This window comes from Microtus oregoni, unplaced genomic scaffold (assembly GCF_018167655.1).
Source record: "Microtus oregoni isolate MIOR12 unplaced genomic scaffold, Mior012 000010F_ref0000083, whole genome shotgun sequence".
Taxonomy (NCBI): Eukaryota; Metazoa; Chordata; class Mammalia; order Rodentia; family Cricetidae; genus Microtus; species Microtus oregoni.
Window position 1 is genome coordinate 28,843,817 of NW_024543069.1, and position 72,089 is coordinate 28,915,905.

The following is a 72,089-nucleotide window of genomic DNA, read 5'->3' on the forward strand; positions in this document are numbered from 1 at the left end:
ATCTTTACATGAAAATCTTATACGAAATTTGTAGGCACAGCCTAGTGTAAAGCAAGCCTCTTAGAAAATGCCACTTCACGTTTTTGAAATTGTGTAATGACAGTGTATTGTGCATCATCTCAAATTCAAACAACAAATCACAAAAGCTATAGATCATAAAACTGGCAAATTTCAAATGTATATTTTATTTCTGAATTTTTTTTTTTTTTTTTTTTTTTTTTGGTTTTTTCGTGACAGGGTTTCTCTGTGGTTTTGGAGCCTGTCCTGGAACTAACTCTTGTAGACCAGACTGGTCTCGAACTCACAGAGATCCGCCTGCCTCTGCCTCCCGAGTGCTGGGATTAAAGGCGTGCGCCACCACCGCCCGGCTCAAATGTATATTTTAAAACAGATATATGAGTTTTGGTTGTTTCTCATATAGCTATGCTCATGTGACAAACTTCTTTTCAAATACAGTCAGGTCAACAGACATAGCAGTATCATGGTATCTTCTCTAAGCACAAGCCATGGTAAGGAAAATATTTTATATACTTGTAATGGGGGGCAAAGATAAATTACATTATTTATGTATGTAGGAGAGAGAGAAAGACTGAAAGAAATATAGCAAGAAATGGAGAAGAAGAGAGACAGAGAAGGAAACATAAAACATTACATAGAGAGAGAAGCAGAGACTGAGGCAGACAAAAATAGATGATGGAGGTGGGTCTTCTATCTATCTGTTGCTTTCATTGGTTAATTAATAAAGAAAACTGCCTTGGCCCTTTAATAGGACAGAAAATTAGGTAGGCGGGGTAGACAGAAGAGAATGCTGGGAGAAAGAAGCCGAGTCAGGAAGTTGCCATGATTCTCCCACCTGACACAGATGCAGGTTAAGATCTTTTTGGTAAGCCACACCTCATGGGGCTACACAGATTATTAGAAATGGGCTAATCAAGAAGTGAGAATTAGCCAATAAGAGGCTGGAATTAATAGACCAGGCAGTGTTTAAAAGAATACAGTTTCCATGTAATTATTTCGGGGCATAAGGTAGCCATGCAGGAGCCAGGTGGCAGGAAGCAGCCATGCCGCTCCTCACAACAAATAGGGAACACAGAAGAATACATAGAATATTACATAGAGAGAAAAGCAGAGAGAGAATGAGGCAGAGAGAGACAGAGAACACATGTATAACCCAAACATGATGAAGCTGTAAAAAATGTGCTTTCACTTATATTTTTGGAAAAAACATCTTTGATCTGAACGAAATTTCCATGCCATCATCTTTTACAAGTCAGTTTGTCTTCAACCTACTTCTTTTTTTTTTCAGTTCTATGAATTTAGTTTTAATTTTATTTGAAACAGTGTGCAATATCAACAGGGTAACAACAAAGAACTTATCCACTCAATGTCCAGTTTTTTTTTTTTTTTGGTCTCAACAAAGGTGTTTAGCCAAGGAAGTGAAAGATCTATTTGACAAGAACTTTAAGTCTTTGGAGAAGGAAATTGAAGAGAATACTAGAAAATGCAAGAATCTCCCTTGCTCTTAGATTGGGAGGATCAACAGAGTAAAAATGATAATTCTACCAAAAGCAATCTATAGATTTAATGCAATCCCCATCAAAATCCCATAAAAATTCTTCATAAAACATGAGAGAAAAATAATCAACTTTATATGTAAAAACAAAAAACCCAGGATAGCCAAAACAATCTTATACAATAAAGGATTGTCTGGAGGCATTACCATCCCTGACTGCAAACTCTACTATAGAGCTACAGTATTGTAAACAGCTTGATATTGGCATAAAAACAGAGAAGTCGACCAGAGGAATCGAATAGAAGACACGGATTTTAACCCACAAACCGATGAACACCTCATTTTCGATAAAAAAGCCAAAAGTATACAATGGAAGAAAGAAAGCATCTTCAACAAATGGTGCTGGCATAACTGGATGTCAACCTGTAGAAGAATGAAAATAGATCCATATATATCACCATACACAAAACTCAAGTCCAAATGGATCAAAGACCACAATATCAATCTGAACACACTGAACCTGATAGAAGAGAAAGTGGAAAGTACTAAAAAACACATGGGCACAGGAGATCACTTCCTACTTATAACCCCAGCAGCACAGACATTAAAGACAACATGGAATAAATGGGACCTCATGAAACTGAGAAGCTTCTGTAAAGCAAAGGGCACTATCATTAAGACAAAAAAGCAACCTACTTACTGGGAGAAGAAATTCACCAACCCCGCAACAGACAAAGGTCTGATCTCCAAGATATATAAAGAACTCAAGAAACTAGACTTGAAAATGCTAATTAACCCAATTAAAAAAAAATGGGGCACTAAACTGAACAGAGAATTCTCAACAGAAGAAGTTCAAATGGCCAAAAGACACTTAAGGTCAAGCTCAACCTCCTTAGCCATCAGGGAAATGCAAATCAAAACAACTTTGAGATACCATCTTACACCTGTCAGAATGGCTAAAATCAAAAACACCAATGATAGCCTTTGCTGGAGAGGATGTGGAATGAGGGGTACCCTCATCCATTGCTGGTGGAAATGCAAACTTGTGCAACCACTTTCGAAAGCAGTGTTTCGGTTTCTCAGGAAATTTGGGATCAACCTACCCCAGGATCCAGCAATACCACTCTTGGAAATATACCCAAGAGATGTCCTAACATATTACAAGAGCATTTGCTCAACTGTGTTCATAGCAGCATTATTTGTAATAGCCAGAATCTGGAAACAACCTAGAGGTCCTTCAATGGAAGAATGGATAAAGAAAGTATGGAATATATACATATTAGAGTACTACTCAGCGGTAAAAAACAAAGACATCTTGAATTTTGCGTGCAAACGGATGGAAATAGAAAACACTAACCTGAGTGAGGTAACCCAGACCCAAAAAGATGAACATGGGATGTACTCACTCATAATTGGTTTCTAGATATAAATAAAGAACATTGAGTCAATGTACTTCTTATGGTTGCATTTCAAGGGCAAGGTTAAGTTAAGGAGTTAGTGCTGTGGCTCTTCAGAAGCCTCAGCCTGTGAACAAGTGACTTACTTCATATTATCACCATTGACCTAGTTGGGAAGATAATACAAGTTTAGCATTCTTGCAGAGCAACTATCCAGATTAATGGCCACATGTCTGATCCCTTAGGGTATTATAAATGCAAATTTCTTTATTTGATAAGTCAAACATTCACTGGCACACAGTCATGTGACATTTTGTCATAGATCACTAAGACATCTTCAGTGCCATTGAGAAATAATGGAAATTTTACATTTCCAAAGTCATAAAGCAGGTTATTTGTAAAATGTTTGTAGTAGTTTTATTTTATACATTCAAATGTAACCTGTGGGAAACCTGAATATTCTTTGTAACTAGCGTTATTATTCACAGTTCTAATGAATAAAAATAAATGACACAAATCTAGTTAATTGTAGTGTTGGGGACTGCAGACCCTCAGACCCTGAACTTCCTATGACTCCTTGACTGCCAGTAAACAGGTTGTTTTCTTGTGTTTGCAACTGCTCTGAGCACAAGACCCTCATGAGTTTCTGATGGCAGGGGGGTGGTTTCTGGTGGGTTTGTCACTGAAAATTCCAAAATTATAAAAGCTTCCCTAAAACACAATAAAATTGGCATTCTTGTTTCAAGAGTGACCTGTGTCTCTGTGTGTTTTTCAATCTTTAGCCTCTTACCTGACTTGCCAAATATCCCATAGTTCAGGTGCTTCATGTAGTACATTTAGTTGACAGTGCATATTCTTCTTTCTGTCTTGGTAATTCCAAAGATAATCTTAGCTGCTGATGTTAATTACATTGCTATGTCAAGGTACTAACCTTTATTTGTTAGGAAATATTGAAAATAGGGAATACTGATGAATAATTGAGATGTAGTTGTCTGCATTTTCCAGAATTGTAGATGAAGAAAAAATATGAAATATACACAGTCTTAAACTCCAGGCAGAAAATACTATATAAATTTTCTTAATGCTGCAAAATAAAGGGCTTTTTAATTAGCATCTACAAAATGCATACTATGAGTAATTTTGCAGGACATACCAAATAAAGACCATTATGGATCAGTTGACTAAAAATAGTATTGTATCAACAAGAGTAGATGGGAACTAGAAGTACATGAAAAACAAAATTGAATAGCTGGTATTCATCTATCTTTGTCCATAACAACTATTGAATATTAAAGTGTTGAAAAAATCAGTATATGCCTTTAAAAAGAAAATAATGATTAAAATGAATACTTATTCTTATTTTATCATGAATAATTGAAGGTGAAAACCGTGCATTGCTTTCTCAAAGTATCTAGAATTCCAAAATATAGGGTATAATTGGATGATATAGTTGTGTGTACGTTACTACCAAATGGGTCTCTGATTATTAAGACTACCCCTCATTCCTAAAATTCCAGGCATCCCTGTCTCTTGATTTGAAGGTACAATGGCAGTATAACTCATTGCCACTCTCTCAACATTGTCAGCAAAGCCTAAAGCCCACAAATAGTAGTATGAGTAGGTATTTACAAAATGAAAATTATTTATTGGCTCAAATATTCATTGAGAGTAAGGTTGTTATGCATAATGAAAGATAAGTTCTGTGGCTAGAACACATTTTACTTTTAGGCTTCCAGATTCAAAGAACATAAATCCCCATGTGTGTATATGGAAGGCAAATCCCTTAAGTCTATTTTGGCATTGATTTTTTACTATACTGCTCATTGCTCTTCTTAAAGGGAAATCATTTTCTCACAGAGCGCATACAAAATGACTCTTGAAATGTCACAGTTAAAAAAAGGAGTTATGATTACTTGAAGCATTTAAAATTTCAGTAGCTAAATGTACCAGCTACTTCCAAGATGTAAGATAAAATGTAAACATTTCATTGCAAATCCTTTGTGTGTGTGTGTGTGTGTGTGTGTGTGTGTGTGTGTGTGTACACATTAACTCGATAACAAAAGTTTTTAATGTAGTTTAGTTCTGAAATTTTGGCTTATATACTAATGGAGTGATTATGTAAAATCTTCCTCAGTTTCTCATCTTATGAGAGTGAAATTAGTACTCTGTGCAGATACAATGGTAGAGTTAAAGAATTCACACATGCAAGATCTTTAGAAACATACCTGGTACATATCAGACATTAGATATATGAATATTCCTATTATTCTGACATAAAGTGTCATGTATATAAGCAAATGCTATGCAAATAAACTATAGAAAAACTACCAAGTGTTAAGAGACAATTTTCTATGCACAACATCGAAATCTATTCTTCAATGTACATTCTCAAAATATAAAGAATTAGGAGGGAATAATATTCGGAACCTTGTGGGTGTTAGTTTTTTTGGGACTAGAAGGTTATATTATTCAATATGCTCTAAAACAGGAGTCATAATAAAGAAAAAAACAGTCATTATAATGTGTTTCAGTAAGGGCATGTTTTGTTTAAGTTGAATAAAAGCTATTTAAAACTTTAAAGTGTGAAATTACCCTTGGCTTTTGAAGTGGTAGTTTAATGTAAATGTAAGAATTAAAAGGTGACTAGCCATGTATTACTTTTCCACATTTGTCAGCATAATCCAGCTGGGTGGTTTAGAAATTCTGTCACAGATGTCTGAAATTGTTAAAATTAGCATGTTTTATCTGCAGAATGCAGAATGTTCATTTACATAAAATTGGTTCATTTCTGACACAATGTAACTATAAAATATGTTTTTATAAAATACATTTAAGGTAGTTAAAACAGTTTAGGGTGGAAAATTGTTTAAGAGAAAGCATAGTAGCATTACACATGAATTCCCATGATTACTCCCTGGGCAGAATGTCGACTTTAATAGTTATGTAAGTCCACTGAATTTTGTTTTGAAGGAAAATGTAATAATTATTATAATAATTTATTGAAATGCAGAAGCTTAATAGCAATTAAGTATTTATGTTGAGTTGATTTCATGCACTACTAAATTGCAGATTATTCCAGCAGTAGAAAGGACTCCAAACCTTAAACATGTCACCTATTTGTGTCTGTCTGATTAAAATAACCAAGTTAAAATTAACACTTCAAAGATAATAAATCTATTGATAAAAGGTGAAAGAAAATAAAGGAAAGAAAACAGGTATTGATCAAAGAAAAGGAGGTGATTCCATTGTAAAAAAAATGACAACTGGAAATACATTTTAGCAATATACAGCAGAAGAAATAAAGTGTGTATAAATATTCACAAATGCTTTTTAATGTTGAAAATCAGAATATACAGTCATACAAATAGGTAATTTTTTTTACTTTTTGCAGAATGCTTGAGTAAATGAATAAAAATCTATCATCTTGGGTAAAGGTTAACAATGGGACTGTTATTTGTACCAGCTAGGAGAGGGAATTTCAGTTTGCTCCAATAGAGTGACACTGGTATATCAACCATTACACGGTAGGTCTCATGTTGAGTAGTTAACCAAACACAAAATGGATTCCACAAGTATTTTTTTTTAACTTTTAGTTTTTATACTTTTACTTGGTTACAGTTTGATGGGGCTTTTATTTGGAGGGAGACATGGTGTACTTTTAATTTATTGGTTTTGTGGTGTTTGCTATGGTCTTAAGTTTTTATTTATGTGAAAGTATTAAAGCTGGATGAGGAGAGATGGGGAGAGGATCTCAAAGTACTTAGGGGAGAAGAACATCATTAAGATACATTTATATTAAAATGATGAAACATTTAATAAAAACTAAAATCATCACTGATTCTCATAAAAAGGAATATTCATGAAATCAAAAAACACAGTGGTCTTTCACTGAAGATCAATAGCTATATTTTTTTTTCCAGAGGTTACATATGACATAACACCTGTTGCTACCAACATTGCTTATCAGGTGATGTACGGAGGCATGGATTTGATATTTTTGCCATAGCAGTGACATTTGAATCACATCTTTATATGTATTAATATGCCTGAGAGTGGTGACACACACCTTTAATCCCAGGCAAATCTCTGTGAGTTTGAGGCTGGCCTGACTGGTCTACAGGGTGAGTGATAGGACAGCCAGGACTGTTTAAAAAAAAAAAAAACTGTCTCAAAACACACAGAGAGAGAGAGAGAGAGAGAGAGAGAGAGAGAGAGAGAGAGAGACCAGAGTTCTCCTAATGGAGACGTTTAGGTGCTGTGATTTTGAGACCAGTAAGTAGGTATGAAGCACATTGGCCTAACTCCAGCTACTTTAACTTGACAGTAGCAGACATGATTTGTTGGAGTCTTTTTTCCCTCTAGGCCTGTTGGACACCACCAGGTCAAGAGAGAAAGAGGCACAAGAGGTAAGAAAAAGCTTTGTATGCAGTCCATGAGTAAGGATGGAGAAAGCTCTCCAGGAGAAAAAAATCAGTGAATCAGACCGATTTTATTCAAGACTATAATGAATATATAGGATTGTAGAGCCTGGGGACAAACCCTAATTTGCTTTAAGTGTCACAGTCCGTTCATAGGGTTTAGCATGTGGCAATAGGGTTCTATAGTGGAGCTACTAACACAAGTCTTTTCATCTGTGATCTGTGCTAAGATTCATACTAAAGATAAATCATGTGTCTGGAAAGAGCCAGCTTTCAGATAAGGTCAGTCTTCCGGGCCTTGTGACATTCTCTAGATAAGGCAAAGTAGAGGCTGGAAATTCTCCTGGAGGGGAGAACTCCAAGTTGTTGAGTTTTTTTTTTTTTTTTTTTTTTTTTTTTGGTTTTTCGAGACAGGGTTTCTCTGTGGTTTTGGAGCCTGTCCTGGAACTAGCTCTTCTAGACCAGGCTGGTCTCGAACTCAAAGAGATCTGCCTGCCTCTGCCTCCCAAGTGCTGGGATTAAAGGCTTGCACCACCACCGCCCGGCTGTTCTTGAGTTTTTTGAGATAAACTGCAAGGCCACTGGGAGACTGCGACCTCCGACCAGTCTGCAATGTCTTCCAGCAATGACTTTGTAAAGAAAATGCATAATAGCAACAGTCTTGGCAGCCGTGGCTATACAGAGACAGGAGTTTCGATCTCATTGTATTCTGAGTGTTTTCTCTGTGGTGTAGAGTTCATCCTCTGATTTATTTTGTGTTCCTTTTTGAGAGTTTATTTTTCACACACTTCTGCACCAATGTGTAGTGCTACCACAGTGTCAAGAGAGTTAATTTCAGATGTCTAAGTAAATTTTATTTATTCCTTATGTCCATGTAAATGGAATGGTAAACCACCATCAATCTCAAATTCTTCTTTGTTCAGTTTTGAAATTATTCACCAACTTTCCTTCAGATTTCCCTTATGATGTAGTATTGCAAAAGTTTTAATTTCTTAAAAGTAGATAATTTTAACTTTTTTAGCAGTTTCCTATTGTAATTGGCACAGTAAATATTATAACCACTGTTTGGACTCTAAAATAAATATACTGATTTTATATACTAGTAAAATAGGAAGCTGAGAAAGAGGTAACCAAAATTAGATTTCTAAGGTCAACACAACATATCAGTGAGTAGGGTACTTAGAATCAAACCTGATAGCTGAGTTCAATACCTGTAACCCATATGACTGAAATAGAGATCTCTCAAAAGTTGTCCTCTTCGTCCATGTATGTTCAGTGGTGTGTGCTTGTTCACAAACTTTTCCATGCTCATGCATTATAAGCACTTAATAAATAGACAAAAATGCATAAATATATAAGCATAATCATTTAATTAAAATTAAATTTATATGTTAGAAAAATTAGAAAAAAAAAAAACCAGAAACTAAATTCCAGTTGCTTTTATTGGTGCAGATGTAGTAGGCAAAAGCTGCGTGTGCCACTTCCCAGACTTCTTCTTGTTTGCATTTAGTGTGCCTATACTCATTTGTGGAACACATTTATGATGTATTTATGTTGAAAAATTAAGACTCTGAAGACATGATTATAAGAGCATTGATTAATCTATTCAAGTAATGCATAGTAGATCAGTATGAGTTACCTTTTTTTGTAATAAACTTCTGGTATTCCCTTGGGAATTTAGTATATATCAAATCATAATTTTAGAGCAAAAATATTTTGGATATTCTGAAATCTAAAAGTAGAAAACATATTCAAAATGTACTGCAGGTACAATTAATTTGATTAAAGTCACAGTAAACTTGGGAATACAATTAGAATTTTCAGATATAGTTAAAGCTCTCGAAAGAAATTGCATGCATAGCCTTGACAGAGGACACCGCTTGGCCAGGGCTGAAGCAAGCTTCAGTAGAATGATTGTGGACACATCGGATGTTCTAATCTGAGAGCTTGCATTATCTGGAGCTACATTAACTTCCTGAATTCCATCTCTCTTAACTATTTCACATGATCACAGTCTCATGACTTAATAGACCTTGATTCTTTACCAAACCTATAGGTCAGCAAACAGCCCAATGTCATCAGAAGCCCACAGAAAAGATTGTCCAGTCTTTCATGGTGCCACACAAATGTGTTCAGGACATACACTGATTCAAGAGAAGAGTTTCCGTAATTCTAAAGTTTACAGATTATGGTATGGAGAAAGCTTATTTCACATAGCTTGAATCTGTTCTCGAGGCCGCAACGGCTTATGTTTCTCCCAAATTAAAATTTGCTCCTGAAGCTTTTTAAGAGAAAGTCATTATTTTAAACTCCATATTTCTAAACATGGTATCAAATTTCCTTAATTTCCTCAACTTCTCAATACTGATGCAAGCATATCCATACTCAAAACATTTCATTATTAGCTCTAAGAAATCAAATCCTGACTTTCAATCTTGCCTTTAAATTAATTCAAAATTTCTTAAAGAAATATTTGAGTATTTTGTGAATGGAGAAGATAAAAACAAGTTTCATATAAAATTTTAGGACCCTAAGCCATATGTGTTCATCTTCCTGAGCCAAGCTTACATATAAAACATCCCTCACCACAAATGGTTCAGAAAGGCAGGTTGACCACTGCTTACTTTGTACTCTTTGATAGGGTCTTTTTTCAGGGCAGAAGATTGCAGATTGGCTACATTTGATCCCATACGTGGGTGCCTGTGTAAGAAAGCTGTGGACGTCTTGTGAAATGTGGGTGAACCAGAGTGCAGAATTTTCTTCCCCACAAGGCAGCGTCCTAGAAAACAGCACCTAGATTCTATTTAGTGAATAGACTTGAAAGCAATGGCATGAAGTGGATGCCCTGGTGTGCACACATTGTCTCTCTGGGAGAACGGCAGAGGCGTGGAAGGAATAGACTTAGCTCTTTCACATCAATCATAAGGCATAATACCAGGCATTTCTCCCTCTTGTTTGTATTTACTTTAGCTAAATGTAATTGTCACTTCATGTTTTGATTGCTTTAAATTAATAAAATTGAGGAATAAGCGTTTTGTTTACACTACTCTTGAGCTCAAAAACCTAGAAACACTTGGTAGCCCATTCAGGTCTTTGCCCTATGTCTTTTGATCTGCAAAACTCAGACTAGCCGACCATGGGGTGGGATGACACAAATATTTAATTGTTACCAAGTAGAGACTCATTTTAAGTAATACTTTAAAAGATAGAGTTATACTTAGTTAATATTTTTAGATTTTCTTGAGAAATTAGATGCTCTGATAAACTGCCAGGATATTAGTTAATCCCTCTTAGTCTAAGGAAAAATACCATTCCTAGAGTACCCTCTATTAATTTCACTCAAACAAGTAAAACACTTTCGGGCACTAGCCTCAGTACATGGGAATTTGGAATATCACAGACATGGACAAACCCTGTTGAGTTATATATTTCTTTTTTCCCAAATGAAATTACTTTTAATTTGATTTTTTTATGTTTAAAATCTACAGTTATTTTGTATAAAATTGTGCATACTGTTTGCTTTGCTCATTTTTAATATGTGATCTAGGAAATTTATTTTCACTTAATATTTATGAGGACTCTTTCAATATCTCTCTTCATCGTTAACAGAAGTGTGACATTAGTAATTCAAATTTAGTTTATGAGATACATTTATACAAATATTTAACATCCTAAAAAGATCAGGTCTTATTTCCATGAATTATGAATGGATTTCATAGCAGATTTTATTGATTGTTTTCTAATTTTTAGTAAAATTCAAAACTTTAACAGCACTAGTATGAAAGGATGTCTCATAACTATTTAAAACATTGCCCTAATGGTACACTAGGCTTCTTTGTTCTCATTATTCCTAAATCAAGTTCTTCTCATGTCAGGAGAATTATAATGAAATGCTAATGGAAGCATTGTTCTTTCTCTTTCTCAACCCCACTCACACATTAATATGCAAATATATCGAACCAATGAAAGAAAATTGCATAATTACGAAAGAAAAACTACAAAAATTTTGCTAATGTGATAAAAGATTAGCATTTTGATTTTTTAATTAGTAGGTATATGTGGATATGTTGGATTCAAAGAATCCAAATTTCACTGGACTATGAATTATACCTGGGACATTAATTTCCAGTTTTTTTAAAACATGATGGATTTCTTCATTTTTAAGTCTAAAAATCTCTAAAATTGTTGAAAAGTGGTGCTCTTACTTTTAATTTATAATTATAGCTAAAAAACTAGGTCACATTTTATTGATGCCTAGTACTTTCGGATCCAAGAAAATATAAAATTTATTAGATGATGCAGTCCTTTTAGTGTTTGTATATGTATATGTGGATATATATATGTGTGTGTGTGTATATGTAATTACAATATATACATAGATATTTGTATATAAATATATATTTAGATAATTAAACATTTATATTTGTCTTCTCTATATCTTTACAGATGTTATTTTCTTAAATTTCTGTTCTTGGATATCACTAAAATTAAAATTACAAAGATAGATTTAGTATAATTATTAAAACTGTCAAATGTTTTCAAGAAGAGAGGGGAACTTCTAAAAGGCCTTGGAGTGATGTTCAATCTTGCTGAAAGCGCCAGTTCTGTGTTCAGTTCCTGGAGGGGGCTTTGCTCCCACACCTGGACCAGGTCTCGAGGGTGAGATGCAGAGACCTGAGAGGTGTGAGCTGCATGTGTGAACAAGGTGTTCATAAGCAGAAGATGCTAGACTAAAAACCAACGAGACATCCCCTTCCTTTAAAATTTGTTTTTCAATATTTACTGTAATTCGTTCTTCAATTCTTATATCTAAAGCATTTTTACTGATGTAGTTTCTGCTGTGACATATCTACAGGTATGTCATGATATATAAAGATACCTAATAGTTATCTTATTTTCCCGTTATTTGCATCTCTCCTCTATGCATTTGTGTATGAGAAAATTGTGCATTAAATCCTTAACTATATCTCTGAAAATTTGATAACAAAATATTAAAAATTCAAAATGTATAGATGAGCATATACGTGCTTAGGAGGAAAGACAATTAAAATAGCATAAAATTAGAACTAAATAATGCCTTGGTCATAATGTGAAACTGCAGACTAAGAATAAATGTTACTTAATTTTAGTGTAACTTTCTGTTATGTTAGCTATAATGTTTTTATTAACAAGGCATGTAATCAAAAACCATTTTTCTAGAAATGTATTCTGAATTTAAGAACAACTAATTGAAGTGTATTGGCTACTCTTCTCTACTACAAATTAGGTCAATGCTTCACAATGTCTTACGTTAAATGTAAATGGGGGTCAGGTGAGAAGGCTTAGTGTTTAAGATCACTTACTTACTTACTTACTTACTTTATTTATTTATTTATTCAGAGGACAGAGATTTGGTTCACAACATCTACAAGGTGGCTCAAAATTGTCTTCAACTCCAATTTCTAGAATATATTTACCTATTTTAGTCTCTCAAGGAACAAGAAACATACATGGTATATATTTGTATATACACACAACAGCTGGACAATTAATATAAAAAGAAATAAATATTAAAATAAAATAAAATTCACATTAGTATATAATATAGTCCTTTATATTTCAAAATATTTAAATTAACATATCTTTCTTGATTGGTTTTTATTATTGTCAATGTTCTAGGTCACAAGGTAAGAGGCATAATGAATAAATAATAGCTCTCTCTTTCTTACACTTTGTGTGTGTGTGTGTGTACATGTGTGTATGGGTTTTACTGGGTTTGAAACTAAGAACTTTGCATGTGTTAATCCAGTGTTCTGCCACCAAGCTATTAAGCCAGGCTCAATTATGGTCTTTGTTTTGTTAAAATAGCATGTTTCTATTGATTGAATGAATTTAAAAAAAAAAAAAAACACATTCTTTTTTTTTTTTTTATTTTATTTTTCAAGACAGGGTTTCTCTGTAGCTTTTGGTTCCTGTCCTGGAACTAGCTCTTGTAGACCAGGCTGGCCTCGAACTCACAGAGATCCGCCTGCCTCTGCCTCCCGAGTGCTGGGATTAAAGGTGTGCGCTACCACCTCCCGGCCCCCATGAAAACACATTCTTAACAAAAGAAAATGTATATAGTAATGCCTGCTGAATTAATTATTAAGTATGGAAACTGTAGGGTGCTCCAAATGTCAATGGGTGTAGAAGAGGTGCCTGAGAATGTGACGTTTTACTTACTGCTTAGCCACGCAGAAGATGAGAATTGATTTGCAGAACAGCAAGTCCATAAAAAGTCTATACATTTATCAACTTACTCAAAATACCGTCTCCCCACCTCCTCTCTCCATAGGATGCACTGGCCCTCCATTTGCCTTCAAAAAAGAGCAGGCCTTCCAGTGATATCTGCTGAAATGGCATAAGAAATGCAATAAAAGTAGACACAAATCTTTGTATCCAGGCTGGACAAGGCTATTCACAAAGATAAAAGGGTTCCAAAGAACACGGAAAAGAGACAGAGACACCCCCACCAGCACAAAAAAAATAAATAAAAAAAATAAAAGAAAAACCTAAGCTACATAACCACAAAATGTATGCAGATGACCTTGGGCAGGGCCATACACCAACTAAGAAGTGCTTATATGGGCTCACAGAGACTGAAGCAGCAATCATAAGCTCCCTAATTTTTAATATGTAATAAGTCACTAGAAAAAGAATATATAGACATAAATATATTTTTATATAATAATATACATTAATTACTCTGACCACGGCCTTAGATAGGTTGGTCAAACTTACAAACTCAGAGAAGTTGTCTGAGAAAGATAGCGGAAGCCCTCTCTACCCTAATAGCATGATAGTGGTGAGATGTAGAAATCTCCACTCACTTGAAAGATCCAAAGGGAAAGATTTTTTGGCAAGTTGAGTAAATGAATTGCTGATGCAGATACACATACTTTTAAGTTATTGGGGAAATTTACCCTGGTAAACATTAACCTCCTGGGGTCCAGGACTGCACCATCGATTATCTTTACCAGTTAAATTTGTTCTTTAGCATACCTGATAAGTAATTATGGGCATTAAATACCTGTCAGGTGTTCTGCAGGCACCAAGGGTGTAGCGTAAATAAAATTGATTTTTAACTCACCTGCTCATGTGATTTCATTATAGTAGAAAAAGAAATAAAATACAAACATCGGACATAGCAACTATTTAAAGAGAGCCTGAAACTCAGTCATGTTCTAGACTTCTGAAGAAAGTGCTTTAAACCTATGGAAAAATGTGTAATTGTTTGATAAATATAAAACACTTTGAGTAGTTCCTTCCCAACTAGAATACCTCACACAAAAAAGAAAGAAATTAGCTAACTTACAGCAAACTTTATCTGACTTAAAAGAAGGTCACAGAACTTAAAAAGTAAACAGATGAAAATGTTACAGAAATTTTTGGAACAAAAAGAAAATCTGATTTATTCCAGTCAAAAGTTTCACAGAGCTAAACATTTTGTAAGCTTATCTCAAAATCCTTCATCAACGGGGAAATGTTTCATTGCATTTAGAAGTCAATCTAAACTTGCCAATCCTTCAAACATCAGTTTCATAATTTTTCCTCTTTCTGATGCCTCAAGTCCAGAATGTTTTGTTTTTTTTTTCTTTCTTGAAAAGAAAGTTGACTGTCTGTGTGCTATGATTTCTATGGAACCTCTCAGTGTTTTAAAATAAATACAGATGGTATTAGTTACCTTGTGGATATGTTCAAATATTTGACAGGAAATAAGTTAAGGGAAGAGATTTAGTTGGGTTGAATTGTGAGATAATATGCTATTCTTGCTTAGAAGAGATGGTTATCAGTGGTCATAGCAGTGTATAGTGGCAGATTAGTCCCATAGCAGCAGGCAGTTAACAGGGCAAAGGAACTAGCTGGATTCCATTCTGCTGTCTATTTCATTTCACTTTCCTTCTTCACTCTGGAACCTCAACCAGTGGATGATGCCACATATATTCAGAGTATGCAGGTCCTTATCACTTAGTTAATGCCCTGTAGAGAAATTCCTCACAGGCACATGCTAAAATGTGATTTGCTAATTGCCTATATATTTCTTAGTTCAACCAAGTTGAGTATAAACTTCTAGATGAGTCATCAATAAATCTAAACTATTTACACTTCCAGTAATCACGAGATTACTTGCCACTGAGTATTGTTGTAACAAGGATAACAACCAGAACACCAGCTCACATTTATTGTATAAAAATTCATCAAATTATATTAAATTAGCCAAATCCCATACTGTATGTACCCACAACACCTGCTGTAGCCTGCACTTTATGAACAGTGTCTACAGCTACAAGTGGCGAATTGAGTGGTGGTAATCAGGTTATAAAGACATGCATAATTCTCCATAGTCATCAATAGCAACTTTGATAAAAAGAAGTATTTTTATGACATCAAATTTATGTTAGAGTGATTTCAATATATTTTTAATATTCTAATTATCTAATTGCTAACAAGTGAACAACATGGACATAGTGTAATAAAGATATTAATGTATTCTATGAACAAATGAAATTATTTGGAAAAATATTTGTAGTATTTCCTATTGTTATTATAACAACATACTAAAATTAGGCTGGTGTAAAGAATAGAAATTAATTGTCTCATTTCCGGAAGAAACAGAAGACTCAGACAGAGTTGGTTTCTTCTGAGACCATCAAGGGCATAGCTTCAGCCTGTTTAGCTTTGTTGTTTGAATTCTCACCACGTTCGTTTATATCCTTCACTCTGTCAGTTATCCATATCCATCACTGTGTTGTCTGGTGCAGCGTGTATTTCCCTGTCCAGCAAGAATTTCAGGCTTAATCAATCAGAATTCACTCTAATCACCTTATTTTAAATGATTTTCTCCATATGGACTTTGTCACCCAATAAACTCACATAAGGAGATAATAGAACCTAGAACTTCAATTCACCTGGATTCGTAATATATGATTTTATAATATGTATATGGATTGCATATATACTGAAATATTACTTTATTATTTTAAATGTCTGTACATGTGAACATGTATGTATCTCTGTGTAAGTGTGTCTCTGTGAGTGTGTGTGCAGTGTAGCTAACTCTGTGTGAATACATGCATAGGTACAAGTGCCTGTGTATGTGTGTGTAGGGTTTGGAGAAGAATGTCAGGTGTTATGCTCTGTTACTATATACCATCCATCTTCTTCCTTTGAGAAAAATTCCCACACTGTATCTAGAGTGAGTAAACTCTTTGATCTTGACATCTCTGGGACATACATACATGGGTGCTGCATTCTCCATTGTATCTAAAGCTAGTGAACTCCTTGATCTTCCCATCTCTGAAAATTGCGATGGCTATGTTGTGTGAAGTAATACCAGGATTTTTACATAGGTGCTGCATGAGCTGAGAATACAAGTTCTCATGCCAAGCTCCAAAACAGGATCTTAGTTGCATTAGACAGAGGAGGATAAAACGGTTGGAAAGAGTCTCCTGCACAATTATTCTTGCTAAAGATTTTCCTCTAAACATTTGTTTAAATATTTGTAAACTAAGAACTAGGAAACTTAACTTTTGGTCCTGCTTTACAAATTTATAGAAATGACTGAAAACTGATTAGTCCTATCCTCAAATTTAGACACTGGTTGGAAAGAACAAATACTTATAACCAGCACTGAAGTAATTCAGCAGGTTGTATTTTATATACATATATTTTTTTTAGAAATATATTTTATACTAGATGCACACAATTTATCTTTAGATTTAGTAATCTGGAAAACTGTTCTAAACATTTCAGGCATGCTTTTGATTTATGTGGGCAAACTTATATCCTTACTTACAAGAACTTTAATTCAAATGAATCATGCAGACAGAAAAATTGTATAACCCTTCTATATTTTTAAGGTTTATTGAGCTAAATACAAATAATATTACATTAAATATTAAGCATAAATCTATTTTCATAACTTTCAATAAATATGCAATAATTATTATGTAGTCTAATCTCCATAGCTGGCTTTACAGGAAATTTATGAAAAATATTTTTTGTACTTAATTCTTTAATATGCTGTAGGCATTGAGTATGTGTACATAGGTACATGATTTTCCATTTTATGGAATAAAATATGAAAAGTGAAACATGAGATAAAATGCAGCCTTGTTTCCCTCTGAAAATTTTCTCAGATATTTTCATTTTTATTTTTTCTCTTTTAAAATGACTTGAATAATTGAGCTATATTTGTTTAGAATATATTTGAAGATTCCATAGATATAATTACTAAAAGTACATTTTTATAATAACAGATTTCAAAAATTTTATTTGCTTCAGCATGAAAGTGAGCACAGGAGTATGTCCCAGACACAACAAAGGGCATTATTTGAAAATCAAGTATTTTTGTTGTTGCTGTAGATGCACTTGTTTCTCTTTGTTTGGTAGTTTCTTTGTTTTAATTCAAACTGGCTTTTCATCAGTACATAAATCTTTTCTGTTTTTACTTTTAAAAGTATCTACTTATCAGAATGCTGTATAATAACCATAAATCAAATGAAAGTAACAATATTTTTATCCATTTGAATAATAGACTTTTCCAATGATAAGCTATAAATCAAATTATGTGGATTTTTTTATAATAAAACAAAATCCAACTAAGATAATTACCTACTTCCATTCTTTATTATATTAAAAGAATTTAAATATATGTCTGCCTATATGTGAGTATATACATATTAGTGTAGGTGTCCACAGAGACTGGAAGAGGTTGACATATTCCTAGAACTGGAAGTAAGAGAAATTGTGAGCAACGCTGTGTTGGTGTTGAGAACCAAATTCATGCTATCTCTGAAGAAAGTATACATCCTTCACCAAGGAGCATTGCCCCAGTCTTTGTTCCAATTTTAAAATTGTTGCAGTTCTTCTGGAATTGGACATGTCAATGTTGATTAATGTTACTATTTTAAACAAATGAATTAAATGAAGGGACAATTGCTTCTAATCACTAAATACATCTGTTTTATTTTGTCATGCTATATTGATATTAGCTATATTTTGTATTTCTTTCAAGATAGATAGAAAGCAAGTAACTTATTTGTAGCTATATAATGTAAGTATTCCAACTCAATTGCAAATCAGCTTGTAAGCAATTACTATATACTTGGCAAAATATTTCTTCCTAATATGCTGAACACACAGTAGCTACTTAATATTAGGAAATCATTTCACATATTTGAACCATGTTTTCAGGTTTAATTCATATTTTCATATTCATTAACCATCCTCTTTCTGTAATCTTGGCAAATACGCTTTATAGTCATTTCTAATTTATTGCTCCAAATTAAAGGAAGGAAGGGAGTCTCCTGATTTAATCAAGAAGGAATCTCATCACAGATGTACATTTTGTATAATTTGGTCCTGATTTACTTTCCTGAAACCTGACCATCAAACCCAGCTGAGGATTGTCCAGGAGCAGAGGTGATCCGTATCAAAGCCATTTCTGAGCAGTTCCACAAGAGGACATTTTCAAGGCAGCAGATGAATCAAAGCACTTATTTTTCCCTGAATTCTAACACAAAGCAACATCAAATAACTTAGCTGTGCAGTATTGGCTCCTTTGCACACTTTGAACTCGAGATATAATAGTCTCACGAAGGCTTTATGTCCTGGAGTAAAAGTAGGAATGGTTCCCCAGGATTGTGTTGAAGAGACTCATGAATAGTTGGAGAAACCTAGATGAAAGTAGTTTTCTTTCATTACTTTTTAGTGACTGGAGGCTTTTAGGTGTGGGCATATATTCAAAGCATTTCAAGTTTTCAGGTTTATGTAGGCAATATATCTTTGACTTATTCAAGCACCAACAATTTTACATTAAATATATTTATACGTGGTTTCGTTGGTTAGTACATTGGAATAAATATTTCAACAATATTGAAAGCTTGTGTGTTGACTGAAGATATGCCTAAACATTCCAATGGAAGAGAGTTTTCATTCAAATTATATAAGAGAAGACATATATATGGCTCCCACGTGGACAACTGCTTCCACATAAAGCCTGAGACAGCTTGGGAAGTAATTCTAGAACAAAATGAAAGCATTGTGCCTGGTTTCTTGGTAGCAGCAATTTCTCGGTTCTTCTCAGCTTGCTAGAGGCAAGTAAGCGCCTCATCTAAGAGAGGCTTCCTGACTCAGCTTTAGCTGCAAAGCCTGCAGCTCATTAAGAGGTCCTACCACGAAACACTTAAACGGTGTTGACGAAAAGCTGAACACATGTTTTTCGGTTTTCAGCCGTAGCAGGGAAAAAGCTGCGCCGTTTAAAAATGCCGGCTTTCTGGGCTGTCCTGCCAGGACAAACTCTGACTCTTTTACGCAGGCGTTTTGTGCGGTTTGCAAGCACAGGCTGCTGAAGCTCGCTTGCTGGCTACAGCCAGTACCTCAGCCATGAGGCTGGAAAGCTAAGGAATGGACTGGATCTAGCTGGCAAAGCCACGCCTTTAATCCTACCCATATTGCTCAGTAATTTAAAGGCTCGTGTGGTCAGAAAAAGAGAGATATACAGTAAAGAGAGATTCAAAGACAGAGAAAATTTCTAAAAGGTTTAAAGTGTGTTAAAAATATATGCAGACTAAAAGTTGAAGTTCTTAAAGTAAAAAACAAAAAAAGGAAGAGAGTTGTTGTGTGTGGTAGCACACGCCTTTAATCCCAGTGCCTAGAAGGCAGAGGCAAACAGATCTCTGTGAGTTCAAGGTGTAGTAGCATACACCTTTAATCCCAATGCCTGGGAGGCAGAGACAGGTGGATCTCTGAGAGTTCAAAGACAGCCTGGTCTACAGAGTTACTTCAGGTCAAAGATACAGAGAACCTGTCTCAAAAAGCAAAGAGTTAAAAGTAAAAATAAACAAAATAGAGGTTAAAACAAAGCGTACAAAGATGGAAAATACACAGAGACTTTTGATACTGTATGCTATTATGCTCTCTTTGAATTGTTTAAATGCTGAGGAAGGAGAAACAGATGCTAAAAGATATTTATTTATAAATACTGCTGAACTAATCCAACATAGATATTATGAATTTGGATCTAAGGATATGATACTTTGGAAAGGAGTTTCTTATTTTGTTTTCACAGAGGATGAGACGCTGTTCATTTCTTCTATTCCGATTTGGTATGATGGACCACGTCCTCCTGAATGGTTCCTGTGCACGCCTTCAAAAATTTGTTTCGCTCAACTGTCAACTGAGATGAAACTAGCACACAGGTTATACCATGAAAGACCTAATTAACGACGCCCCCATTCAGCAGGAAGCAGTTTGGAGAGAAAAAACTGCGCCCATGTTCCCAAATATGGTTTATAAACGTCCTTTTACATTTAAAGGGGGATATGATATAGATATGAATAATTTACATTAGTATAGATTTTGCTTTATTGATAGAGATTTAAGGTCAATTTTGTTATATGTATAAGTGTTTCTGATTTTGATTAAGGTATTGTGATTGTGTAGTTCATTTAAATATGTACTGTATAATTAAGAAATATAGGTTGTTAATGGATAATCATCGATAATAGTAAAGCTTGTAGTCATGTTAGTTAGATTTTCTAGATATATAGAGATATATTTTAGATAGACATTCTTCATGTCTTTCAAAGATTACAGAATAGGACATTTAATGTTTTAATAACTGAGGACTTTTCATGACAATGAGACACTCTGCTCCTGGCAGCACCAATGTACTTCAAGAGGAAGATGGGCATCGAAGAGGCACGTAATGGAATTTGATAGCCATTTGGGCAAGAAACTGCTCTTGCCTGGACTATTGGCATAAACTGGACACAGAAAACCCGCAGAGAGAGGACTACTGAACTTGCCTAAGGTGAGATGATCTTTCAGGGTTCCTGATTCATCAAAGAGTCTGCGAGACATTCTGCAGGACACAACAGATAGTGACTGAACTGACTTTGAATTTTCCTGCTTTATGGAAATGTCTGCTGGATACCATGGGCCTGAAGGCTGAAGATGGATGCCCCAACGGTACAGAGGAACTTTGGGTGACTGTCCAGGCAGCAAGATGTCTCTGTCATTTCTAGAGTTTTAAAAGTTGCTTTTTTCTTGTTTGCTTAGGTAGTATTGTATCTTTCTGGAGTCTTTGATGGAGTTAAGAATAGTTAGTTATAGTTATAGTTTTCCTTAGTTATGATAAAGATTATTGTAACTTTTACTTGATAACTGTTTTTGTTATATGTAATTTTGCTATGTTAAAGTTAAAGCTTTTTTTTTTTAAACCGAAAAAGGGGAAATGATGGAGGAAGGTCATTGGCTAATAAAGGAACTGCCCTGGCCCATTTTATTGGTTAGAGGATAGGTGGGAGGAGTAAACAGAACAGAACGCTGGGAGGAAGAGGAAGTGAGGTCAGAGACTCGACCGCTTTCCTCTCGGGAGCAGACGCCTGAGAGAGATGCCATGCCCCACTCCCGGGATGAAGCTCCGACCCAGGATGGACTAGGCTAGAATCTCCCCGGTAAGCGCACCTTGGGGTGCTACACACAGATGATTAGGAATGGGCTAAATTAATATGTGAGAATTAGCCTAGAAGAGAATGGGCCAAACGGTGTTTAAAAGAATACAGTGTCCGTGTAATTATTTCGGGGCATAAGCTAGCTGGGCAGGCGGCTGGGGTGTTGGGGACGCAGCCCCGCCGCCACCCTTATTACTTCACATATCTAAAGAATTTTTTTTCATTCAAGGCATTAAAATGATCAGTTTTCTAATTCACTATTATATTATAAAGGCTACTGATTAACTTAATTTTACGAATAAGGGAATTAGATGTATGACTATTTAAGATGCTTATATTATTGCTTTTGTTATCATCCTGTCTTACATAAGACCTTGGCTCAAGAAACAAAGAAAAAATTTCAGTTCTCCAATAGAAGTGATTCTAATAATACCAAACCCAGATAACAAAACTGTTAAGGACAGAAAAACAAAACAAAGCAAGTAAATAAAGAAACATTTTAAAATGGCAGGAAAATATTCTTATTGATCATCGATGCAAAATTCTCTACAATTTTCCATATGAATTGGCAAATTGTTTGCTTACAAAATTTTAACCCTGCTTGGCTAGAATTGTTAGAAGAATCAGCACCATTTTCATAAATTTTACAGAAGTATTTTAATCCTTTATTGCTATTTGTATATACAATGATTGTGTCTGTGAAATTAAAATATATTTTAGCTTATTTGGTAAATAAAAATTTATTTGATTATTATTAGGAACTTATGTGGGATTCCCCTCGGTAGGCTGTAAATACCATTGGTTAATAAAGAAAGTGCTTTGAGTCTAGAGCAGAGCAGCGCAGAAGAGATTAAGTTGGGAAAACTAAACTGAATAATGTGAGAAAGAAGTCAGAGTCAGGAGAAGCCATGTACCCCTGCCAGATACAGAGATGTTGGAACCTTGCCGGTAGGCCACGAGCCATGTGTTATAATATAAAAAATAGAAATGGGTTAAGCCGGGCAGTGGTGGCGCACGCCTTTAATCCCAGCAGTCGGGAGGCAGAGGCAGGCGGATCTCTGGGAGTGCAAGACCAGCCTGGTCTACAAGAGCTAGTTCCAGGACAGGCTCCAAAGCCACAGAGAAACCCTGTCTTGAAAAATCAAAAAAAAAAAAAAAAAAAAAAAAAAAAGAAATGGGTTAAATTAAGATGTCAGAAGAGGATGACAGATACATAATATAAACAGATTCAGATAAAAATAAAGACCTCTAAATGGGTCATAGTGTTGGATAAATGTGCATAGGCTTAGGAGAGAAAAGAAAAAAGAATATAGACAGTTATAAAAAGATCTAAGTAAATTGTTTAGTGAAGTGTACAACAGTAACTCATGGCAAGTAATGTCTTCTAGTGATTACTGATAAGACCGGAAATGCCATTAAAGGAATAGGAATGCTGCTGTCTTTGGTGCTTCTTCTCATAATCATGTATTATCATAATTTTTATATCTCTAAGTTCAAAAATAGTTCAAATGGAAACATATACCTAGATCATCAGTGTAAGTTTGATACAAAAAATGAATCATGGTATGTGGATATATCATTAAAGAATTAAAGAAATATCTACTAATTCCTCTGTACTTCTTTCACAGTCTAAATTTTTGAGATGTACCAATTCATAAAACCAGAGACAAGTGATGAAAACTCTGCTATATTCAGAAAACTTGTGGAGATTTTAATCAAGCTCTTAGTGAACTTTTAAAATATCTTCAGAACTAATATATGCTAAAAATTTACATTTCTTTTATAAATATTTAATTGATTATTTTGCTGTCTTACTCACATGCAAAAGAACAGAGAAATCTTTGAAAAAATATGAAGTACAACCCTCATATTCTTTTAATAACAGTGCTCTAAGGAGGAATAAGATGGTCAAGAAGGAAGAAATCTGATGCATTTTACTATAATTTCTCAATCTAATTCATTTTCACTTGACCACCCAAATCTCATTCTCATTTTTTATATATTTATGGGAATGCTAACCACCACCCATTCTACGCAATATTTATTTTGCAAATATTTTCACTTTTTCTCCCTTGGACACCCTTTTCTAAATTCATAATTACTTTTTATAAACAAGTTGGAAGCCAAAAAAATCATAGCTAAAATGGTAAGTCTAACTTGCATCATGTTTTGTTTCGCAGATCCTAAGACATGTATAAAAATTTTTGTACATTATTTAAAAGGTACAAGTGGTGAGGATAAATATGAGGTCTTGAAGAAAATGCGTTCTTGAATGACACTATACAGAAACATTTACTGAAATCAGCTCTGTTCATTCTCACTGATTTGTAATATATATATATATATATATATATGTATGTATATATATATATATATATTTAATCAAACTTAACAATAAATTCTATGAATATAATTAACATAATGGCTATGAAACAATTTACATGTTTATCAAAAATCAAGCATGGAATATATGTGAAATGTATTTCTATTTGCCTAGGTTCCTGTTTGATTGAACCAACTACATATATGTTGCCAGTCCTTCATAATCTCTCAACATAGGCATCTGTTGCTATAAACACTCATCTCACCGGTGGTTGTTCCATTTAGACATATCAGAGTATGAAGACAGTGTATTTCCTGTTTCCATTGCCCTGCTACTGCCACACCTATCTAAAATTGTGAACTCAGTTTTTTCTTATGTATGAAAATATTAAGTTTTTCTCTCATCTTTTGATTTGCTTTTAAAAATAAACTTGAAAGTCTTCCTTTGAGAGTACTCGTTTGATGCTTTTGGCATACCTTTATTTTGGCACGTGTCTTGTGGCTTTATTGTGTTTTTATTTTTCTTACTTTTCCACTCTTTGATTTTTTTTTGTGCTGAAACATTAATCCAGAATTTATTCTTAGTTCATAATTTCTTATTTATAACACTGGATATTTCATATCTAAGTCATCCTCACAAAAGCAATAATCACCTGCCCCAAGGTTTAGCAACACTGAAGTTAGAAAATCTTGATCTAGATCTTTAGAACACTACCATCTTTAAGTGTGTTAATGTATAATAATGAATCTTATAAAAACTTACTTAACAGAAACCACTTCCACTTCAAACATCATGGTAGATTACTAAAAGTCAAGATGGCTAACATGCTGTATATAAATGCAAAATATAGTGTTTTTGTTCATGATTATTAAACAATCTTTTAAGATAGACAGGAAAATAATTCAAGACTGAATAAGAGATGCATTTTAACAATAACTTTAAAATTTGCTTAAAGAGCCAAAGATTTCAGTGCAAGAGCACCTGCTTTAAGCCATTAGCATCATAATTTGGAGGCTTTAAACTTACTAGACATTTCTCAACTTCTCCCCTCTTGCAAAAACATAGGTCGTAATGAAGTTAACCTTTTATACATGCATCTACAGTGCTGCAGATTTGACTCATAGATTGTTCAACTGTTGTCAACCCCAATCACACGACTGTCAATCCCTCATTGCTAGCTAAAGAAAATGCTGCATAAAGAACATAAAAAGAAAAGTATGCAGTAAACAAGTTTTAACATTTTTGCTAACAAACTACACATATCAGCACCTGTTATTATACATGTCATCTTGTAAAGGAATGATGATTTTTACTAAATGTAGTAAAGTTTCTAAAACTATATTTGAAGACTTCAAAACTGAAATTTTCTTCGTGAGTTGGAATTTTGGAAGGACGTGTATTAGGGAGTGATAACAGAATTTTAAGGGAAGAAATGATAGGACATGGTCACCATACATTTTATATACATTTGAAGATTTAAAAATAAATTAAAATAATAATTACCCCAAGGGAGTGTAAAGTTGTACAAAAATATTATGATTTTGCAAGTATTTTGTGCAATGTTCATCTAATCTTAAGATACCCTACCTGAGCAGCTCCGGGCTCAGGAGCTCCCATGTGGATAAACTGAACACAGAGCAGGTGAGAACATATGTCATCCCCTGATAAAATATGATTACTTGATTACTTTATTTGCAAAATATATTCCTTATAAAATAGGGTATAAAACTCCGAGGGCAAGAAAACAAGATAAAGCTGTTATTTGAAGGAAATTTTGGTGCCTGTTTGCTTTTCTCTTGTAAATATATATATATATATATATATATATATATATATATGTGTGTGTGTGTGTGTGTGTGTGTGTGTGTGTGTGTGTGTGTGTGTAAATCTACCTACCATCTATCTGTCTGTCTGTCTGTCTGCAAATGGAGATTGCTCATTTTTTCCCTGGCTGCCCTGACCTGAGTATGAACACAGAAACTATAGTAATTATAATACTGTTTGCTCAATAGCTTAGGTGTATTCCTAGCTAGCTTTTACATCTTAAATTAACCCACTTCTATTAATCCATGTATTGCCATGAGGCTGCGGCTTACTAGAAAAGTTTAGGCAGTGTCCTTCTCCTTCAGTAGCTGTGAGCACCAATTTGTAGTCATATTAACAAGTTCCACAATAGCCTAGAATGGAGTATAACAAAGGTTTATTTATTTGAGGGTAAACTCACAGTAAGGGGAGTGATCCAAAGTCCTAATCATGTGCTTGAAATTGGAACTGAATCCAGCAGTAAAGAGGCCCATGCATAATTTTGTCTGCATTTATAGCATATGAGACCATGCCCAAAGTGTGTGGTATCTTAAAGGCTATTGGCTGAAGGATTTCCCTCAAAATCTACCTATCTATCCCTCATTTATCTCTCATCTGTCTCTACATGTGAAATTAATGATATGTGTGATCATTATTATTCTTCAAAAATTAACGATTAACAAATATGTTTTATTTTGACTTTATCAGGACAAAAGTAAAGATATAATTTTGTTTCTTAATATAGTGTTTAAGTGCATGCTAGATAAGATGATACACTGAGTTTACTTTAAGCAGGGAATACACTCTGCCATGAAGCAAATGGAATGCACATGTTCCAATAATATAAGATACAATGTTGGAAAATAACAGCATTATGTAAAGCTAGAACACAAAGAAACAAGGCAGGAACAAGTTGTGGGTGATGTTAAATTTTTAATAATTATTGGAGGAGAATGTCTTTGCCTTAGGAAAGATATTGGAATCATATAGAGTAAGATTGAGAACTACTTTGAAGAATTTAGAAACATGAATTTTAAAAAAGCAAGCAATATGTGGTAGGGATAAGTTATGAAATTATAAATATTTGAAAATGCAGTTGGTTGCACTGCAAGTCAGTGTGTTGAAGAGAAACTCACTTTCATATTACATAAGAAGATTTCTTAAGAAACACATGGGATTAAGATGATAGATTTATGTTTTATTTTTCCATCTTAACAAATTCACCTAGACATATTTGGCATGTAATAATGAGGCAACCATTCTCTAGGAAATATTAATCTTTTACTATAGGAGTTTTCAGAGATAAAAGGACAGTCAATTGCTATTTTGAACTTTAGAATATTTTTTTCTAAATAGAGCACATATATACCCAATTATCTATAATCCTACTTTTCTAAGTATAAAAAAATTTGAAGCTTAATTATATTTTCATCTCCTGTGAAATTTTTACCTTCTGTGAGTCAGCTATTGATGTTTACCTTTTGGCTTTCCCAGATCCACAGCCTTTCAATTTTCTTATTCTCTGCACATGCTGCTAGTCTCAGTGTAGAATTCAGAAATTTTTGAATCTCTTTTGCTAATCATGATGGGTTAAAACATATCTAACTTGAGAGCCTAGCATCTTTTGCCTGTAAATTTCTCAGAGTGATTGTAGAAAATTTGCTCTTCCACTAAGTGTGGAAAAGTATGCAGATGACTGACTGATACTGGCCAGAGATAAGAGGAATTTCTGAGGTATCAATCAGCTTGCTCCAAAGACAATTGATGGAAGTGATCAAAGATGGGTGAGATTGGTCAGTGAGAAAGGTTAAGGAGGAAAGTGCACAAGATTAAGTAACAGTCCAGAATACATGTGAAAACCTATTCTCAAGTCTCTTAATTAGCAAATTATTGTCCTTATAATTTACCCTCCTGGCCCAAAGGTGTGCATGACTCCTAAATCGGTCCCTATCTTCTGTAGCTAATATAGTAAAAAGTACACAATTGGAAGTTATTTATTGAGACGTGTACTAGCAATCTCAGTCCTGAAGAAGCAGAGACAGGCAGAACTCTGGGTCATGAAGACTATATTATTGGATAACTCCAGGGTACTGAAAAACTTAACTAGAAGAAAGGAAGAGAGAAAGAGAGAGAGAGAATGAGAAAGAAAGAAAGAAAGAAAAAGAAAGAAGTCAGAGAGGGAGGAAAGAAAGAAAAAAGAAGGAAAAACATGATGCTTAAGGAATGATTTGTTCTGTGGTTTAGCATGAACATGCATGTACATATGTACACACATTCATACATAAACACACTTGAATACACATGAAAAGAAAAGATTTCTATGGTCTATTATATGGTGATAGAAATACAAACAGGTTAAAAAGCATAAATCATAGGGATAAAGCCAACACTACCAAAAAAGAACAAGAATGCTAAAATCTATAATTTTACTAGGCAGAAACTATATTTTTATTGACATTATTGAGCTATACATTTTTCTCTGTTCTGTTTTCTCTCACTCCCCTCCTCTTCAGCCTTCTCCCATGGTCCCCATGCCACCAATTTACTCAGGAAATCTTGTCTGTTTCTACTTTCCATGTAGATTAGATCCATGTCTTTCTTACCGACCTCATTGTTGTCTAGGTTCTCTGGGATTGTGAATTTTAGCAGTTTTTTTTTTTGCTTTATATCTAAAATCCATGAGTAAGTATGATATTTGTCTTTATGTGTCTGGGTTATCCCACTCCATATGATGTTTTTGAGATCCATCCATTTACCTGCAAATTTCAAGATGCCATTTTTCCTGCTGTATAGTACTCCATTGTTTTGATGTACCACATTGTCCTTATTCATTCTTCGGTCAAGGAGTATTTAGGTTGTTTCCTTGTTCTGGCTATGGCAACAATGCTACTATGTACATAGTTGAGCACGTGTGGTATGATTGAGCATCCTTTTTGGGTATATACCCATAATTTGTATTGCTGGGTCTTGAGGAATGTTGTTCCCTAATTTTCTGAGAAATCACAATACTAATATCCAAAGTGGCTCTACCAGTTTGCACTCCACCAGCAATGTAGGAGTGCTCCCTTTACTCCACATCCTCTCAGGCATAAATTATTTGTGTTTTTTATCTTAGCCATTCTGACAGGTGTAAGATGGTATTTCAGAGTCATTTTGAGTTGAATTTCCCTGATGGCTAAGGATGCTGAGTATTTCCTTAAGCATCTTTCAGTAATTTTAGATTCCTCTCAGCTGGGCTTGCTCAACCTGCTTTCTTATAGAACCCAGGATCATCATCACTGGAATACCACCACCCACAAAGGTTGGAACTTCACCATCAATAACAATTAAGAAAGTTTCTTAAGAGTTTCCCTTCTCTTAGATGATTTCAGCTTTTGTTACGTTGACATAATGCTATCCAGAACTTATCAAATTGTTCTATTTTTCTATTATATTACTCCACTCCTCACACATCTCTAGTGTTAACAGAAGTCATGATTTTCCCCACGGTGATTTAGATTCATAAGCCAAAAAGACAGCACGAGGGGGGAATAAATAAGAGAAGAGGAAAATAATAATGATTTGTCCTTATTAAAATTTTAAATGCATAATCCATGTACTATGCCATTGGGTTAAAATTAATCACACAAACTTAAAATAATCACAAAACTGGTATTTCATAAGGATGGGATATCCAAAATATAGGAGAACATTTAAAGATCTATCCATACAACCAACTTATTAAATAGGAAAAATATAAACCTCGTCCTAGAAGGTATGCAAATAGTAATTGAGAATATAAAAAACTTAGTGACATGTTTTGAAATCAGCTAATTTTAATCAAGCTGATTAACTATTACCACACATAAGAGAGAAAATTAAACACAAAGATAAAGGAAGACCAAAATGTACAGAATAATCCAATATCAACATAAACCTAGGATCTTTATGAACCAGAATTTAAAAGAGAAATTCCTATTATTAGTGTATTATTGGCAGGTATATAACATGCTGCAATGGAAATAAGATACTTACAAGTTTAATTATTCACTTATTTATTTATTCTTTGTGTGTGTGTGTGTACATTGAGTTCAGAAGAGGCATCAGATATCCTGGAACTGGAGTTAAGGCGGTTATAAGCATTCATGTGAGTGTTGGAAACAAAACCAGGTTACTCTGCAAGAGCAGTAACACTGTTGATTCTTAAGACTTCTCTACAGTCTCAAATGCATCTCCTTGATCTTTTGGCAGTTAATCTTAATGTGCTACAACAAAATGTGGGCTATAGTAAGAGATCTCTGAGAATGTAACAAACACAATTCATTTATAACAATAAGTATTACCAATAATCGATATATCCTTAAATGTTCTTCTGTTGTTTTATTATATGTTTATATAAAGCAGATATGTATTTTATATAATGACTTAAACAATTTCCTATGAAAATTTCTCGGATGTCAAGGGATCTTGATTGACAAGGTTTCATTGGTCCTCTTGAGAACACAATTTGAGAGCGTTTTCCTAATTTAAAGTTTAAGAATCCTCCATAAAAATCATGGTCTTTCCTATTATATGTGCAAGTGATTTGAAAATTTATGTCTACAAAACTCTCTTCATGTTTCTAATAAAAGCTTTGTTTGCAACACTCCAAATTGGAAACAATCAAAATGTCCTTCAATAAGTGAGTAGATAAACACCCTCTGATTTATCACTATGATGGACTGTATTCTCCAATAAAATTTAATGAGCTCTGAAGAACAAGTGGCATGTATCTTAAACACAATTGATAAGGGAAAGAAGACAATCTCAGCAGGCCACATACCATTTGAATCCAAATTATCGATATTCTGTAAAAGTTAACAGAATGGAGAACAGTGTTTGTCAGGACATGATGGGAAAGGAAAAGGTGAATAGAGGAAATGGAGACATGATTTAGAGAATGCAGATACTCCTTTATAGTATCATGAATGATAGTCTATTACTAACAATGTACACACTCGAGAATTATGAAATATCACAATCTGAACATGCAAAAAGTAAACCAAGGTCATTAAAATTGCAGCAATTATAAAGATAGAGTGCAGAAAACTTGATGGAGACAACATCCATTTGCAAATCTGGGTTTCATTTACACTTGAGAAACTGGCATGACTTTCTAACTTGAGTCTATTGGAAAGCGAAAAGAAACTTTCAGATTAAAAGCAATAACAAAAAGTAAAATCGGTTTTTAAGTATCAAAGTAAACACTAGTCTACAAAGTGTTTTCTACATGTTGTGTTGCAATTCTAGTAGCGATTTTCCTCCAAATGCATTCACACACGTGGATACATACACATAACATTTCTCAGCAATGTTACAAATGACTGCTATAGGCCGGGTGGGCAGGTTTCCCATTCTGGTAGTGGAGATTTGTACATGGAAAAGAGAATGATTCCCGGAGAAACTGATTGATTGGGACTTGGCGTTATCATAATCAACATGTACTTTTCTCAATATAGAAACAAGTAGTAGCATGTAGAAATATGTATTGATGTGAACATTTTGGGACCTGTATGCATCTTTATGGTTTTTTTTCTCTATTTAGAAGATCTCAATAAATAACACCTTATTAGCCATGAAAATATATGCTTTGACTTTTATTTTCAGTGTTAGTATTAAATTAGAGTAGTATCAAGATTTGCATTGAAATGGATCTTGGTTTATTAATATAAATTTAAGGTAAATTTTGTTCTATGTATATTTCTGCTCTTGATTAAGGTATTGTGTTAGTGTAGCTCATTTAATAATATAATGCATAATTAAGATATAAAGGTTAATAGTAGTCATCTATAGTGCAACTAGTCCAACTATTGCAAACAGGATATCAATAAAATATGAATGTGGTTAGGTAGAGAATCTGTGGAGAAAATCACTAAGGTCTTTACTTAAATACTTTATCATTAAAATTATAGAGTCTTCGATTCTGTTATGTAGTCCTGTATAGTGACTACCGTTCAAAGAGAATAGTATGGAAATTAGAAAAAAAAACATGTTCTTAATAGAGAGATTTGAGAAATATTACCACTTTTATGAAATCAGCATTCATATTAATAATGCCAGGCTGAAATTATTTTTATTTCACTTGCCAGAATGGTATTTTATCTGTGGGATAGCATCTTCAATATCAAAACATTCTAATGCAGTAACAAGAGAACTAGATCAAAAGCTATCTGTGCACATTCTACATGATACTTAAGCTATCCTCTTTAAAATATCTAAAATAGATTATCACCTACAAAGTCAGAAACTGTCATAGCTTGGGGAAACCAAGGAAAAATTAAAATTAAAAAGTTGCATATTGTTATGGATGGGGTCCACATACAACATGACTCCATTACTAAAAAATGTTTCCAAATCATTATGAATATTCATAATTCATCAATACTGATCTATTAAGTATAAGAACTTTAAGATGTTATATGGCAGAGTAGGTCAGACAAATACTCTTGGGAGGTATATTAACATTCATCCTATCTCAATGATAAATATTCTCCAATATGAAGTTATAATATTTGGAGATAAGTTAAGTTTTGTTATAGGGATATCAAAATGATAGTCAAGTTTTCACATATTTTAATTTTGATTTATATCCTTGATTTTTATTTTAGGAATCAAATTGAATTGTAAAGCTGAACAATGAAGGAAGGTTCCGATAACATTAAGCTTTAAAATAAGCAATCCAGTACCATCCTTTTTCATAAAATGAAGAACACATGTACATGGATATATAAATACTTGCAACAAATAGTCTTGAAAATTAATACAGTATTTTAAGTTGCATATCATAAAATAGTTTACACAAATTACCTATAATTTTGGTTACACACATATCACACTACCTAGCTATGTGTGTCTATCAAGTATATGGGATAAATATATAATATATGCTTATTAAATTTTTCTCATCATATGGTACAGTACTTGGCTGATAAGAGTTGTTATGTTAGTATTTGTTTAGAATTTTGAATGTCTTTTGATCTTTATAACAGGTGGTCCTTTGAGTAAAGCTTAATATTGTTTATATACTTATTAATTATTTAATGAATAAAACTAATAATTCATTGTAATTGGTACTGGGAGGTGTCTAAAGATATTTTGGAGAGTTCTTTTCTAATGAAAGACTCCAATGTTATGTAAGTGTAAAGAGTTAAACTATATAAATTCTTTGTAGTATGTACAGAAACCTGACCTGCATCACACACACACACAGAGAAAAGTGTACATTTTATCTAAATTTTTGTTTTAGACTGCTTTCCATTCAAAGTTTTGCACATCAAAATCTAATGATGCCTTGGAAGTTTAGTGAATGTCAATTTTGCAGACAGGTTAAATTTGTTTTCTTGAATGGTTGCCAAGAAAAATCTTGTTCAAGAGTCTATTTAATAGGAAGTAGTTGAGATTGCTTCCCCTGTATTGGTAAGGGTTGTTATTTATAACTGGTTGCAAAGAACAAAATGGGAGAATGAACCTGTCTGCCGATCCATACTGAAGTTTCTGAAATATTTGTTGTGGTGATTGCCAGCATGATTATATGATCTCTTAAGTAGCCATGATTACATTGTGAATCCTCATGTTTAAATTTGCAAGTGTTTCATACTGATGATAGCTTTCAAATTAGTGAGTACTTACTCCAAAAAGCCACTAGAATGAATTTGTAAGTTTGAAAGACTCTTCAATATTTTTCCAGAATGTGTCACATCATAGTTGGATATTTTTGCTTTATTTAACTACAATAATATCCTAGAAATAAGATTTCGTCATTGCATCACAGTGCTTTTAATGGCAAAAGGCTTAAATTATAATATATTTCAAAATTTTTGTTATGAATAAATGTAGTATATACTCTCCAGCAGCTAATAAAACACATTTAAAAACCTGATTATAAAGGCCCAGATTCAAATCTTACATCAATATCCCAAAGTTACTAATGGATACAAAATATAATGCAACAAGATGTTAACAGGACTCAAAATCAATAAATTAATCACAACAACATTCTATATTAAGCTAAAAGAATTTGGTCTCTCAGAATACCTTATAACACTCTGAGTATAAGTACATATACTTATTCTTTTGTGATTATGTTGGATGATATAATACCTACATGATGATAAGTAGTAATAAAGCCGAGCGGTGGTGGTGCACGCCTTCAATCCTAGCACTCGGGAGGCAGAGGCAGGTTGATCTCTGTGAGTTTGAGACCAGCCTGGTCTACAGAGCTAGTTCCAGGACAGGCTCCAAAGCCACAGAGAAACCCTTTCTCGAAAAACCAAAAAAAAAAAAAAAAAAAAGAAGTAATCAAACCTTGGGGTTATGGTTTTATTACCATTAGTACTATGACAATGGCACTATTATTTGGGATTATTATTAAATGCTTGATCCAGTAACATATACTATATAGATACATTGGCAAATGCTTCATGTTTTCAGTATTACAGGACAATGTGGAACATGATTTCTCCACATTTTCATAATGGTACATAATTTAAAACCTCTGAATTGTTCACTAATAGAATTTTGTTTTTCTATTGTTATTTGTGTATATTGCACTAATGACAAATATAGAAAATGCATACACATACTTGATATACTTTCATCATGTCCCATTTGATGTTCTCATATTTGTTTAACTGTAGGTAATCGAATCACAAACAACATAACTACCATCTCATATTTCTTGTTATAAATATTATTTCATTTTGATGTGTTATATTGTTATTTCTCTCACAATTGTGAGTTAATTTTTAACAATATATTTTAAAAATTTGTTATAAACATAATCCTGATTATTAGACTCATCTTTCTGTATGCTTCATATATTTACAATGCAGTCACACTTGAAATGTAAACATTTTACTTTAATGAAGAAACAACTGTGTGTTATGTTCACGTGTGTGTGTGTGTGTGTATGTGTGTGTGTGTGTGTGTGTGTGTGTATGTTTGTAGGTCTGTACCAAAGAGTGTGGGTTGTGTGCATTTATTTTTGTATCTATACCTGTGATTAGGGATTTGTAATTTGTAATTATAAATATAGTTTGTAGCCATTTTCAGAACTACTAATGATTGTTGCAGTGATTCAGGAAGCCATCCTGTCTTGGAAACAAATGATTTTCTGGACTGAAGATAAACTTCAAGTCATCCTGGCACCACTGAAAGCTCATAATCAGACAGCAATGACTCAGCTTCCCCTAAAAAAATGAATTATATATAATTGTGGTTAGATTATGTGACTAATCATGGATTCCTCAATTTTTGTTTCCTTGAATTTTCATAATTGTGCTTTCCTGTCAATCCTCTAACGGGTTCTTTCTTCATTTTCATTATTTTATTTTCTCTATTATGATTGCTAGGTAGTTCATTCTATATTTTCTGTGGCTAGAATATTATAGAATTAAGGCAGTATGTAACTGCTTTTAATATTTTTATCTAATCATGCAGAATATTTTTATCATTATATAATATTTTAAGTAGTATTTTGGTTGTTTTAGTGCAAATACAGTTCATGTCTACATTCTTTTTCTGTACTAAATTATGTTCATCTAAAGGCATTCTTCTAGATTTTTCTATATATTTACCAACTTTCTGTATCATCTTTGAAATACATATCTCACATTGAACCTTGAACATTAATGTTTGTAATATCTATTCCTTGACTTACCAACCAGACAGTTTGCACAATATTGTTTTTTACTTAGCTTTATACTTTCTCCTCTTAAAATTTTCACACTTTATGACTTTTGGCTTCTTAATAGTTTCTTCCCCAGAAAACTCTAAATGTTTTAAGGACAGGAGTTATTCATGTCTCCTTCAATATATATTCTGATTGTACAGTACAGGAACTTGTGTGAGAAGTGAGATAAATATTTATAAGGAATAAATGAATTACTGATTCTGAGTTATGTCAGATTGAAAGATTTGAATTCTTTCAGCTGATCAGAAGAATAATTAAAGTACAAAAACTGAAAAAAAAATAGGTTTAGGCAAATATACAGATATATGGGCTAAGAAATTTCATAATCTAAAGGAAGAGAGCCAATACCCAAAGTCCTATGAGTCCAGAAGTGACTTGAATGTGAGTCTTTACTGTTTCCACATAGTAATATATATATAGATATAATCTTAATACATAAAAGAATAATTACAAAAGACATAAAGTTAAACAATTTGGGGAAAATCTTATGCAAGCATTCACAAGGCAAGTGTTTAGTCCTTAACTGTCACATAAAGATACACATTATAATATTGCTTCCTCATTTAAACATAATACCCTGCTTCTCCAGTCTATTTCCTTTAATATAAGGTTCATTCACTGTATAGGAAACACTTGAAGGGGAACACACATGATGAAGGGGAATACAAATAAAGTAATCCCACACTAGCTCCAAATAGGTTATAATAAGGGCTTTTTTATTTAAAAGCGAGCCTACAGATTACAACAGGAAATAGGAATGGAATCTAGCATCCAGGTGTGAGAGCGGGGAGAGAAAAAGAAAAAAGGGCAGTGAGTGTACAACATTTGGTACCCAAAGCCATGCCCAACTTGGTCCAGCCTCTAAAAGGCCATTGACTGAAGGAGGTTCCCCATCATCTCCCTCTTTTGTCTAAATAAAAAAAAGAGTTCCAAACCCAATACAAAACTATATACAATAAAAACAATTAATTATTAAGTATAAAAATGAGAATTACAAACAGCATAAACAATATTAAGCAAGAAACATATGCTAAATGTTTCAATAATTATTCTATCCTAAGAAGTTTAAGTTTCGTAGTAGAAATGGCTTGGCTACGTCATATGAAGAAAGCAATTATGACTATCTAGTCTCTAACCCCATTGAAGACCCGAGAAGGGAGATAATATTACCTGAGTAGGCTAGAAGTACATTCAAGTAGCTTCCAAAATGTACAATAGATGACATAGACTACTGACTACCTTGGCAATCACCCAGAGTCTCATGTACAATGTTGGAGCACCAGCATTGGTTAAAGCTCAGAGTAACTGACAGACCATTTTTAGAGGCATGAAAAAATTTAAAATCATCTTGTCCTATCTTGGCAAGGTTTGGCAGTCTTTTCTCTTGTATCTGCTTGTCCAGTCCAGACATTGTGCATTTTGTCAGTGGTTGAGGCATAGACAAGAAACTGTTGTTGCCTGAACTGCTTGATGGTTTCCTGTACGAACAGAATATTTAGGACCCACGGAAAAGTATCTGCTGAACTTTTCAAAAGACTGGTTGGCCTTCACGATTCCTGCCTCAGAGAAGAAAGCAACTGGCAAACATTGCCAATACATGGCAGAACAATTTTTTAAATTCCTGGCTTCACTCGAATGTCTGCCAGGTATTACGGACCAATAGACTAAAGATGAATGCCCCAAAGTTACAAAAGAAGTTCGAGCCTGGCGGTGGTGGTGCTCTCCTTTAATCCCAGCACTCGGGAGGCAGAGGCAGGAGGATCTATGTGAGTTGGAGGCCAGTCTGGTCTACAAGAGCTAGTTCCAGGAGAGGACCCAAAAGCTATGGAGAAACCCTGTCTCGAAAATCCACCCCCCCCCAAAAAAAAAGTAGTTCGAGTGACTGTCCAGGCAGCGAGATGTCTCTGTCATTTCTAGAAGTTGTTTACACTGCACTTTGATTTTACTTAGTTAATATTATATCCTCTGGTGTCTTTGATGGCATTGAAGATTAGATAGTCATAATTATAATTTTCCCAAGTTATGACAAAAGATAAATTGAACATAAAATTGTAGACTCATAAAGATAGGAAAGATGATAGAATATTTTCCTCAATTTACCATGTGTAAATGTACTATTATAATTGTTATTCTTGCTTCATAACTGTTTTGCATATGTAATTTTATTATGTTAAAGTTAAAACATTCCTTTTTAATTACACAGAAAAGGGGAGCTCATGCAAGATGTCCTTCTGCATATGTGATGCTTTTATTAGTTAACAAATGAAGCTGTTTTGACCAGTGACTTAGCAGAGTAAAATAAGGGAGGAAAATCCAAATAGAGATATATAAAGAGAGTAGTCAGAGTCAAGGACTATTGCTGAAGGATACAGATACCAGAATATTGCTGAAAGACCAAAGTTGCATGGTGTTATGTAGATTAATAGAAATATATTAAGATGTAAGAGCTAGCTAGGAATATGCCTGAGCCAATGCAAAACTATTTTGCAATTAATATTGTTTTGTGTGATTATTCGGGTCCGGGTTGTTGGGAACTAAAAGAGCAGTCTCTTTCAACACTTTTTCTATTCAAAATTTACTTTTTGAATTTAGCCTGTTCAGCTTTTCCCTTTGCCTCATAAATCTTCATTAAAGTAACCATTAATAACCACATGGCATAATCTATACTAGGCTGTTTTAAAGTTTCTTCTGCCAACAAAATTGTTCGAAAACTCTTCGCTTTAGCCTCAGGCAAGCTCTTCAGTAAAAGGCAAAATACAGCCACTTTCTTCATCAAAATATCACAAGAATGATCTCGAGGCAGCATAGTAAAATTCTTTTCCTCTGAATCCTATTGAGTGAGCCTCCCCGGCGTTTCAAATAACTCTTAACAACTCTGCCTTCCATCTTCCTACGAGTATGGACTGTTAAGTAGTGCTTAAAGAATCCCCCTGCTTTTATAACCAAAGTACCAAAGTCCAAATTCCTCTAAGCAAACACATGGTCAGGCTCATGATGACAATACCCCAATCCCTGGTGTCAACCTCTGTCTTAGAGTTTTCATTGCTGTGAAGATAAACCATGACCATGGCAACTCTTGTAAAGAAAAACATGTAATTGGTGTGGCTTGCTTATAGTTTCAGAGGTTTAACCCATTATCTTCACAATGAGGAGATGTTGGCAATGGCATGCATGCAGATATGAGGCTGGTGCTGAGTGTGCTCCATCTCACAGGCAACAGGAGTTCAACGGAGACATTTAGAGATGTCCTGAGTAAAGAAAAGCTCAAAGAAGCCCAATAGTGTCATACTTGTTTTTTTTAACATTTCCATAACCATTCTAACAAAGTCATACCTCTTAGTAGTGCCAGTCTCTATGAGATTATGGGCCAGTTACATTCAAATGTCCACACAGTGCATGCATATAGAACCCATGTGATGTTTGGTTCACCCTCCAGAAACACCAAAAGCATATACAAAATGAATAAAAGTAGTTAGTCTTAATAATTTCTTTTCACTATTATTTTGTGTTATTGGGCAGAGTCAGATCCAGAGTCCACATTCTGTAGTATTTCTATATGAAGTTGTGGACTACAATTAGGACTTGTATCACTTAGAGGATAAATAAAAGTCTTCATGTTGCTACTCGGAATACATGCATATAACCTAGGGTTATATGGACCTCAAACATACATATCACAATGACAAAAACTAGCTGGCAGGAAAAATGACAGATAGAAAGGTCGAACTAGGAGTTTAAGAGTGAAAAATGTTGACACATGAAATTCTGTATTCTGATTTGTATGTTAATTTACATTCCAGAAGAATAGCTGCCACCCTCACACTCAGCATCCACACCGACACTATGTCCACAGTCTCTTTTCACAGTGCTTCCTCCCTGATAATTTTATCTTTCGAACCTAGTGTTAGCATACATGCCTTCCTCACAAGAGGAGAATCTCTTCAAAAGTAAACTCCATTATTTTCCACTTAAGAAAATTTTGTGAGTATTATGTTTATTTCCACTTCATTCGCATTAGTTCAAAACTTTGAAATATATATTTAGTGTTCTAGATTTTGTTTCTTCCCCCATTGGGCCTTCAATATGTTATCTACCATATAATAAAATAAAATAATCCTATCTATACAAAATGTCATTTGTAAAAATCAAAGCAAATCAAAGGTGATAAGTTCATCATGATTGGAAGATATTGAAGGATGATAAATTGAAATAGACCACAAATATATGCCTAAGATAATAGATGGACATGATAGTGTAGTCCCACACTAGTTTAGAATTGTGTATAATAAAGGGTTCTTTATTTAGGGGTAGACTCACAGATCACAGTCTTTTGCATCAGTGGGGAACAGGAAGCAAATCTAGCAGGCAAGGGAGAGAACTAAATTATGAGACAATGGGAAGAGATGGAGGACAACAGAGAGGAAGGAAGAAAAAGAGAGACTATGTGTTTAGTAGGAAAACTTGGGAGTGCGGAAGGAATTTGAAGGAAGGTAATAGGATGGATTCTTATAAACATTTATGCATACGAAGTAAAATATCTTGCAAAAATTAGATTCAAAGATCCCATGACTCCCGCTTACCATAGTTCAAATGCAAATTATACTATGGACGTAAAACCTAATATTAAATAAAATCTCATGTAACCCAGAAAAACTCTGAATTTCTGGTTCTCCCATTTTTACTTCCTTAGTGGTGGATTATAGGCTTATGGATCCATAACGGATTTAAATAGTTCCAGAGACAGACACCAAGGGTTGGGGTATACTAGAGAAGCAATCTACAAACTGAGTTATGTTCCTGGCCCAGATAGGATCTTTTAATTTTAAGCAGCTTAAATGACAGATTTTCTTATCTTGAACTTCATGTTTTTCATTACATTTCTAGATTTATTTTTTGTCTGTAATCAGCAGGCTAATGGGCTGGTTGTTGTATTTCTAATTCTTTATCATTCAAGCTCTCTGTGTTTTACAAATTGTTTCCCCACATTTGATTCATAGTACACTTAAACCATAGGCCCCACTGTTGTAGGAGACTGCTTGTTTGTTTCCAGCTGCTCAGCCCCAAGATAATTACACAGAAACTGGCTTAACTAAATCACTTCTTGGCCTACTTCTTATTGGCTAACTCTTACATCTTAAGTTAACTCATCTCCATTAATCTGTGTATTGTTACTTGGCAGTGGCTTACTGGCAAAGTTTTAGCATGTCTGTCTCTGGTGGTGGCTCCATGGCTTCTCCCCAACTCCACCTTCTTTCTCCCAGGATTCAATTTAGTTTTCCCCACCTAGCTTGACTCTTCCCTATCAGGCCAAGCCAGTTTCTTTATTCATTAATCAATAAAAGCAACACATATACAGGAGGACTTCCCACATCTCCTCCCCTTAAAATTGTAAAGTATAATTAAGAAATTAAAATTGTAATATATAATTAAGAAATATAAGTTAATAGGTAGTCATCTATAATAGTCAAGCTTGTAGTCATGTTAGTTAGGTTTTCTAGATATATAAAGATATATTTCAGTTAGATAGGTGTTCTTCAAACCACTCAAAGACTAACAGAATATGGCATTTAAAATGTTTTAATAACTTAAGACTTTTCATGACATTGAGACATATCTGTTCCTGGCAGCACCAGTCTACTTCAAGAGGAAGATGGGCATCAAAGAGGCTCCTTATAAAGTTCGCTAACCATTTATACAAGAAACTGCTTTTGTCTGTACTGCTTATTGCTATGTTATATGAACTAGAGATGCACGACCCACAGAGAGATGACTGTTAAACTTGCCTAAAGGTAAGCTGATCCCTTCAGGGTTCCTGCTTCATGAAAGAGTCTGCTAGACATTCTGCAGGACACAGAAAAGTATGACTGAAAAACTGTCAATATAGGCAGAACTGTATTTGAAATTTCCTGTTTCATGGAAAAGTCCGCTGAATATTATGGGCCTGTGGATTAAAAATTGGATGCCCCAATGATACAGAAGAACTTTGGGTGATTGTCCAGGCCGAGAGATGTCTCTGCCAATTCTAGAGTTTTTTTGAAAGTTGCTTACAATGCACATCCAGTATACTTAGGTACTCTTGTATCCTTCTGGAGTCTTTGATGGAGTTGAAGAATAAATAATGTTTTCTTTAGTCATGATAAAAGATAAAATAGATATTGTAATTATAATTCTTGCTTGATAGCTGTTTTGTTATATGCAATTTTAATATGTAAAATTAAAACATTCACTTTTATTTAAAAAGAAAAGAGGAGGTGATGTGGGATTCTTCTCTGTGCTGTGAACACCATTGGTTAATGAATAAAGAAAACTTTCTTGGCCTGTGATAGGGAAAATAGTAGAGCTAGACAGGGAAAGCTAATTCTGGGAGAAGAAAGGTAGAGGTTAGCCAGAAACCATGTAGTCTTGCAAAAGACGGATGCTGGAACTTTAACCAGTAAGCCAAGGCCTCATTGCAATACACACATTAATGGAGATAGGTTAATTTAAGATATGAGTTAGCCAGAAATATGCGTAAACTATGGGCCAAGCAGTGACTTAATTAATATAGTTTCTGTGTGGTTATTTTGGAAATCTGGGTGACCAGGAAATGAACAAGCAGCCAGGCAGCCACTTACAACACCCCACATCAGGTCTGCATCCCTCCTTTATTTGAGGTAGCAGACTGAAGCTCACAGACACATACCTTTTCTCACTGATAGCTATTTTGAAACTTTCTGATATATTTCATAATGGTAATTTGTTTTTCACATTTCCTTTGGTCAATTTCAGTCATGTTGGTGTGATATAACCCCCACTGAGTTGATACAGCTTTGTTCCTTATATGCAATTAATCTTCTTCACCTGAAGCTCAAAAAGCTGAAATGTAGAGGCAATAACCAAGCCCTTGGCGAAAAAGAACCTCAGTGGATTGTCAAATGAGGAAAAATACTTTCATTCATGTGGATAATCAAACATTAAAAGCATGAAATTGATCTATCAGTTAAATGTGTAGAAGACTGTCAACCATCATTTTGTATTGAGAAAACATATATGGTGGATAATAAAATGTTGTAATTCATTTACCTCTTAAATGTATACAGTGTTGTTAGATGTTCTTTCTTGCAGATTTAAGACCCCAGGATAGCTGTCAGACTGGCTGCTCCTTAGAAGTTGTCCTCACTCTTCTTGATTCTATCGTAGAACACGCACCTAACATGTGTAAGTATCCATGAAGAAGGCCAAAAGTAGCATCTTATCATAAATATTTAATCTGTGAGATATTTGTAAAAAGCTTAGCTAACATGGATGATCATTATTAATCAATTAATACATGACTTTATAAACTATACCTTAAAAAAATTAAAATGTAGAAATAAGGGAGATTAAACAAAAATTCACAGGAGTAAAATTGAAAATCAGTAAATTGCAGGATAAATAAACACCAGTATTTATTATGTCTATTTTACTTTCATGTATTTTAAAATTGTGATTTGCTAAAAATATTTTTAAAGTCATTCTGATTTGTTGAGGATGGAAGCCAGGTTCTGACTTACACTCAGCACCGAATGTAACACTGCCCCTTCCCAAGCTGCCAAATCACATTTTTTGTTGTTATTTGTTATGATGAGTATTATGGTTAAGAGAATTTTGAGTAAATAACAACAAAAAAAGAAAACACTGTAAACAAAAATCATTAATTAAAGTATGAAAGGTAACATATTTAAGAAAATGAAGATTATAGCTAATAAACAAACAAATAAACAAATTCCATTTTTTCAATCATTTAAAAATTGCATTTGACAGTTTTTATAACCTAGAGTACAGTAACAGTTTTTATAACCAATTTCACACTGTTTCAACTTTCAAAACAAAAACTGGTGTGATCTTTTATTTTAATTTCATACAATTCAATTATTTGTCTTAATATAAGACATAGACCTTAATTTAATGAACATTCCTCTCAAAATTGCATTTTTAACTCTAATATTTCAAAAACGATACTGACTTAGAAAACCTAGTCGTTTACCTTGAGGCTTATTGCATGTCACCCTGTAGGCCTAAAGCAAATTAGAATTCCGACTCTGAGTTAGTTAGGGACTGTGATTAGCCTGAGGGAGTCAGGCAAAAGAGGAAAAGAAATATTTATTGAATATCAGCTACATATCAGAAAGCTTTTTAATATATGCCTTTCATAATCATTCTTTTAATTCTCATAGTTAAATAATCCAATAACATTTTCTTTTTCGTTTTGACAAAAATGACAGCTTCTAAGAAGATATATTTTAAATCACAGAGCAAACAATGCTGAAATGTAAACTTATCATGATAGATGGCAAAAGACATATCTCCTTGTGTGGTTTTACACCTCACCAAGTTTAGGAAAACATTTATGATTAACTCATACACTTCATATCTTATTTAACTTTGCAAATTTTGTCCTTACAAAACAGTTTCAAGGTAATCATTGATGCATGGATAATATTTGAAAAGAGAAAATTCTGCAGCAAGGAAAGTGAGATGTGTAAACATGTATTTTTAAGGTTTCGTGGAGTATTTGTCCATGTAGATTATTGCAAAAGTGAAGGCATGTGATCATGAACTAAAAAGATATCAGTTATGTGTAAGAAAACAATAAGAAAGTCATTAAGGTAATAAAGAAAATTTTATGTAACTTTGCATAGAGTTTAATATTCAAAGTGCAGAACGTAATCAGAAGAGAATTAGGAAAGATAACTCATGGTTGGAATAAGATTTCAATGCTGAGCTCACATCTGATTTGAGAAAGAGCTGCTTCTGCAGATGCCTGAGATGCAGAGTTCAAGGATAAACCGCAATGGAAATAAAAGGTCTGATTGTCCTAGAGCCCATGAGATGACAACAGATGAGATGGTACCTCATTAGAATCCCCAGCATGTTCAGGTGTGGACGTGCTGGACTAAAAGATTGGATGGACAAGGAGATTCTCCATTCAGTATGTGATTATCTTCAGGGACTTCAAACAAATGTGCTTCTGATATGATTTTGATTGTACTGCTGTGGAGTCCAAATACATATTTGCTAACTACAAGGGTATTCAAGCATCAGGGATGGCTGGTTCTTTTCCTGGATAATTTGATTGCCTCTATTTTTTGTGAGCTGTCTCAGATTCTCATAGCAATAAAAGTCCGTTAATACTCAAAACAGAACTTTTCAGTTTGTGCTTCTCTTACAGGTGGTCATTTTTCCTACTGTATTTTACCATTACTAGAATTGTTCTAAATAATCCATTACATACATGATGAGTGCCTCAGACTTCTAACAGTTCTTCCAATGTATCCCTCTAAACCAATGGAGTCCTCGGTGTAAAGTTCTCATAGTTAGATATGGGCTTTCTTTATATTTGGAAACATTTATTTATTCACTGTATCTCTCCCTATCTCTCTGTCTCTCTCTGTCTGTCTCTGTCTCTCTCTTTCTGTGTGTGTTTGTGTGTGCATATTATAGTACAACTTTCAGGAGTCAGTTCTTTTTACCTTGTGAGTCACAAGGATTGGACTCATGGTGTCAGGCTTGGCAGCAAGCATCCTTACCTATACTTTCTTCATGAAAACCGTAGGCATAGGCTTTCTTCTGCTACTTGTAGATTTTTGTAGTACGTGATTCTGAACATTTCATACTTTCAATGCCTAAAGTTTGGTTCCAAAGATAAGTTAAACTGTTATGCTTGATGACTGACAGGTAGATTCTGCCTCAGAGATCATCATGCTGTGATAAGTTATGGTTTGAAATATCAGTAAAACAGGTTTAGTTTTGGAGTGAAATTTTCACTTTCATTTAAGGTTCACACTGCACATTGCAGAATCATTTTGTCTCTGTAATGAGAACTTGCAAGCTTCTAGGTAGAGGGAGAGAAAATATATTTACCATGACGATCAGCTCTACGTGTCACAGTGCAGATTAAAGTAAAGTATCAGTCAAGATAGGCATTGGCTATTTTGATTTATCTTTATAGTCCTGAAGATTATTTAAAATCACAATATAATTATATAATTTGTCCTAGGAAAAAAAAGTGCAAATAAAAAGTGTCTCTTTTCTCAAGTCAGTCTCATCCGGAGAGGGTCTGTGTGCAGTGTTGGTAAAACTTAAATTTATCTTCATTGAAACAAAAAAGAATTAGTAGTTCTTGGCAAGTCAGCATGGATCACTTTAGTCACAATTCGTGCCAGCCAGTAATTTGCTGCTGTTACAAAACATTAGACCGGGATTTGCCTGTTCTTATCACTGTCCTCAGCATGATAATAGAATTATGATCATTGGCTGTCACTTCAATTTACCTTATGCTAGTAGACGCTTTAAGCGGAGAGGGAATTCATAGACACCTTGAAAGACAAAGGAAAAGATAACAGGATAAAATCTGTGCTTGATTACTAAAATTGGGAGGAACATGCCTTTATGGATAATTGAAATATAAAATGAATGAAATATTTAAATACAGATTATTAATAAGGTAGTAAGAGAATAGTGACATGGTCAGATATCAGGACTCAGTGGGCCTTCCAGGTTCATCTGTTCCCAAACAGTTGAGATTCAGCAGAGGTAGAAAGTATTTATTAGAATGGACATTTACAAAAAAAAGAAGTTGATAGGAAAAAAGAGAGCTGTAGCATTTTTAGGTTACATGAGGTATATTTTTGGCATAATTGTTTTTCCAAACACATTCACTCTTAGCTGTAAATCCATATACAACTTATTACATTCTGTATACCATTAGTGCCTTATCCCTCCACCCATGCTGTGGGTGTTAGTATTACAAGAGTCAGAGGTCATCTTTCCACACCCTAGACTCCCACTGCTCCCATGTCCACAGTCAGATTTATTTAGTTTTGGCAGAAAGCTTCCTGTTTATTCTTGGACAGTTTCTTTAGATTTGTTATTGTCTTTACCAAATCCTAATTTGGTAAGGGACTGTGCAAATCCTTACTAAATGAGGATATGGTAAAACCAGTATAGTCTGCACCACATTCTCCTCTCTATTCTATTACCTCAGTTACTGTATTTTTCTTAAAGAAATGTCAGTATAAACTCAGGCTGCCAGTAGCAGTGGGAATAAATCAGATAAAGGAGAGATCAGTGAGCTCATAATAGAGTGGTCAATCTTTGTCCTGTACCTTCCCCCAAGTAGTATGCTTCAAAGATAATGCCCAGTGAAAGTCTCACCCTGTTGTTCTGCATAGAACTTCAGTAATCTCCTTCTTTCCTACATCAGGGGTAGGGAAGGATCAATTTACATAGTCACGCAGCAAAGTCACTTTTATCATCTCCTTCACATTTTATCTTGTTACTAGTTCTGGCAATGTCTCCTGGATGATTGCTTTAAGCATTGTATGAGTCCTTCAGAGGGAATAGCACTCACTCCTAGGCACAAACTTCCTCCGAAGATTCTCCTGTGCACCTTGTGGTGTAGGTCTTCACAAAAACTGAAAGAATGTTAATTCACTAGTAAGTACAATCTCTCCCTAATTATGTTTCTATCAATTGTCTGTCCATGGCTGCTTTTCACTTCCCTTTATTCTGGTGTATTAATCCTTCCATCCTTTGTGTCTTAAACACATGGCAGTTTTCTGTCACTTTCTGAACAAGAGGAGTGGATGGGGGAGAGGGCAGAGGATTTTGGGGGACATAATGGGAAGAGTTGAGGGAGGAAAAAAATGTGGTCAGGGTGTAAAATAAGTAAGTAAATAAAACAAACAAGCAAACATCACATTAGCACATCCTTAGGATTTAAATTATTATTCAGGTAGAGATATCAGGGTTTTGATGAAGCCCATTAAGCGAAAACAACTTCCATCGATTTAATATAAAAAAAAAACTGGAATCTGAGTATTACCTCTAACTCTATGGAGTGATGACATTCTGATTTGCTTTAAAGATTAGAATATTGCATACTACTCTTTCTATCCTTACGATTCAATACAGCTGTGTCTGACAATCAGCTGCCCAGTATATCATTTCTTAAGATAGCAGAATTACTTGAAGTCATGCAAAGGGAGTGAGAGGAATAAGTACTTTCCTAATAAGATATATATTCATATATCCTAGAGCCCCCCTCCTCATAGACCTGCTAGCAAGAGTTCTACCGTGAGATATTGTTAACCTTGCCCATTTTTCTTAGTATTAGCTTTTCTTGTTTCTCATTTGTATCTGGTTTTTCACTCCCTCCCCCAACCCCAGTGACCAGATCTTTTCCTTAATCACTGGGATTTCTCATTCTTTCTCTGAAGCTCACACCTCCTTTCTTTCCCCCATCAATCTGCTTGATGAACACATTGGCTGAAGATACCATCTTTCTTGGACTATAACTTACAAAGGCAGGCCTTTCCTCCTCCTTCCATCTCCTTCTTCACTAAAGCTGCTGCTAATCTTGAGATTCTCCCAGGAAAACCCAGTTCTATAATTAGGAGCCAAATTTGAAGCAAGCTTTAGTTAAATACTAATCTCAATGGGCTTTAGTTAGGATCACTTCCTTGGATTTCCAGCTTAGTGGCAACAAGACACAACAGGTATTGTAGGAGCTCTTTAAAGAAAACTCCATATGGCCACCATATTTTCCATGTGGCTTAGCTTTTATTTTTCAGGAACTTTAACTCTCAGCATCCTAGTAAGTTACTTGGTCCTCAGGGAGGTGGAGGTTACAGGTTAACTGTGGGTCTTACACTGCCAAAATTTTAGTGGATTATCTGCTGTTATTTTTTTCCTTCAAAGTTTAATAAAATTATATTTCAGCTTCCTTCTAAAAAAATTACTATTAACTTTATTTTTATATTAGTAATGGTGGGATAAGTCATAAAAGCATGTAATGAATTTGCTCTCCACCAATTTCAAAATGACTGCTAATAGCAATATAAATTTTATAAATAGCGTATCCAGACAAAGATGTAAACCTATTGTCTTCAGTAGAAGGATTTTAAAACACTTAAAGATAAATGCTTCTAGAGAGATTTTAACATGCTTCACAAATGAATTGAAACAGCACAGCGATTTTGCATGGAAACAATTATTATTCCTACAATGCTTTAAGAAAACAGCTTATACACATGGGTTTATATTTTCATACAGCTTCTTTATTCAAACAAAAGCTTTTGGGATTGAAACCCAATAGCATCGGGGAAAAAAAAAACTAAAATAGCCTTTTAGTTATAAATATAATTACACTAATATTAAAGTTTTTAGCATACAGTTCATTCTATTTCCCATCTTTACCCTTTAATTTGAAGTCATATTCTCAGGTTGAAGCAATTGAAATTCACTGAAGAAATTAAATTCTTATATCAAATGACAAGATTTCTTGGTTTGAATTATAGAAGTGCAGGAATCTTGTTCAGGGAAATATAAATGGTGTCAAATTACCATTATTATTGCCAAGCATTTATAAAAGATATTTTTACTAAAATATATTCAAAATTGACACTGCTTTGGTGGATTTGAACATGTTAAAGAACCTAATGAGGATAATGTAGCATGATTAATAAAAACCCAGAGATGGAAATTGGGGTTCAACCTGAAGGTCAGGAAAGCAATACAGCCAGTCACTGTCTTTTACCTCCATCTCAGTTGAAAATGGTGATCCTGCCTCCAGGATTCTAAGCATGAGACTATACGAGAGCTGTCTCCTACTGTTTTATAATCTTCTCTAGTTTTGGGATTAAGGGCATGCATCACTACCACCTGGTTTCTATGGTAAACTAGTGTGGCTCCTGGGATTAATGGTGTGTGTCATCACTTCCTAGTCTGATGGCCATTGTAGATGTTTTACTTTTCTGACCTTCAGGTAAACTTTTCTTATAAAAATGCAAATGAAATGCTGCTACAGATACGCATTATAATAAACAAACCTCAATCATTTAGTGACTATGTTTGCAAGAAAATCATAGTGGAGACTGAGTTGAAGTCTTAGATTCCAAGTAGAAACTGGCATGGAGCCAACTTTTCATCCTGAGCATAGAAAGGACCCATTTTGTGGCAGTCAAAGATTCTGAGATTTCATCTTACTCCTGTAAGCATGGACAAGAACAAAAACACTAATGAAAACTTATGCTGGAGAGTATGTGAGGTAAAGGGAACACTCCTGCATTGATGGGAGTGCAAACTGGTACAGGCCCTTTAGATATCAGTATGACAATTTCTCAGAAAATTAGGAAACAACTTTCTTCGAGACCCAGTAATACCAATTTTGGGTATATATCCAAAGGATGCTCAATCATACCACAAGGACATGTGCTCAACTATGTTTATAGCAGCACTGTTCGTCATAGCCAGAACCTGGAAACAACCTAAATACCCCTTGACTGAAGAATGGCTAAGGAAAATGTGGTGCATTTACATGGAGTATTACACAGCAGAAAATAATAATGACATCTTGAAATTTGTAGGCAAATGTATGAATCTAGAAAACATCATATTGAGTGAGGTAACCAAGACCCAGAAAGATAAATATCATACGTACTCACTCATAAGTGACTTTTAGACATAAAGTAAAAAAAGAAAAAAAGCAGTTTACAATTTATATTCCTAGAGAACCTAGACAACAATGAGGACCCTAAGAGAGATATACATGGATCTTATAGAAAAAGACAAGATCTCCTGAGTAAATTGAGGGCATCATGATCATGGGAGAGGGTTAAAGGGGAGGTAAGACGAAGGAAGGGGAGCAGAGAAAAAAAAATGTATAGCTCAATTAAAATCAATAAAAATACTAAAATTTCAAAAAATAATATTTAGACTAAGATTAGGTGGGAACAGTTAGCCTATACAATATCGTTTGCTCTAATATTTTCATTCTGCTTTAGTGTGTGTGTGTGTGTGTGTGTGTGTGTGTGCAATGTATGCTGTAATGACATTCTGTGCAGTGCTGGTAAAGGCCAGAAATAACTTTGTGGGTTCAGTTTTCTCTTTTCACTTACATTTGTATGAGTTTTAAGGATCAGACTGAGTCATCAATCTTGCCAAAAATTGCCTATACCTCTTAAGTTGTCATCCCAGTCCTAAAATTATGCTATTAATTTCAATTAAAAAAACAAATACTAAATTCAGATTTCAAGTATGTGGTCTGTCTGTTTCTCCAGCATAATTTAATTTTGATGTACTTTATATTTTATATAAAATTTTAGAGATATATATTATAAATATTATGAATATATTTTTTTCTGAAAGCAAATCAGTAAACACAATTGGAGTCACTGATATTATGCCAATATTTCAGGTGACTTCATATCATATTTTAGGACCTTGACTTTATACTGTACTCATTTGGTGCGAGACTAAGGATGACAGTCAGTAAAGTCACATGATATATCTTCTCTTTGAAGGCAAATTAGACAATCAAAGTAGTTTCTGATTTCTTCTTATTGTAAAATTTCACTATTACTTATTTTAGAATGTTAATTTTGTTAATGTTTCACCAATTTTTAAACAATGAATTAGATATTTCAAATAAATTTTCTTCTGAATCAAATTGTATCATTCTTATGTTTGTGTAATCTCAAAATTAAATCAGTTGTAATGAAATATAAACATCCAAAATGACATTAAGCATGATTTTCAAATAAAAAATTACAAAAAAGACACTATAAAAAGAATCTATTTAATTGGTGGAATTCATAGGACTTTTTTACTCATGTTCTAATTCTAAAATGGAAGCACAGATTTATAAAAGTAAAGTTTTGATCTTAAGATGTCTATCAAGTTAGCCTTTTTTCCTAGTTAATCTTTCATTTCCCAGGCAAGCTGTTGCATGGTGTGAAAATTTTCAAACAATTTGCTTGCCCAAAAACTATCTTATTCATTTATATGAAGACTGAAAACTGAACGTTGGCTACAATAAATATACTTACAGTTAACATATTGATGAAAAAGTTGTGTTTATACTTTAGCCAAATATGTATATGTACATGTTTGTGGAATGAAAATCACAGAAACCGAGGCCATGAATTTCAAAGAGAAAAGAGTGTGGGAAGGATTAAATTAAGGAAAGGAAATGTTGGAAGTAATATAATCACATCATCATTAAAAAATTAAAAAAATAAAGATATTCATGTGAAAATTACCATTTACTTTTTATTAAAAGCGTTTGAGAATTTACCTAAGTAAAAATAGTAGTGTAATTTGATATGATATTTGATATTGTAATCGCTGCTTTTCAGTAGTTTTCAAGATGACAATAAAAGATGAACTAGATGCCTTTATCTCAAATTGTACAGTTGAGTGATATCATAGTTTGTATAGAATCATTTGTATATAGCATATTATTACTGTTTTCCAATGTACTTAGGCAACTTAGAACTCTTTCTCCATAAAATAATTTGGCAATAATCTATACTTGTTCTATGGCAGAACAGAGTCTTAACTCAAAATCTATGTGATAGAATGAACCTATATATTTATTTTAAGAAACTGATGGTTTTACTGACATTGTTAACATCTTTTACTGAGAAAAGATTTTTTTCAAATACAAAGAAACATTGTTTCCCCTGAGCATGTATGTTAAGAAGGCAGCTTAAGACATATTTAGCTATAGACATATGTTTGGTTTAATTTTCAGAAAAAAAAGAAAATTCATCTTAGAAGAGAGACAACTTTAAGGAGAACAAGTAGTCTAAGAAGAGTACCCAGGGTTCCCTAAGCATGAGTTTGGCAATGAGTTCACACCATATTTTAGAACTGCTTCTAGACTGACAAGGGAAGGAGAGAATTTTTCCTTCTCAATTGGGAGTTGGACAAAATATGCTGGTCATCACATTTGTGCCTGTTAGCACAAAGTTCAAAAGCTTGTCAATCATTCACACCTCATTTCCTACTGGAATATAGATCCAGTGAGAATATCCACTGTCAATCACAGTATTTGCTCAGAGTCCAGTGTCCCAGTGTCAAATTAAGAACAAGCTCAGTTGCAAGTGCTCTGCCTGTGCTCCAGGATCTCAACCTTCAGCGGAGTTAATACAATCACATTACACTAAACATCATCTGGGTGCATACCTAGACTCTGTGTGATTATATAAATGAGGAAACTTTCTGTTTGCTCTGATTTTAAAAATAAAACCATAGATAGTCATTTATCTACAATAATTCCCGTGATTCTAACTCCAATTTAATTCACAGAATCAGATGTAGATGTTTTATGTTTTCCCTTACTCTTAATTTTACTTAGACTAATATTTTAGATGCATATTTATTTTATTCTCTCTCTCTCTTTCTCTCTCTCTCTCTCTCTCTCTCTCTCTCTCTTTCTGTGTGTGTGTGTGTGTGAGTGTGCGCGCGCGTGCACGTCTGTGTGTCTGTGTGTGTGAGCATGTGAGTGGGTGTGTGCATTCATTCCTGTGTTCACAGAATCCAGAAGGCAATACTGGTTCTCCTGGAGCTCATGAATTGTGAGACATCCACAGATGCTGAAAAATAAATATCAGGCTTCTTCAAAATTAACATGTACTTTTAACTGAGAAGCCCTCTCTAGTCCGACAATATTTTTAAAACTTCAATTTTAACATATGTATGCGGGGATACCAAAAGTCCTTCCCTCTGTAGCTTTATCTATTTTCATTGTTTCCGGAGGTATTGGATTGTGATAACTGAATTAAAATACAAGATACCCACTCACTCTGCGAGACATGCGAAACCACTTTCAGATGCGTTTCATTCCACACTCCAAGTGAGGTAAACTTCATCAACGTCTATGTGAGGGCAATATACCCACGTCCTCCAGATTTGCCAACAAGTAGTTCATATTGAGTGGAAGGTGGTCACTGATTGAAATGGAAATAAGACTGCCACAGTCCAGGGTGATGATTCACGAATCCAAACAGGCAGGCAAAATCATCTGTTTAAAGTCCTGCATTTTCAGGTAGATAGTTGTAAATCAAGAAACACTGAGTCAGAGAGTTTCAAGCAGTAGTGACTGAATGGCTTTCTTTGTAAATTTCTTTTTCCAAGACTGTAAGTAAATTTATACTAGTATATGGGGCCCAAATTTAAAGCTTAGGATGATAAATTAGACCTAATAAGATCAAATTTGGAAAATTAAGACACAGTTAAGATACATTTTTCTGAGGATACCTTGATTTTACCAAAAATCTATTCTGCCTCTCATAGAAAGTTTAATTCACAAATTATCTTCTAATATCAGAAACATCTTTGGTATGAGCACAAAGTTTATTAATTATGGATAAATAGCAAAAATTACAAATATGGAGAACAAATAGTTACATAACAACCACAAAAATATTGGTCAGGATGTGCCCAGCAATATTACTCTAATAAAATTCACGGTGATGAATTTCTTTGGGAAGAAAACATGTATGGAGAAATAATTAAGATTTTGATGGAATGAGTTAGATACTGACTGTGACATTTCAACAATTAGGAATAAAATTTGAAAATTTGAATTATTAATTATTATTCGAGCAGAACATAAAGACTGAATGAAAATGATGTAGGGGCTTCATCACAGAAATTGGCAATAATATCCAATTTAATTATCTTAGTTCAACGAATGAGAGCTAAGAGAAATTATCAAGAATGTGAAACACTGAATGCTTTATTCTTCTAAAACAGGGTAAGCAAATTATATTTGACTTCATATATTTTATCTTTTTGAGCTATCTATTTTATATTCTTAAGTTATTTATTGGTATCCATGTAATAGTAATTCAAAACACAGCATTAAATAATTTGATATTAGTTGTACCTTTTGAACCTTATTGTTGCATGGAGCAGGCCTGCTTGTTTGTTCCAACTGCCTGGCTAGCTTAGCCCTGAAATAACCTCACAGAAACTGTATTAATTAAAACACTGCTTGGCCCATTAGCTCTAACTTCTTATTGGCCAACTCTTACATCTCAGTTTAACCCATTTCTATTAATCTGTGTATCACCACAAGGCTGTGGCTTACTGGGAAAGATTTAACATGTCTGACTCTGGCAGCTCCATGGTGTCTCTTCATCTCTCTGCCTTTCTTCTCTCAGCATTCAGTCTGTTTTCCCAGCCAACCAAAGTTCAGCCGTACCAAAAGGCCAAGGCATTTTTTTTATTAATCAATGAAAGCAACACAAAGACAGAAAGACCTCTGACACCACCTTATGTATATTCTTTAAAAAAAAAAAGTTGTTATCTCTTACTTTGGAACTTCATGTTTATTTAAATATTTTCAAAATGTTACACATGTTTGTTTCACTGATTTGCTTTTTTTAAAATCTTGATACTTACAGTATTGCTTACTGTACAGAAGATTAACAGGAAAAGTCTCGTGTAAAAAACTTCCCCCTGTGAGAAAGTTGTAACTTCTCCACTTCACATGAGATATTTACCAAAAATCACTGGCAAACTCTCCTTTTATTCCTTTTGTATGTATTCTGTGTCTTATTCTTTCCAAACCCACAATATCTGCACATCTGTTTTACTTTCCCAAATACAAGGAATCCTACTCATTCAAAAAACTTTATTTCCATTCCTTATGCCTAGTGCAACTGAAGGTTTAGGAAGCAGAGAGAAAACCAGATGAATGCATAACAAGGAAACAAGGGTATCTGCAGCTGTATAATATTTAAACTTTATCATTCATGAGAACAGTCCTTGGGCTCCTGCAGGATGTCTAAACACCTGGTAGATGAGAAAGAAATGCAAATCAGTTTAAATATTTTAATTCACTTTGCTCAGAGAGTCAAAATACTCAACTGTATAGTCATAAACTAAATATATGGTCTGCATAAGATATTTTCTCCTAACATCTTCTTCAGTAAATGGTCCCAAAGCAGTTTTAAATACCTAACATCCTAATTTGGAGGTACTTATGAAGTTATATCTAGTGGTGTTACCCAAAGCTGCACAAGAATTGTCTAAAACATCTTTCAGTCTTGTATGAAAATGGAAATCTAAAGACATTGTGTGTCGGAGAGACTGTAAAGAGCTGAAACATGCATTACAGAAGGAAAATTATTTTCAGAAGAAATTCTCAGGACCATTAAAAACTAGCATTGTGTCTAGGCAGAAAGCAGTAGTAAGCAAATCACCAACTACTTCTCTTCCTTTTTCTGCATCAGATATTAAAACAAGAATGTTGGATTAGATAAACCATCAAATCTCCAAATTTTCTGTTTGCTGATTGTGTTGTTCACCTTTCTTTAATATATTTGCTTCTAAAATGTTTCTACAAAAGCTCCCCTTCTATGTAAATCAAACCATGAGAAAAAGAAAAGGAAAAAGTTGTTAAAAACACCTATATTAAATAAATAAAAAAATCTGATTAATAAAAATTTGTTTTATTTAGAGCAACCATGTCCCATTTAAGAAAGAAGAATCTATGATGGAGGGAAAATATACTAAAAGTTTAATATTTTAACAAAAATATTAAAAATATATAGAATACATGTTACTACAAGTATAGAAAAAGGAGCACTCAGGTTGTATTAATTAAAAATTATATTGTGTAAAGATCTACTATTATAGGAATGAAATAATTTAGCTTCTCTGCTTTAATTCAACAGTGATCTGAGGAAACAAAACAAAACATAAACTGGAAAGCAAGAATAAGATGTTCCATGAATGATACAACATACAAATGATTTTATATTACATGCTTGCATAATGCCAATGCATACCATAAAATATGCATCACTTTATTATATATGCATTAGCAAATAGTCACAAAATGGACAATCCATAAATGAAAACCAACATTTTATTAAATTTTTATGCAGACCGAGTGCATCTTTGTGCATTGAACTATTTGGAGGTCAATGACCTCATGTTCCTCTGCCCAAAACTCTGAGGTCATGAGAAATTCATAATGAGTTGGTTGGAAGCAGCACATAAAAGAGAGTACACAAATTTATTCTTTTCTTGGTGGTCTGCAGTGAGACAGTTATCCTGCCACCTTACCAAAGATTCCCTTAAGGCATACACTATAAAAGAGACTTTATTTGTACCTTCTTATGATAAAATAATTATAGATAATATTTTTCAATAATTTCATCTTTGATTATTTTATTGTATTCATATAATATGAATATATCTTGACAAATTTTTATATTATATCATATCCCATGTTCCCAAGACTTCTTCCCATCAAATCTGCCATCCAACTTTGTGCATTTCTTTAAAATTTATAAATATTACTTTTACTTTTTGACCCATTGAGTCCAATTGAAGTTTGTAATGGTAGTATTATCTAAGTGGCTTCTAAGTACTTATGTTTGTATCCATAAATTGGCGAAGCTCTCTTCTTCAGTCAGAGAAGCATTGTTTTATACTTCATACTAGTTAATGAAGAGGGGCATTGTTTCTCAAAGTGCTGAAAACTTAGGGCACATTATTTTCATGACATCTTGAATTTTGCATGCAAATGGATGGAAATAGAGGACACTATCCTGAGCGAGGTAACCCAGACCCAAAAAGATGAATATTATATGTACTAATTAGTGGATTCTAGCCATAAACAAAGGACATTGAGCCTATAGTTGGTGATCCTAGATAAGCTCATTAAGAAGGTGAACAGAGTCTAGAGAAATAAGCATAAAAACAGAATACAAGAGATAGAAGAAAGAATCTCAGATTCTGAAGACACCATGGAAAAATGTCTCCTAAATTTGATTCAGACAAAAGTAGCAGACTCTGTTCACATTAGCAGGCTCTTTGTACAGGCGTTAACCAGCATCAATTTTGTTCTCTCTAGGACAGATAAAAGCTGAAACCCAAGCCTTTCCCTAACCTCAGACCTAGAGGACAAATGCTGCTTCATCTCTGGATAACCTGAATCCATCAATGTATGTGGTGTTAGGCAAAGGAATGTAGCAGTCAGGATTTTATCACAATGCAACACAAAGCTATAAATACCAGCAGCAAGTGGTATTTATACCACTGGTTGCTGAAGAGTACTCTACTAGTGAAAATATATGACTGACTTCTGGAGGCTTCTGGCTTCTTCCATTTTGCTCTGCATATTTCCAATTCGTTTCTGTTCTTTCTATCCTGTTGCTTTAAGTTCAGCCTTTGACTATCCTAGAAAAATCCTCGTAATAAATACTACATACTGAGCAAATATTATGTGACAAATGCAAAGCTGACTACTAGCATAAGCTCCTTTGAGGGGGACAGATTTTAAGCCATCTGAAAGATGATATGATTGAGCCCCACAATTCTAGGTAACTTTCTCAAGCATAATAGATTAAAAAATATGATTTCAACTTTATGCCAAGACTTCTGAATAAAGAGCCAGACAAAGTTTTAAATTCTTTATGAGATGCTGGGAAGATGGTCTGGTTATTCATATGCTTGACTTATGTATGTGGGAACCTGAATTCGATCCCCAACATCATCCGCATAGGAAGGTAGGTATGGGAATAGATAGTAGGAATTCTCATCCTGGGCAACAGAAACAGGGGAATTCCTGTTGTTCATTGGACAACCAGTCTATTAAAATTGCTGGCTTTCATTTCTCTCTCAGTGAGAGAGCCTGTCTCAAAAATAAAGGTGAAAAAACAGTTGGTAAGCAATGTTGACTTCTGGTTGCCACACACACTCTCATATGTGTGTTAGTGCACACACATCTGGCTGGGTGAACACATACACAAGCATATGTACACATACACATACTGTTTACTAATATATTAATATGCCTTTAGTGTAAGAATTTGAATCATTTAAAACAGAAAAGGAATAGCTTTTAGTTGTCAGTTTGGTGATATTCATCAAAGTCTAATTTGAGCAAAAATTAAAAAAATAGAGAAGAAGGAGGAGGAAACCAGGGAGAAAACAAATAATTAATTTTAGAGATGTAGAGGTAGATCTTGGAGGACATGGGAATGGGAATATATATGATAAACATATTGATATGAAAATATCCAGGGATAAAACAAGATGTTTTGAAAAAAAATGTTCAAATTAAGTGAAGTTAAGTAATATTAAATTTGTTGAACTTGAATTGTGATGTCTACCAACACTTAAGTAAATTCTGGCAAATTGTGTTTGACACATATGTCTCTCTACTTGAATTTTATGAAGTGATTTCTTGTTGCAATAAAGAGAGAGTCAGTAAGTGGGACAGAAATGACATCATTGAATTATAATTCTATTCTGGTAAATAGGTGACATTCAGAGAGACAGCACGTATAAAAGTCACTGCCCAGCTGATTAGGAGGAGTTACAATTGTAATTAAGGATAAAACACTTTGGGTCAGTGTTAGTTGCTAATGGTTTTGTTCTTCACCATGTCAATATCATTTGCTTTGCTTTATATTTGGAAGGATGATGAGATAATTTTTTTCCCGATGGATGAAATTATAGTGTGGTATGTGAGCATTAAGGTCATGCTAGATGTTTTTCACAAAGCAGCACAGAACATTGCATCCACAAGTATTCCCCTTATTGGGAGATTGGAATAAGGAACCATTAAAATGGTGAAAGCAGTTTCCGAGAGCACAACAGAATCTTTTGATACACAATTTCTGCTCATTGCCTTTCAATCTGAGAGCAACCAGAGGAAAAATTCCATTATATAATGGTTATTAGAATGATGAAGAGGTTGTCTGAATTGTCTTGATTTTAGAAAATATCAAAATCAGTGGTCATTTGCGTGCTTATGGTGTATTCCCAGGTTATTCAGGGAGACCATGCAAATAGAACGTGACAAAAGAAAATCACCTTCTCAGTATGTCTGAGGTGACATCCTTGAGTATTTTTAGGGCAAATTGTTTTGCGCTGGTCCACCATTCCCAGCCTTATTCCTTTGTACATCATTCTTTGTGTATGGTTGAGGGCTTTTGGGCTTTTCCCTGTCCAGTTGGTTCCATTTTTCTTCAGCTAACTTATGAGCAGTCATGTTGGTAAGACTTTAATGGGTGTGGATTCTGGTATTACTAAGAGATGTAACACACATATATATGTGTATATATATGTATTCATACATATTCATATTTGCATACTATTATTTAAAAGGCCATTATTTTGGAGCAAAGTGGAGAGGGCATACTAAAGGGTTTGGAAAGAGTAAAGGAAATATAGATTTGTTGAAATTAAATTCATAATCCCTTAGGAAACAAGCCAACATTATAAATAAACTGAAAACAAAATTGCCTCTGTAATTAATTATACCCTAAATAACTAATAGACTAAACTTCTGAAAGTATCGAGTATTATAAATTATGTACTAGTGGCTGTTCAAATTTTTTTTTGCATCAATTTTGTTAAATGGCACCAATATTTCTACTTTATTCCTTGCTATAGTAATAACAGCGGCGGGGCTGCGTCCCCGGCACCCGGCCGCCCCCACGGCTAGCTTTACCCAAAATAATTACACGGACACTATATTCTTTTAAACACTGCTTGGCCCTTTAGCCCTAGCCCTTACTGGCTAATTCTGTTATCCCGATCAACCCATCTCTAATAATCTGTGAGCACCGGTCTTACCAGGAAAGGTTCAGCATGTCTAACCTGGCGGCTTGCTTCATGGCATGTGTCTGCCCGGGAGCGGGGCATGGAGTCTCTCTCAGGTGTCTGCCCCCGAGAGGAGAGCTGTCGAGTCTGACCTCACTTCCTCTTCCTCCCAGCATTTTGTTCTGTTTACTCCACCCACAGGGCCAAGTAGTTTCTTTATTGCTTAACCAATGAAATCAACAGATTGATATATGACACTCCCACATCACCTTGCAAAACCACAGAAGACTGTGTTCATCTGATGAAATAATTACTGTGATTGTATACAATATTAGAAGGCAAAAAACACAATAGGAATTGTGACAGTAAAAATTGATGCTCTGAATCATAGTCTTTTAAGTAAAAATTAAATATTCTAAACAGTAATAGGAGAGAGTCATGAGCAAATAAATAGGTTATGTCAAAGCTCATCTCTGAATACTTGTATGTTTTCTTCATAAATATACAAAAAAAGTCTGCACATCTGTTATTTCACATGGTAGTAAAAGTCATTCAGTAGTTAAAATCAATTTTTATTTTATTTTGTTTAAAATAAATTCAATAGCTTTGTAGAATATTAGCAATGTCAGAAGTTTCAATTAATTAAGCAGGCACGTTTGTCATACTAATATTCAAATAAAACTTTGATTATATAAAAAAGTAATCAGTGCCTCATATGTGCTTAAAATTCTGTATATTTAGCATGCATATTTGGTGTTTGCAATTATGTGACATAAGTAAAGAAATATAATTGGATTTTCTGGGGGCTGGAGAGACGGCTCAGTGGTTAAGAACATTGAATGCTCTTTCAAAGGTCATGAGTTCAATTCCCGGCAACCACATGGTGGCTCACAACCATCTTTAATGAGGTCTGGTGCCCTCTTCTGGCCTGCAGACATACATTCAGACAGAATATTGTATACATGATAAATAAATATTTTAAAAAAAGGATTTTCTGCCTAAAATTAAGACATCATTAATATTTAAATTTTAAGAGAGAAAAAGTTAGTTGTAATTGTTTTTGTTCACTTTTTTAAAAGGTGTATTCATTATGTATGCAGTGTTCTCCCTGTTTGTATGCCTACATGCCACAAGAGGGCACTACATCTCAATTATATATGGTGGCGAACCTCTATGTGATAGTTGGGAATTAAACTCAAGACCTCTGGAAGAGCAATAAGGGCCCTTAACCTCCCATTTTTACAAACAATGCTGTTATAAACATGGTAAAGCTTATACTTTTGTTGTATGATAAGGCCTCTCTTGGGTATATTCCCAAGAGTGGTATTGCTGGGTCCAGGGGTAGGTTGATCCCGAATTTCATGAGAAAAAGCCACACTGATTTCCAAAGTGGTTGCACAAGTTTGCATTTCCACCAGCAATGGATGAGGGTACCCCTTTCTCCACAACCTCTCCAGCATAAGCTATCATCAAAAAAAAAAAAAAAAAAAGAGAGAGAGAGAAAAAAAAAAGCCGGGCAATGGTGGTGCACGCCTTTAATCCCAGCACTCGGGAGGCAGAGACAGGCTGATCTCTGTGAGTTCGACCCCAGCCAGGTCTACAGAGCTAGTTCCAGGACAGGCTCAAAAGCCACAGAGAAACCCTGTCTCGAAAAACCAAAAAAAAAAAAAAAAAAAGATGAGACTAATTAAACTAGTTTTTAAAAGTTTTGAATTTTAAACAATTATAGCAAAGTAAAAATGTTTCATTAACTGTAAGTTATGAATAAATAAAATAACAATAAATTTAAAAATAATCATTTTAACTTCACTTTGTTTACTAATTAAAGATGTCATCATGAATATAAATTTGCTTGATTAACTAAAACACACATCTATCCATACATGTAAGTCACTAAAAAAATCACAAAATATATTTTGAACTAGTCAAAACATTAATTGCCAAATATATATATATATATATATATATATATATATATATATATATAAGCTTGCAACATCAAAAATTTAAAATACTTCAAATCTTAATATCTAGTAAATATAAATCTCCTATGTCCTTCAGAACTACTATCATTTACATATATTAAATGTAGTTTTAGGTTTAAAATATACTTAGATTTTATTTGAAAACTATTCTGGCTATTACAAATCAGAATGCAAAAACAAAGCAAAGTAAAATAAAATAAAACAGCATCATCAAAACAGCTGTAAACAACAGCAAATTCTGGTGAAGATACATGTGTGTAGTTTAAATAAATACATGTGTGTAGGGAATTATAAACTTGTTCAACCACTATGTAGATAACTAGACAGCTTTCTCAAAAACCTCGAGATAGAACTACCATGCGATCCACTGGCACCAAACAAACAAACAAACAAACAAAAATCAATCAAACAAACAAAAACAGGAATTGCTTGCCATGAATGTTTTTAAAATCATGCATGTCTTGAACAAAGGCATGTTATACAAATGAGTCAAAAAGTCAATCTTAAAGACTTTCCAAGGGAAAAAACTGTTCTTGCCCATTAAAAATACAATCAGTTGAGAACTTTTCACAGTTCTATATAGTTTTAATTGTTATACCAAGAAAGCAGCATGTTTCAAACGATATTGCCCTGAAAGGCTAGATATGCTCACTAGTGTAATATGTCATAGGAATGTACTAGCCAATTTGTGGCTAGATTTAAAACTTGATCTTTTATGGGAAGTGATACATACCTTACACTGCAAACTTGGTTCAACGCTATTGCACAAAGGTTGTAAATAGTACGAAGGAATCCATGATCCATGGTTTACTCTATGCACATGCTGTCAAACTGCCTTTTAAAATACTCAGGTAAGTATCATAGACCATTGTTGACCTCAGTCTTGGTCAGATAAACCTCTTTCTAAAATGAGCGATGCTTAAAGCACAAATAGATAACTATTTAAAATCCTGATGAACAGAAAACTTTGAGTCCTCATCTCTAAACAGGACATTGGTATCACCCACTATGACTCATGAAGCACTTCACCACAAAATGTACCAAGATAATAAAAGACAGGGAATGGGAACCTATAACACGCTAGCATTTGTATTTGGCATTATCTTTACAGTGATGAATGCATAGCAGTCCTAAATATAGATAGAAGACCAAAAGCATACACATGCATATGTGCACACACAGAGTAAATATAATTATTTTTTTAAATAATGGCTTGATAAAATAAGATTATGTATCTCATTAAACTGTCTTTTTGCTATTTTACTATGTTATTAATTTGATCCAATGTAACTTTAAGATATTATACACCTTCTGTAAAATCTACATTTAACAGTAATTAGTATGTCTTAGAGTGGCCAGCCCACATCTGCACCTTACCAAATTGTCTCTGTGATATTGCTAAATATATTTGGATATTGCAGAATGCAAATTATATTTAAAAGAATTATCTAAATTTGCTTAGCTCATGAGTGTGTTTGTGTGTGTATGTGTGTGTGTGCATGCACACACATCTATTAACCTTAGATTGAAGAACTAAATGTAAAGGAAAAATGAGAATACCTGAAAAACTCTCCCTTCATAAAATTTAAAATCAAATAATTCCAAGAAGTTAATCTTAATATTGTGTTTTGACTACAGTAAAGTTTTTAAATTCCTGAAAATTCTAGTCCAAAGTTTGTTACCTGTAGTTACTTCTCGACTTCCCCAGAGCAAAGATCAGCCTGACATACAGTTATGGTTGACTAAGCATAACAATGGGATTGAGTAGAAGTAGGCTGCCCTCATGGTTATGAACAAGAATGGCCCACCTTTCCTGACATTTACTGCCTTCTGTGGCTTCACCAGTCTTTCTTCTCTGCTGGGTTTCTTTGCAGCAGACACAGAGTAAAATTTCCCAAGTGATTATTTCTTTTTTGAACTGGCACTACAAAAGAGCAGCTTTCATTTTTTTTAACTGCTATGAGTTTCAACACGCAGTCAATGGCACAAACATAAATGTTTCTGCAGAAGTCATCTTTCCATGCCCTTTATTGATATATATCAGAATCTCCGAAAACATAAAAAAAAAAAAGAAGGGCAGTAAAGACCTAGACATTGACATTATCAAAGTGAAAATGCACCCTGCTGCTAACTTGTTTTCAATGTTATTGCAAAATGAGACTAAGTGGAGAAAAGCCATGCAGAGATATGACTCTGTTAGAATTTAATGTGGGGCAAATTTGCACAGTATCAAAGGAAGATAAAATTTCATAGACATGTTTAGAACTTGCCACTCATTTTTAAATAAGAACTCATTATTTTCTCCAAGTCTTACACTAGTAACTAAATAGAATTGTTTCTCCCCTCACATTTGCAGAATATTACAGTATATATGAGAGCAATTAGAATTAAACATGATTAATTATAAATAGTATATGAGATTAAAAATAATAAATGTTATATAAAACATTATCTTAATATTTTCATATTAATTTATTTACTTAAGTTTCATTCAAATTATGAAATAGAAAAACAAATTGATTATTATATAAAAAGCAAATTTTGTGAACATTATTTTAGTGTCACTGCTGAGAAATAGTAGTATTTCATGTACATGTCTTTTTCTAATTATTTAATTTTTACTTTATCTTTAAGCAGAGTATCTTTTCATTTTAAACAAGTAGATAAATGTTATTGAAGTTATTTATAGCAGTATTCATTTTGTCACTTTTTCACTCTCTGTTTTGTCTCGGCACTTTTTTATTACTTTTGAAGTTCAATGACATACAATATTTTGAATATTCAATGTATATTATTTGATGAGGTTTGAGGTTAGTACATACCTGTGAGCTTATCACAACCATCAATGCCACAAATACACATTTCAACTCTAAGAGATTTTTTTCTATCTTATTTTTTATTATAACTTTTGAAGTTAAAATCATACAAGAAAATATTTTTTTAAAATAAAATACAAAATGAATGCTTTGTCCTCATTTAGTAAAAATGAAATAACTGTTTCTTTTTATTATACCCTTTTTCTACCTCTGATTATTCTGCCAGTTGATGAGAAATAGGAAAAAAAGTATATACTTGACAACCTAGCAATAAATGTACATGGTTATAATTAATTATTGCATGATGTATTTTAATGATACAAAGTTTAGTCAATATAAAACTAAATAGCATTCGTGAAATAGGATTCAATTCTAGATCAATTAATTTCTTCTGACTGCCTTGCATTCTCAAAGGATTTAAAGAAACACACTCAAAAAAGGGTTTTCCATTTGCCAGGCAAGGTTGATTATTTTTTCTTATATTTCTCTTATTACTTAAAATTTTGCTATGACTTCATTTGTTTACATAATAGTCATGCCTCTTGCATGTAGCTTATCTATTTCTCTTTCTTCCTTTCTGTTTTCATCTATTTATTTATTTATTGCTCTGGATATTTCTGTTTCATTCTTCCTCCCAATTTAAAAATTCTCACCGTTTTTCATGTTACCTTTTCCAGTACCAAATTCTTTATCTTCTGACCTCTATTGTTGAGATCTAAAATTAGATATTCATACTGCAGGCTATACTGAAACTTTTCATTTAGAGACTTTCTTTGTTGTTTAATATCCTTTCATGGTTCTGCTGTTTTCTGGATCCATCTATTTCATCCTTTAAGTTTGCCTTTGGACTGACCTTTCATTTCATATCTTAAGTTGGGAAAATTGCTTAGATGTTGTACTTTGCACTTTTCAGACTTTGTGTGGTTATAATATCTTTATGGTGTCATTATACATATCTGAATAAATTGGGTGGATTCTTCTGTATAAAGTTGAAAACATTTTCTTTGTGTTCTCAGTGGTATCATTTCTTCTTCGGTTTGCATACAAAGGTTTCATAGCAATTATATTTTCCAGAAAATACTGAAAAATCACGTACAATCAACATAAACATACATGAGATGTGAAGGACCCTTCTCATTTTTCTTCTGTTGACTTCACAACTACTCTGTACTCTGACTCAAGGATGCCTCTCAATTTTCTTGATGTGGGATTCCCCTCTGTATGCTGTGAATACCATTCATTAATAATGAAATTGTCTTGGGCCTGTCCAGGAAATAGAGGTATGTGGAAAAAACTAAATAGAATGCTGGGAGAAAGAATGGAGAGTTAGGGAGAAGCCATGTAGCCCTTTGCTAGAGAAAGATGCTGGACAGAACTTGGTAAGCCACTGACAAGTGTCAATATGCAGATTAATAGAAATATGTTAAATTAAGATATAAGAGTTAGCCAATAAGAAGTTAGAGCTAATGGGCCAAGCATTGTTATAAATACTATAATTTCTGTGTGATTATTTCGGGTCTGCACTGCTATGAAAACAGCTGAGCAAATGTTCTGGTGGTATGAATGTGCATTTTTTGGGTAGATGCCCAAGAGTGGTGCTGCTGGGTTCTGAGGTGGATTGACTCCCAGTTTTCTGAGAAACTGCCATTATGGTTTCCAAGGTGGCTGTACGAGTTTTCACTCCCGCCTGCACTGGTGGAGTGTTCACATTACTCCACATCCTCTCCAGCATAAGCTATCATCAGTGTTTTTGATCTTGACCATTCTTACTGGTGTAAGATGGTATCTCGGAGTCGTTTTGAGTTGTATTTCACTGATGGCTAAGGATGTTGAACATTTCCTTAAGTATGTTTCAGACATTTGAGATTCTTCTGTTTAGAATTCCCTGGTTAGATATGTACTTACTGCATTTTTAATTGAATTATTTGGTATTTTGATGTCTAGTTTCTTGAGATTTTTGTATATTTTGAAGAAGAGTTGTCTGATGTGGTATGGTTAGTGAAGATCTTTTCACATTCTGTTGGTTGCCATTTTGTCTTTGACTGTTTCCATTTCCTTAAAGAAGCTCCTAAGTTATAGAAAGTCCCATTTATTAATTGTTGCTCTCAGTGTCTGTGCTACTAGTAGATATAGGAAGTGATCTCCTGTGCCCATGATTTAAAGAATACTTTCCACTTTTTCTTTTTTGAGGTTAAGTTTGCTGGATTTTTGTTGAGATTTTTTTGTTCATTTGGACTTGATGTTTGTACATGAGGATAGATGTGGAAATATTTACATTCTTCTACATGTTGACAACCAGTTACTCAAGCAACACTTATTGAAGATACTTTCTTTTTTCCATTGTATAATTTTAGCCTCTTTGTCAAAACCCAGGTGTGGGTTGTTTGTGAATTAATATAAGGGTTTTCTATTCAATTCTGGGTATAATTCTGATAAGCCTGCCTATATTTTATGCAACATTTTCTTTGCAGCTCTTAATAATTTTTTTCTTTTTTATGTACGTTTAGTGTTTTGAATATTATATGGTGAAGTGATCTGTTTTTTAGTACTGTCTTGTGGTGGTCTGTAACCTTCTTGTATCTTCATAAGCATATAATTCTTTCATTTGGGAAAGTTTTCTTCTTTGATTTTTTGCCTATTTTTTCTGTGCCCTTGAGCTAGAGTTCTCCATTATTCTTAGGTTTTATCTTTTCATAGAGTCCCAATTTTCTTATCAGAAACTTTTGCATTAAGAATTTGTTGGATTTAACATATTCTTTGACTGATAAATCTAATTCCTCTATTGTATCTTCATCTCCTAAGATTCTCTCTTCCATCTCTTAAATCTATCGATTATGTTTGCATCTATAGCTCCTGTTCATTTACTGAGATTTTCCATTTCCAAAATTCCCCTTGTATGTGTTTCCTTTATTCCCTCTATTTCACTTTCCAAGTCTTGAACTGTTTTATTCATCCATTTGATTGGTTTTTCTCTGTTTTCTTTTAGAGATGTATTGATTTCTTCCATTTTTAAAAATCTTTTCCTCCATTTTTTTAAGGAATTTTTTTCCTCCATAAGGTTCTTTGTCATCTTCATAAAGTTATATTTAAGCTTGTTTTCTTCTGCTTTTTCTGGGCTAGGATGGTCTGGTCTTCCTGTTGTAGGAACATTAGTTTCTGTTGTTGCCATATTGCTCTTTAGGTTGTTGAATGCATTCTTGCTTTGGGGCCTACTCATCTCTGGGTGGTGCAGGCAGTATCTTTGCCTCTTGGTCCAATCCTTGTAATCAGTGTCTGTGTCTCAGGAAGCCTCTCTTGGACTGACCCTGGCAGTTTCGGTCTATCTCAGGGAGCCTTTGACATCTCTTCAGGATGGGTAGATTTGAGGGGGCAGAGTAGGATTTGTAGATTACAAATTTGTAGGTTCTGATGGGGGGTATTAAAGAAACCTGCCTACAGGATGCTTGTGCATTGGTTGCTATGGCAGCTCAGGTGAGTGACGGAGGGGCCCATGGTTTTACCATGGGGCCTAAGGCCTAGAGACTGGGCTTTTCAGCTGTGGGTGCTGAACCCTCATCTCTTGATCCACTCTGTGTGATTACAATCCCTTTCTGAGAATGTCTTTTAAATATTTTTTAATCAATTTATATCATTTATTTGACTTTCTTTATATTAATGTTCTGTGCCTTAGGAAACCTTTACCTTATTGATGGACAATTTGTTTTCTATATTTTGCGATGCAAAAACAAATTCCTGGTTTCAGGTGTGTAACTTCAGAATAGATTACCAGATGTAGAAATTATAAATGTTTATATATAGAAAGATGAGCTTGTGATATGTCAAAATCAGCTGTGCAGGAGCTATGTGATTTCATCTCCCACAGACTCTAGAAGAACATTTATTGTCCAGTTTTTAGATTTATGACAATTTCATGAGCAAGGAAGGTGTTTCATAACATAGAACTGAATTTTTAGAAGTCCAGTTATATTCATATTTTCAGAATCAATAAAGAAGGCCAGGGACATAAGTCTTTGTGTTTTCTTAGTACCCTTAATGCCCTAGGTTTGATCTCCAGCATGCAACATTTCATAAAAATATTAATTAAAAAACTGTTGAAAATAAACTACTAGTAGTCACATTACCACATGTGATGGAGAGATCTCTATTTGGTTTTCTATTCAGATGCCCAAAGCCTCCAGTACATCACAGTTTCAAATGCAATGAAGGTGCTCTGAGGCACAGATAATGGAAAACCTTGCTGGTCAAATGTCACAGTCTATCATGGTCTTGCAGCCTTTTCCAAAGTTAAAATGACTTCGGGACTCCCTCCCCTCCAGTGAGAGTTCCTGCTCTCTACCTACCCTTATTCGCAGAATGTCCCTGGGCCCTGGACACTGACCTTATTTGAAAGAAATCTCTAAGCTTGGATGCTTTATTTATCCTTGGCACACTTCCTGCGAGAAGCGTCCCCTTCTGGACATATGGTAACTAATATTTGTACTAGGAGCTCCGCTTTAAGAGGACCCTGCTGCCACATATGAAGCCTTTGTTTCTCCCTATGCTCCCTAACGCTGTATTTCTTACTGTTTCCTGTACTCTGAAATAAAGCTGAGCTGTTTCACCAGTGTTATCTCCCAGAGGGCTTTGTCAATCATACCCACAGGCATTTGAACCCTGTTCCCTGCTTCTGCTCCCTCTATCCTTGTGGACCAATACACAAAAAATCTCAAGAAAGGAGTAAAACCAAATCAACTGTTTTACAATGAGACATATTTGTTTGACAAATATGACATTTTAATGTACAAATGATATTGCAAAGTAAATGCATTTATAACTGGTATGAGAGTGAAGAAGGCCAGCTTGTATAAGTATAGTTTCTGTGGGGTGTTGAGAAGTATAAAGTATTTGAGTAATGATTTGTTCTGAAAGCCAGTTTTTAAAAGTTTTAGCATTGTAGTAAAAAACCTTCCTCAAAATTCCCATTAATACCACTTTTAGGTATATATCCAAAGAATGCTCAATCATATCACAAGGACATCTGCTCAGCTATGTTCATAGCAACATTGTTTGTCATAGCCAGATCCTAAATGACCTTTGACTGAAGAATGGATAAGGAAAATGTGTTACATTTATGCAATGAAGGAAAAAAATACACAGTAGAAAAAAAAAAACTAATGGCATCTTGAATTTTGCAGGCAAATGGATGGAGCTAGAAAACATCATATTGAGTGAGGTAACTCAGACCCAGAAAGGCAAATATCATATGTACTCACTCATAAGTGGCTTTTAGTCATAAAGAGAAGAAAATCAACCTACAATTCACAATCCCAGAGAAGCCAGACAACAATGAGGACCCTAAGAGAGACACACATGGATCAAATCTACATGGGAAGTAGAAAAAGATAAGATCTCCAGAGTAAATTGGGAGCATGAGGACCATGGGAGAGGGCTGAAAGGTAAGGGAGAGGAAGGGAGAGAAGAAGAAAAAAATGTAGAGCTAAATAAAATCAATAAAAGACTATGCATGAAGAAAGAATGATTTCATAAATGGGGTCAGTACTCACGTGAAAGAACTCAGGATTCACACTGTGCAATTCCCTGGAGAAAATGGAATATAGAGAGAATAGGCAGTGTATGGATCCTCTTTTACTAATAGACATGGAGAAGGGAACATTGGTTTTATACATCCTAAAAGAGATAGTAATGATGTGTCTACATAGGTGTGTGATTAGATCTGATGTTAGAAAACTTAAGGCAGGGGAAAAATAAGAACTTCTCAAAGAGACATCCAGTCAGTCATTGTGAGTGTGTGTCTGTGTGTGTGTGTGTCTGTATGTTTACTTTATCAGAGAGAGAGGGAGAGGTACAACATGAGCTTAGGACAATGGAGAAATGATTCAAGTTTAAGTTCTTACTTGGGAAAGCAGAAGTAAAGACTATTCTGTAATCTCTGTGTTTGGAGGCAAATTCTTGTTTTTTGCACTTTGAAATTCAAAATTGCCTTTATATTACTCATGCTATAACTTTACATGATTATAAAATTATTTGAAGAGATGGAGGTGAAAAAAGTCTCTCATATGAAGTTTATTGTAACTATATGAAGTACCAAAATATAAATATAAATACATAACTTTAAAATTTTGATTTTAAAAGCTGGCAATGTGGACAAGGAAGTTCAATATATACAAGAGTATGAAACCATATTTTCAATCATTTACTATAAAGATATGCATGTATCTTATGCACAATTTAGGTTTCCAGGAGTTGTGGTAAGAAATTTTTAACCACTTTAAAAACTGTCATTTTTGCTTCACATACACAAATTGCAAAAATCGTCAAGTGTCTTCCATTGTGAAGAACACTGTGTGATTCATTTTGCAAAGTTGAGCCTTTGAATATGCAGATCTAATTTGCATTAAAATGCAGTTATCTACACTGCTATTTTTGAAAGTCTGACTGTCAAAAGTGCATCTTACTGAATGGCTATTCTCTTTTAAATGACAGTTTGAGTGCATCAACTTTCAAAAATGGATTGATAATTATTGTCTAAAAGTCCAACATTAGAATTCATGACACTGGTGATCAATCTATCTGCATATAGTTATGTGAACTTACAAGGATATTTTTTGGAATTAATGAATTCATTGACAACTGCTATGAACTCTATGTAGAAGTTAAGGAGCACCCAAATGCAATAGAAGGATGTATACATGGATCATTACTTAGTTCTCTATAAATGATTTTTCAAAGAATATTGGCAGCTTACATGGTTTCACACATGATAGCCCAGCTTATCAGCATACAGAGATAACCTCATGATGTCACTAATACACACTTTACTAACTAAATTGTTTCCATCAAGTGAACACACTAGACCGACAGAAGCAATTCTGTCATAATGAAGTCATGGACACTGAAAATACCAAAGGGAAATAGATAAATAAAATACTACAACGGAAAAGTATGGAAATATAAACATGAAAAGTTTGTGAAGCTCATAATAAATTATCTTAAAATATCTGTGTTTTGGGTATTACACACACACACACACACACACACACACACACATTTAGCCTGTGGGAAATCATTTGCTCATCTTTTGAGCACCTACTGTATTCTTGTCACTGTAGGCATTTGAAAGAGTGAACAAGAGACAGATTGTCTTTTATTTTGTGGACCTTTTAATCTAGAGTGACACTCAGATAATGAAACAACAAATACATCTCTCAGATGATGACAGGTGATAGGAGAGTGGTATCAGCTACAGTGAATAGAGTGACATAGGAACACATCA